Source organism: Physcomitrium patens, chromosome 2 (assembly GCF_059467195.1).
Source record: "Physcomitrium patens ecotype Gransden chromosome 2, ASM5946719v1, whole genome shotgun sequence".
NCBI classification, from domain to species: Eukaryota; Viridiplantae; Streptophyta; class Bryopsida; order Funariales; family Funariaceae; genus Physcomitrium; species Physcomitrium patens.
In genome coordinates this window covers 18709102-18780583 of record NC_143411.1, presented here as the reverse complement: position 1 = coordinate 18780583, position 71482 = coordinate 18709102, and the positions used below count along the sequence as shown (strand labels likewise).

The window sequence follows — 71482 nt, the reverse complement described above, 5'->3', positions numbered from 1 at the left end:
ACAATCGTATGGGCGATGCTCAGGAAGAATATCTGCATTCTTTTTCTCAAAAACGTCTTGATAATCCTGATATTGACTTGGAATGCCACTTGAAGTCTTTACGTTTTCAGAAATAGGTGCAACATAAATAGCAAAAGTTGATCCTTCTTTTGCTGCGTGTATAAATGCTTTTGCACCTATAGGTGCGAGTTTTACTATACTAGACTCATGGTTTTTTACTTGGTTAATAGAACTGTTACTAATGCTCTGAGAAAAATCAAGTTTACGAGAAATCCAATCTATTCGAGGATTATACTTTTCTAACCATGATAAGCCTAAAATTACTGGATTAGAGGGAGATCTAATTATATTAAAAATTACGCAACTACTATGACCATTTATTACTACATCTACAGGAAGTGTTTCGTGAGTTGAATCTCCAGAAGACAACGGACGACCATCTATGACTTCTACGTGTACAGGTTTAGTTTTTTGTATTAATGATATTCTATGACATCTAGCAAATTCTTCATCTAAAAAACAAGATGAGGCTCCTGAATCTACCAAGGCAAAGGCTTTGTAATTATTAGGTCCTAAACGCACATCTATTATAAAACAAGGAGATGGTTCTGAGGAGAGGATAGGACCTTTATTAGAAGTTGTACAAGATTCCAGCCGCACGGTCCCTATTGTAGCTGGACGTACTTGTTTTCCGACATACTGTCTTCTTTGGCAGCCGTACTCCTCATTTTGTAGTTACGTCGCTTCTTTGGACAATGTTGAGCAGTGTGCTTAGGTTCTCCACAATATAAGCACAATCCTTCTTGTCGACGACGAGACTTTTCTTGCTCAGTAAGAGGTTTGAAACGTACCGCATCAATTTGCATATCCTCTACTTCTGAAGGTATGTGTTGAGGAGACATCCGTGTTGCCATTGAATTGTAGTAACGTTGAGGCCCACTTGTGCGACTCTCGGATCGAAATTCAAAAAGTCGATTGTCGCACTTCACAGCAAAGTTAATTGCTTGACTCAATGTTTGAGGATCAGGTAAATTAAGCATCAATTTCTTTACCTCATATTGTAATCCGTAGAAAAATTGACTCACAAGTGCGGCATCATCCCACTTGATATCAGTTGCAAGTTTTCGAAATTGCGAAGCATATAATGTTACTGATCGATTGCCTTGTCGCAAAATATGGATCTTGTTGGTTGCAACACGAATTGCATCATGTTCTCCAAACATGGATCGAAACTCCGCCAAAAAAGCCTCCAGATTATCCAATATTGGATCTCGTCGTTCAAGAAAAGATGAAAACCATGACAATGCTAAACTTGAAAGAAGTGTACCAATGAATCTTACTTGTGACCCTGGAGTTGGATAGCTCTGGGGTTGAAGTTCAATCACTAGTTGGACCTGATTGATGAATCCTCGAAACTTGGATCTGGTACCATCAAACTTCTCGGGCAAGGCAACTCTCGGTTCTCTAACACTCGAAGGGTGTTCCATTCTGGGAGAAGGGACATGGTTTGGTGCAGATGTTGAAGCAGCCCCAATCATCTCTATATCTTCACTTCCTACCATTCTTGTTGCTCCTTGTGGTGGTAAATTGAGTTGATGCATCGCAAGCATTAACTCCCTCAATTGTTCTTGCATCTGTGCCATTGCACTCTTCATTTCAACAAGCTCTGCCATAGTAGCACTTAGAAAAGAAAAGATGTCTAACAACGCTCAAAACAAATAGAAGAGAGGAATTGATAACAAAGAAAATACTAAGAACAATATCAGTTTAAAAGAGGGTAATCCACAACTTCTAATGCGCTTATGTCTTATCAAGAAAAAGGGGTAATCCACTCTTAATCAAGAAAAGACAAAGCTCTGATATTGTAAGTGGACTCTTGTCAATCTGTCAAGGACAAGAACTCGATGAAAGCTAAAGAGTAAGTGAGACTTTTCTCAAAAAGAAATAGGACAAAATAGAAATATGTATATTAAGAAAGAAACTGGAATGGCTATTGCCAAAATACAAGAAAACTAGAGACCCTTGAAACTAGACTAGAAGCAAGAAAGGAGTTGACAAGAGTGAAGAGGGCTTCACTCTTGCCTCTATATATATTATCTAACTAGAAGCCACGTGGCGATGTTCTATAAGACCTCCAATATATGTTGACTTTCTAGGCCACATGCCTTTGCTTGCAAGGCAAGTTTTCTATGGATGGACCACGTAGTTAGCTTGTTCTTTAAGCTTCCAACATGCGTGGCACATGGCTAACTTGTTGACCAAGTTTCTAACCTAAAAGTCAACTATAGACTCCTATAAAGTCAAAGCAGCGTCTATGAAGCTTCTAAGAAGCTTCTCTAGAAGATATTACACAATTAACCTACTTTTACATACTTTTATCTATTCATATAGGTAATTATATGTATGTCCGTGACACTGGAAGGCTAATTCGGGGCTCTTTATGTTGTAGAACTAACGGTGCTTGTCGAACCTGAGGCAAAGTTGCTTCTCCAAGTGTAGAAGTTTGAGGCTGGTGCAACCTAGATTGTGCCATTCCAGATGCTCCATCATTATGAAGCCTTGCCACGACTCCTTTAATTTCTACAGTTCTTTGCGATAACGTATCGAGGGCATTCATGATAGCATGTCACGGACATACATATAATTACCTATATGAATAGATAAAAGTATGTAAAAGTAGGTTAATTGTGTAATATCTTCTAGAGAAGCTTCTTAGAAGCTTCATAGACGCTGCTTTGACTTTATAGGAGTCTATAGTTGACTTTTAGGTTAGAAACTTGGTCAACAAGTTAGCCATGTGCCACGCATGTTGGAAGCTTAAAGAACAAGCTAACTACGTGGTCCATCCATAGAAAACTTGCCTTGCAAGCAAAGGCATGTGGCCTAGAAAGTCAACATATATTGGAGGTCTTATAGAACATCGCCACGTGGCTTCTAGTTAGATAATATATATAGAGGCAAGAGTGAAGCCCTCTTCACTCTTGTCAACTCCTTTCTTGCTTCTAGTCTAGTTTCAAGGGTCTCTAGTTTTCTTGTATTTTGGCAATAGCCATTCCAGTTTCTTTCTTAATATACATATTTCTATTTTGTCCTATTTCTTTTTGAGAAAAGTCTCACTTACTCTTTAGCTTTCATCGAGTTCTTGTCCTTGACAGATTGACAAGAGTCCACTTACAATATCAGAGCTTTGTCTTTTCTTGATTAAGAGTGGATTACCCCTTTTTCTTGATAAGACATAAGCGCATTAGAAGTTGTGGATTACCCTCTTTTAAACTGATATTGTTCTTAGTATTTTCTTTGTTATCAATTCCTCTCTTCTATTTGTTTTGAGCGTTGTTAGACATCTTTTCTTTTCTAAGTGCTACTATGGCAGAGCTTGTTGAAATGAAGAGTGCAATGGCACAGATGCAAGAACAATTGAGGGAGTTAATGCTTGCGATGCATCAACTCAATTTACCACCACAAGGAGCAACAAGAATGGTAGGAAGTGAAGATATAGAGATGATTGGGGCTGCTTCAACATCTGCACCAAACCATGTCCCTTCTCCCAGAATGGAACACCCTTCGAGTGTTAGAGAACCGAGAGTTGCCTTGCCCGAGAAGTTTGATGGTACCAGATCCAAGTTTCGAGGATTCATCAATCAGGTCCAACTAGTGATTGAACTTCAACCCCAGAGCTATCCAACTCCAGGGTCACAAGTAAGATTCATTGGTACACTTCTTTCAAGTTTAGCATTGTCATGGTTTTCATCTTTTCTTGAACGACGAGATCCAATATTGGATAATCTGGAGGCTTTTTTGGCGGAGTTTCGATCCATGTTTGGAGAACATGATGCAATTCGTGTTGCAACCAACAAGATCCATATTTTGCGACAAGGCAATCGATCAGTAACATTATATGCTTCGCAATTTCGAAAACTTGCAACTGATATCAAGTGGGATGATGCCGCACTTGTGAGTCAATTTTTCTACGGATTACAATATGAGGTAAAGAAATTGATGCTTAATTTACCTGATCCTCAAACATTGAGTCAAGCAATTAACTTTGCTGTGAAGTGCGACAATCGACTTTTTGAATTTCGATCCGAGAGTCGCACAAGTGGGCCTCAACGTTACTACAATTCAATGGCAACACGGATGTCTCCTCAACACATACCTTCAGAAGTAGAGGATATGCAAATTGATGCGGTACGTTTCAAACCTCTTACTGAGCAAGAAAAGTCTCGTCGTCGACAAGAAGGATTGTGCTTATATTGTGGAGAACCTAAGCACACTGCTCAACATTGTCCAAAGAAGCGACGTAACTACAAAATGAGGAGTACGGCTGCCAAAGAAGACAGTATGTCGGAAAACAAGTACGTCCAGCTACAATAGGGACCGTGCGGCTGGAATCTTGTACAACTTCTAATAAAGGTCCTATCCTCTCCTCAGAACCATCTCCTTGTTTTATAATAGATGTGCGTTTAGGACCTAATAATTACAAAGCCTTTGCCTTGGTAGATTCAGGAGCCTCATCTTGTTTTTTAGATGAAGAATTTGCTAGATGTCATAGAATATCATTAATACAAAAAACTAAACCTGTACACGTAGAAGTCATAGATGGTCGTCCGTTGTCTTCTGGAGATTCAACTCACGAAACACTTCCTGTAGATGTAGTAATAAATGGTCATAGTAGTTGCGTAATTTTTAATATAATTAGATCTCCCTCTAATCCAGTAATTTTAGGCTTATCATGGTTAGAAAAGTATAATCCTCGAATAGATTGGATTTCTCGTAAACTTGATTTTTCTCAGAGCATTAGTAACAGTTCTATTAACCAAGTAAAAAACCATGAGTCTAGTATAGTAAAACTCGCACCTATAGGTGCAAAAGCATTTATACACGCAGCAAAAGAAGGATCAACTTTTGCTATTTATGTTGCACCTATTTCTGAAAACGTAAAGACTTCAAGTGGCATTCCAAGTCAATATCAGGATTATCAAGACGTTTTTGAGAAAAAGAATGCAGATATTCTTCCTGAGCATCGCCCATACGATTGTTCAATCGATCTCAAGGAAGGAACTCAGCCACCATTTGGACCAATTTACAGTTTATCGCAAGATGAGTTAGCTGAACTCAAGACATATATTGACGAGAATTTAGCGAAGAATTTCATACGCCATTCAAAATCTCCAGCAGGAGCTCCAATTTTATTCGTAAAGAAAAAAGATGGATCTTTACGAATGTGTGTTGACTATCGAGGACTCAACAAGATCACAATCAAGAACAGGTATCCATTACCTTTGATATCAGGACTCCTTGACTAGTTAAATCAAGCTAAGATCTATACAAAAATAGATCTAAGAGGAGCATATAATCTAGTACGGATCAAAGAAGGAGATGAATGGAAGACTGCGTTTCGAACCAGGTACGGGCATTTTGAATATAATGTCATGCCTTTTGGACTCACGAATGCACCAGCTGCTTTTCAACATCTCATGAATGATGTATTTCGTGAATTCTTAGACAATTTTGTCGTCTGCTACCTAGACGATATCCTGATTTATTCTAAGAATGTTGAAGAACATGAAATACATGTTCGTCAAGTATTACAAAAACTCAGAGATGCAGGATTGTACGCCAAGATGGAAAAGTGTGTATTTCACACTATTCAAGTTGACTTTTTAGGATACATCATTTCAAATGATGGTCTTATGATGGATTCTAAGAAAGTCCAAACAATCATGGATTGGAAGATTCCAAAGACTGTAAGAGATGTCCAATGTTTCTTGGGATTTGCCAATTACTATCGGATCTTCATCAAAGACTTCTCACGAGTTGCAGCTCCACTTACACGCTTGACTAGTAAAGATAAATTCCAATGGAATCAAGAAGCGGAAGCAGCATTTGAAGCCTTGAAGACATCGTTTGTCTCTGCACCAGTCTTATATCGTGTTGACTTTTCCAAGGCATTTTTTATGGAAACAGATGCATCGGATTTTGCCTTGGGTGCAGTTTTATCACAAATGGGAACAGATGACAAACTTCATCCGATAGCTTTTCATTCAAGAAAATTCTCAGCAGCCGAGATCAATTATGAGATCCACGATAAAGAACTTCTTGCAATCGTGGATTCCTTTCAAGAATGGCGTCATTATCTAGAAGGTGCTTCTAGTCCAGTCACTGTGTATACAGATCACAAGAACCTCGAGTATTTCATGTCAGCACGCGTGTTGAATCGTCGTCAAGCTCGTTGGAGTATGTCTTTGTCAAGATTCGACTTCATTATCACTTATCGGCCAGGAAAACAACAAGGTTTGTCCGATGCCCTGTCTAGACGTTCTTATTTTGCACCAAAAGAAGGAGATGCAGCTTTTGAGCAACAAAGAACGGTCCTCTTGAAACCGGAGCAATTTCATCTCCGAGCAGTGAAATCAACATTGACTGTTGATTCAACTTTTCTCAAGCAAATCCAGTCCAGTATGTCCTCAGACCCTCTTGTTCATGATATCGAGAATAATTCTTCCAAGTCTCATGATTCTTCTAAGTTCGAGTTCAAGAATAATCTATTATATTTTGAAGGACGCCTATATGTTCCAGAAGGAAAAGCACGTTTGCGTGTTCTTCAAGCACGTCATGACTTTCCAGCAGCAGGGCACTTTGGATATAATAAGACTTTGGAACTCATATCAAGAGATTTTTGGTGGCCACAAATGTGGAAGTCAGTCAAAGACTTTGTAAAATCATGTGATATTTGTTCAAGATCAAAAATTCCTCGACATCGACCTTACGGACTTCTTCAGCCATTACCTATACCAGAACAACCATGGTCTTCTGTTTCTATGGATTTCATCACAGATCTTCCAAACTCAAGATCTTATGATTCTATATTTGTGATAGTAGATCGTTTCACCAAGATGGCACATTTTATGCCATGTACAAAATCTATCACAGGTGAAGAAACAGCTAAGCTTTTCATTGATAATATCTATCGCTATCATGGATTACCTAAAGATATCATATCGGATAGGGGAACTCAATTTGTGTCGAGATTCTGGAGGACTCTTTTCAAGATTTTAAAAGTGGACATAAAGCTATCTTCAGCTTTCCATCCTCAAACTGATGGACAAACAGAGTGCGTAAACCAAGTCTTGGAACAGTATTTAAGGTGTACCATCAACTACCAACAAGATGATTGGACAAACCTTCTGCCATTGGCAGAGTTTGCTTATAATAATACGGTACATTCCTCCACGCAACAAACACCTTTCTTTGCCAATTATGGCTATCATCCACGACTTGATACTTTTGATTTTTCAAAAGTTGATAATCCTGCAGCAGAAGATATGGCAAATCGGTTGTCAGAGTTACATGCAATAATGAAGGCGCAGTTGAAGAAAGCTCAAGAACGACAAAAGATAAATACAGATGTATATCGTAAAGAGCAACCACAACTCAACGTGGGTGATAAGGTATGGCTACTTCGTCGCAATATCAAGACCACTCGACCTTATGACAAATTGGACTATCGTAGGCTTGGCCCCTTTTCTGTTTCTGAACAGATCAACCCAGTTGCATATCGGTTACATCTACCGGAGTCAATGAAGATCCATCCTGTATTCCACGTGTCTCTTCTTGAACCATATAAGACAGTGGATATACAAGGAAGAAGACAAATGCCACCGCCTCCTATAGAAGTAGATAATAATGAAGAATTTGAGGTGGAAGAGATATTAGACTCAAGGCGGCGCCGAAATAAGCTGGAATATCTTGTTCATTGGTGCGGATATGATATTAGTGAGCGCACATGGGAGCCATCCAGGAATCTAGCAAATGTATCAGCTAAAGTCAAAGTTTTTCATCAACGACATCCATCAAAACCAAGATGAAAACCTCTCTTATAAAAGAGACAAGATTGAGGCAAGATAACATTCAATTTCCTATCCTTGTTTGTAACTTCTTTGCATTTTGTGACGCTAATTAGATGGAGAGCCAACAACCAGCGGATTCAACTCAAGAACCTTCGTTTGCTGACTTACCGGATGAGACATTGCGATTGTCACAACCTTCAAGACGACGCAACCGAGATGAAGACCCTCAAGAACGACATGTTCTTCCTCGAATAGATGGTGAGATACAACGCGTTTGGTATCACGACCTTGGAAGAGATTCTCGATGTTTGGTGATATTATTGGAGATAGGAACGACTCCTGATGGTGTTTCAAATGTATTATTTGAAGGAAGTTATGAAGGCCTCAACAGTGATCAAATAACAGGGTGGTCTTCTCGCCCTGGAATGGGACACTATCGATGGCTAAGAGGACCCATCAACTATCTTCGAAGAGAACAAAGATCAGAGTATGTAGCAAATACAATTCGCTGCATATTAGATTTTCTCAATATATAATCACCGCTCCTCGTGGAACTCGTCCCTAGAAGGGGGGGTAATGTCACGGACATACATATAATTACCTATATGAATAGATAAAAGTATGTAAAAGTAGGTTAATTGTGTAATATCTTCTAGAGAAGCTTCTTAGAAGCTTCATAGACGCTGCTTTGACTTTATAGGAGTCTATAGTTGACTTTTAGGTTAGAAACTTGGTCAACAAGTTAGCCATGTGCCACGCATGTTGGAAGCTTAAAGAACAAGCTAACTACGTGGTCCATCCATAGAAAACTTGCCTTGCAAGCAAAGGCATGTGGCCTAGAAAGTCAACATATATTGGAGGTCTTATAGAACATCGCCACGTGGCTTCTAGTTAGATAATATATATAGAGGCAAGAGTGAAGCCCTCTTCACTCTTGTCAACTCCTTTCTTGCTTCTAGTCTAGTTTCAAGGGTCTCTAGTTTTCTTGTATTTTGGCAATAGCCATTCCAGTTTCTTTCTTAATATACATATTTCTATTTTGTCCTATTTCTTTTTGAGAAAAGTCTCACTTACTCTTTAGCTTTCATCGAGTTCTTGTCCTTGACATCCAGATAAGTTCGATGGTATGCGTTCCAAGTTTCGAGGATTTGTCAATCAAATCATATTGATAACAGTTTTACAGCCCGACGATATCTAACGGAGGAGTCACGTGTTGGGCTTGTTGGAATCTTACTTACAAGGCAAGCTCTATCATGGTTTGTTCCTTTGTTTGAGAAACGATCATCCATACTAAACAACTTTGAAACCTTCTTGGAGGCGTTTGCGGAAGCATTTGGTGAACATGACAAGGTTCGATGGACTACAACAAAGATCCGGTTACTACAACAAGGGATGCGCTCTACATCAGTCTATGCATCGGATTATACGCAACTAGCATGCGACATCAATTGGGGTGAAGAAGCATTGATGAGTCAATTCTATTGGGATTTAAGGGACGATGTGAAGGATTTGCTGCTAAGTCTTCCTGATCCATGAATGCTCAACGAAGGTATTAGCCAAGCTGTGAAGTGCGATAACCACCTATTCCAATGTCGCCAAGACTAATGCTCAAGACAACATATGGTTCGTCACATTCCAACTATGTCGGCAAGCAGCGTGAATTCACATTCAGAGGTAGAAGACATGCAAATTGATGTGGTATGTATCAAATCCCTTACTCTAGAAGAAAAAAACCAGTGTATGGAGGAAGGTCTATGTTTATATTGCGATGAAAAAGGCCACAAAGTTGGAAACTGCCCCAAGAAACAAAATCGACGTATTGTCAGGACTAGAGGCCCGTTTATTCAGGAAAACAAGGATGCCAAGCCACAATAAGAACCGTGCAGTTGGACAGTGAAATATCGCAACAACAATTAGGTTCCTTTCTTTTCGATCAACCTGCCCTTTGTTTTACTATCCCTTTGTTTATTGGCTCTCAAAAACTGAGAACCTTAGCATTATTAGATTCAAGAGCATCTGCTTGTTTCTTAGACGAAGAATTTGCGAAGCATCATAAGATCCCTTTAGTACAAAAATCCAAACCTGTTCACGTTGAGGTCATAGATGGACAACCTTTATTGTCTGGTAGTGTCATCTATGAATCAGAACCTATAGAAGTGACATTTAAGGGCCATAGTAGCCATATTATTTTTAATATTATTAGAACTCCATCAAATCCTATTATTCTTGGTCTTTCCTGGTTGAAAAAGTATAACCCATCGATAGATTGGAGGTTGCTAAAGATGACCTTTCTCACAAAATCATCCAAGAGCAAGCCTAGTAGAAAACTCCGAATAGAAAAATCCTTATTCATTTGAGCAAGAGCGTTTATAAGATCATCCAAGGAAGGCACACCATTTGTCATTTATGCGGCTCCAACTACCGGAGAGAAGATCTCGACAGCAAGTATACCGGAGCAATATAAGGATTTTAAAGATGTGTTTCAAAAGAAGAATGCCGACATGCTACCGGAACACCGACCATATGATTGCGCCATAGACTTGTAGGAAGGAGCACAACTATCATTTGGCTCAATCTACAATCTATCGCAGACAGAGTTGGCGGAGTTGCAGAAGTACATTGACGAGAATCTAGCCAAGAACTTCATCCATCATTCAAAATCGTCAACTGAGGCACCCATCTTATTTGTGAAGAAGAAAGATGGCTCGTTGCGGATGTGCATGGATTATCGAGGCCTCAATAAGATAACAAAGAAGAATCGTTACCCGTTACCCTTGATTTCTGGTCTCTTAGAATAACTTGGACGTGCAAGGATCTTTACAAAAATTGATCTAAGAGGAGCTTACAACCTCGTACGAATCAAAGAAGGAGATGAGTGGAAGACAGCATTCCGTACAAGGTATGGCCATTTTGAATATAATGTCATGCCCTTTGGTCTTACCAATGCTCCAGTAGTCTTCCAACATATGATGAATGACATTTTTCGAGAGCACCTTGACGATTTTGTTGTCATCTACTTGGATGATATTTTGATATTTTCCAAAAACGAAGAAGAGCATGAAAAGCACGTTCGTTTGGTCTTGGAGAAACTATGCAAGCGAGGACTATATGCCAAGTTAGAGAAGTATTTATTTCACTAAATGGAGATGGAGTTTTTGGAGTTCGTTGCGACTACGGAAGGCTTAAAGATGGATTCCAAGAAGGTGGAAGCAATCGTGTTTTGGGAGGTTCCGAAGACGGTTAAAGACATACAATGCTTTCTTGGCTTTGCTAACTTCTATCGAATCTTCATCAAGAATTACTCTCAAGTTGCTGCTCCTTTCACTCGATTGACATGCAAGGATAAGCTGGAATGGAGACCTCTAGCAAAGAAGGCATTTCAAGACGTGAAGACTACATTTACTACGGCTCTAATTTTGGTACATCCAGACTTTACAAAGGCCTTTTATTTAGAAATTGATGCTTTGGATTTTACTTTGGGAGCTGTACTTTCACAAATGAGAGAAGACAAGAAGCTCCATCTGGTTGCATTTTATTCTCGAAAGTTCTCTGTTGCTGAAATCAATTATGAGATCCACGATAAGGAACTTCTTGCTATAGTGGATTCTTTCCAAGAATGGCATCACTTTCTTGAAGGAGCTGCACACCCAGTGACGTTATACACTGATCACAAGAATTTGGTGGAGTATGTTGCTATCTAGATTCAATTTTGTTATCACTTATCGACTTGGAAAGCAGCAAGGACTATCTGATGCCTTATCGAGGAGATCATATCTTGTACCAAAGGCTGAAGAAGCAGCGTTTGATCAACAATGTATGATGTTATTGAAGTCAGAGCAATTCCGACTTTGCACTACTATTGTGCCAATTGATGTTGACTTCTTGAACCAGGTACGTGTCGTAACCATTGAAGATCCTATAGCCATTGATATCAAGCAACGTATCAATGACGACAAGTTCAAGGTGGAGGGAGATCTTTTATACTTTGAGGAGCAGTTGTATATTCCAAAAGGACTAGCATGACTTTGAGTTCTTCAATCTCGCTACAATTTTCTAGCTGCGAGGCATTTTGGATTCAACAAGACCTTGGAGCTTATTTCTCGAGATTTTTCGTGGCCCCAAGTGTAGAAGGATATGAAAGATTTTGTCCTCTCCTGTGATATTTGTTCAAGATCCAAGAATCCTCAACATCGCCCTTATGGACTTCTACAACCATTACCGATTCCTTGTTGACCATGGTCTTCAGTTTCCATAGACTTCATCACGGACCTGCCATCATCGAATTCATTTGACAACATCTTTGTCGTAGTAGATTGGCTTACAAAGATGGCGCACTTTATTTCTTGCAAGAAGACATCGTCCACTGAAGTCATAGTAAGGCTCTTTCTCGATAATGTGTATCAATATCATGGACTACCAGATGATATCGTATCAGATTGAAGAACCCACTTCGTATCAATGTTTTGGAAATCTCTTTTTGAGATACTGAAGGTGGATATCATGCTTTCTTCGGCTTTTCATCCTCAAATTGACGACCAAACGGAACGGGTGAACCAAGTCTTGGAACAATATTTATGATGCAGCATCAACTATCAACAAGACGATTGGACCGCATATCTGCCGCTAGCCGAGTTTACATATAACAACACCCTCCATGCGTCGACTCAATACATACCATTCTTTGCTAACTATGGATATCATCCGAAGCTTGATTTATTGAGTCCGTCAACAAATAACAATCCAGCAGCTGAAGGATTTGCGAAGCAACTATTAGAGCTTCAAACTACGTTAAAGCTTCAATTACAATCTGCTCAAGAATCCTACAAGGCGTCTGTAGATAGATTTCAGAATCAAGTACCTACTTTCAAAATTGGAGATAAAGCATGGCTTTTTCGACAGAATATCAAGACCAAGCGACTATGTGATAAGTTGGACTATCAAAGATTGGGACCATTTATCATCCAAAAGCAAATCAATCCAGTGGCGTACCATCTGGAATTACTGGCTTCTATGAAGGTACATCCAGTCTTTCATGTTTCTCTGTTGGAGCCTTATCGAGAGTCATCCTTTCTTGGAAGAGTGCAATGTCAACTACCTAGTATTGAGATCGAGAACCACGAGAAATACGAGGTCAAAAAGGTGTTGGTTTCATAGCAAAGGTGGGGTAAATTGGAGTATCTTGTTCATTGGTGCGGCTACGACAATGAGCGAATGTCGTATCAATGTGCGAACGTCGTATTATGTGCTAACTTCCTTGAGAACGTGCCAGGCGTCTGGCTGTAGGAGGTAGTATGGTGTTTCGCTAGTACTCAAGTAGTCTATCGGGTTCTTAACTACCCAAATACAATCTATATCAGATTGCAATGTAAAAGCTTAATTCCAATATAAAACACTTAGAGACCCTATATAACTTCAATCTCTTTTGTTATTTTTATTTTATTTTATTTGTTTTATGTTTTTTATTTTATCTTTATCGTTAATTATCTTAATCCTAGACCATGAACTTCGGCAAGCTGTAATCCTCAATCTGCCCTTCCGACTTGTTGTGAAATATCTATCGCTAGTGTCTCTGCAAGCCCTTTCGAATGCTCAAGAAGTTCCAGTTCAACCCCGCTTACAGATTGTGAGGCTATGCTGCAATCCGCACCGATGTCCCTTGGCCGCTCACCGATATTCATCTTATCTTTGTCGATAGGTCCCAAGTTATCATAGAAATCCTAAACAAATTCCAATTTGTCAACTCCCAAAACCTCTTTAAACTGTTGGCAGATATCCTCTATCCGTATAGTCAGATTAATACAACCACGCATGCATTCAGCATACTCAACCTTCTAGACAACTCTGAATTTCAACCACAGAAGTATCCTCTATTCCAACAACAATCAAGAGTACTAGCCTTTTCCTCTCTTATGGAAAATCCAGTTCATCAATATATCACTGACTTTCAGCGATGATTGCCTCAGTCTTTCCAAAATCCTATGAAAAAAAAAAAACCCCCAACTCTGTGTCTTTTCGAGCATGAAGCTAGCTCTCCGAGCCTTAAAACCCTGATTTTTCCCTCCCCATTTCTTAACCTATCCTCCCCTTTAACCCTAAGAAGATCCTATTCTTCCGCCTTGGATTTTCCGAATTGAAACAGCCGACGGAGCTTTCTCTCTCCCATTTTCGCCTTTAAGTGATCCTTTTACCGAAAGGACGTTCCCAGAATGGTACAAAGAATCGGAACAACCTAAAACAAAATCAAAGTCCGTAATCAGACCACATTGGATTGCCCGACCAAGTCAGGTCTCATATTGGGTAAGAGGCCCGTAATAGGACTTGGATTCGAGGTCTTCTAAAATTGGATCCAATTGGCTCTTTGAACCAGCCTCACCCGTCGTTGAATTGGTCCTTTTCCTTTCTGCTAACTCCCATTATTGGAATGAAACGAAGCATTTCGTTACTGGTGAGTATGCCCCGGCTGACTGTAACGGGGTGACTGAACCTGGCCTCTTAGTATTTGCACTGGAATTGGCCACCGCTTCTAACACCCAAGGTGACTAAATATTAATAAATCTTCTTCATTTATATTTTCATCATATAGACGTGTTACAACATGACAACGCATGTTTACTTGTGAGACAAGTTTTTTATATGGACACTTTATAGTTAGCTTGTTCTACAAGCTACCAACACAGATGGTATGTGGTTAGCTTATTGACTAAGTTTCTAACCTATCAATCAACTACAAACACATGTGAAGTCAAAATAGCATCTAAGAAGCTTGTAAGAAGCTTTTTTAGAAGGTATTATGAAATAAATCTAATTTTACCTACTTCTATTTATTCATATCATCTAGATAATAATTATAATAGATATATATCCGTGATAGTTTCTTTTATTTATAACACTCTTCTTTTTTCTTTTTTTTTGACAGTCTTTCTCTTCTTGCAAAGCTTCTTCTTAGAGACTTTATAAATCTATTATTTCTTCATACTTACGCAATGCAAGTATGATGGATTTTGTAAAATCTACCTCTAAATCATATTGTTATTAATTAGATTGAGTAATCCAAAGCAACCTCAAGCATTGTGTTATGAATTTTTGATTTTTTTTTCAATTTTATCTCCTTCGTAGTACACTTCATCTCCTTTATTCCTTACTTTTGGATTACTCACTTGAAATTATATATTAAAAAATAACTGTTAGTAGCATTTGGATGTCATCCAAAGTTGTACTTGAGTAGTTCTTTGTCTAGCATGGCTAGTGAATTTGTAGCATGCTTTTTTGCACCTACTCTAAAGTATTACCATCTTCAAGAGAAGTATTTATAGAAGCATTCATATAGATTTTAGATGATCTTATGTACTTCTTCATAGTATTCTGAAGTAATATGACCATTAAGTAAAAGAAAAAAGAAAGTGTTTTATTATAGAAGAACCTAATTATAAAGATATAATAAAAAAAATATAGATAAAAGATAAGCATGTAGTAAAATCTTATAGTATTAAAACCACTTTTTATGAAAATGATTTCTAATTACTTTATATGGCCATAAATAATATAAAAAAAAGATAGATTAAAAAAAATAAAAGATATCAGTAAAATATGAAGAAGTTAGGAATTGATTTTTAAAAAAAATACTTCAAGAAAATAAAAAGTGATATCTAGAGAGGACCAATTGCCAATCATAGTTGAAATCAAATCTCAGAGTAAAAAACTACATATCTATAGCAAGTCCAAGGATCTTTTGTCAATCAAAGAATGAAATTTGAGAGCAAATTAAAGAAAAGATTTTTGATAATTGGTTTCAAGTCATTTAGATTAATATTGAAATTTTGGTGGATTTTTAAAGTAAGTGATATATTTAATGGATTTGGATTTTGAGAAATAAAAATATATTTATAGATTTGAGGATTTTTTTTACTTTTGTAACATATGTACAAATGAAAATTTGGCAATTTATTGTTGTACTTGTTGTAAATGTGTGTGAAAATTTTGAATTCAATCAAGTAGTTAGATTGAAGAGTACAAGAATTTTTGTGAATTATGATATTAAATAATTGAGATTTAGGGTTAGTAAGGGATTTTGCAATCTAACAATATCTATTGATTTTATTGAAGAAAAAATTAATGAAAGCAATTTAGACTTGAATATCTACATTCAATCCAAATTTTAGAACAATTGAATAGTTCAACAAGGAGTAATATTTGTTGAAAGATCAATATTTAAATCAAAAAAGGAGGATAGCCAATTTTCTTGCAATTGATATGTAGGATCTTCTTTAAATGTTTTGTACTTTTAGCTAACTTAGTTGTTGCAACGTTTACAAATTTTGACTCAAAATCAATGATTTAAGTATTAATTATTGAATTTTTAATCTATTGTAGGATTTATTTAAAATTTATTTTAGATTTAAGATTTAATTAAGAATTAATTAGGATTATTTTAGAATCTAAGGTTTGATTAAGATTTACTTAAGATTTGGTTTTGGATTTGGTCAAGGATTAAGATTTATAATTTAATTAGGATTTATTTAGGATTTGGTTAGAGTTTAGAATTTTGCTAAGATTTGATTAAGATTTAAGATTTTACTAGGATTTGAGTAAGATTGGTTTAAGATTTAGGATTAATTTAGGATTTTTTTAGGCTTTTATTAGGATTTTATTAAGATTTGAATAGAATTTTATTAAAATTTTATTAGGGTTGATTTAAAATATGATTAGGATTAATTTAAGATTTTATTAAGATTTTTTGAAGGTTACATTAGGTTTGGATTGAGATTCATTTAGGATATCTATTTTTTATATTTTTTTAAGATTTTTATATTATATTTTTTATTAAAGTTAATTTATTATTTATTTATATTTCTTTTATAAATTCTTGAGACTTTTTTTGGATTTATTTAAAGATTCATTAACATTTTTATAATTTAATTGGATTTTATTTAAATTTCTATTAGAATTGTTAGGATCATCTTATTGTAAGTTCCATTTTTCTTTCCACACCAAGTGACTAGTGCATTCTCAAGTAGACTTCATGTAATATGACAATGGCCTCTTTATGCAATAGATAAATGCCTCTAGTAAGAATGCTATATTGAATATTTGATAGAATTAGTACCTTTTAGAATGCAAAAAAGAGCATTCTATAGGCCTTTATTGAGCGTTCTAACATGTTCTTTTTTGTAAGCCTATTTAAATTGTACGAAATCAAGTAATCTTTATATTAACTAAAGAATTCCTTAAACAATTTTAAAAACTAATATATTCAAAGGTTGTAAGCAATAAGTGTGGGATGAAAAACTCACAAGATACAAGCCAATATTGCAAGAAAATCAAGCAAGATGGAGCATAACATGGCTCTTGTACCTATCAAGTATCAATTAGTGGCATTATCTTATAGAAATCTCATCTTCTCAATGGATATACAAAAAAAATGAGTAATCCATGTTAAAAAAATATATAAGATCAACCAAGTTTGAAATTGTATAGATATATTTTCTATCAATTTTTACTTCTTTATATAATTTGCATAAAATTTCTTTCCACAAAAAATATAAAAAGAAGGTATGGTCTTATCAAAGGGATTCATTGCAGCAAGATAAGAAAATCACTTCTATTGATTGGATTCTACGAACTATATGCAATGCATGCCAAATTTTGTAATGATCATCTCATTGCCATTCTTTCCTAAACATCCCACCGACCATACACATGTATGTTTAATTTTGTTATTCTTTTTTTTTTTTTTATAAAAATAATTTTTAATTTTAAAAAAAGAAAATGAGAGAAGAAGAAAGAGAGGAAGTGGTTGCAAAAAGTCTATACTATTCCTTTGTAATTAATCATGGAGTTATTCAAGTGGCCAATTGCTCAAGTAGTTGGTCAAAAGATTTGCTATCTTAAAGCATGTGCATGTAGCTAGAAAAAGAGCATCAAACTTGGAATATCATCTAAATTATTGATTTTTTTTTTTTAGCATGTGGTGGTCAATTCACATCCTATACCTTCTTGAATTTAATATATTTTACTTAAGCATATAGCTAATATTGACCATTGTTAGTTGTTGCAGTTAGTAAAATCCATGATATGTTTTATATTAAAATTTATACACAATCCATCAAACTAAGGCTATCATTCACATTTAGAGATTTTTATGAAACCTTACAAGAATAAAAATTCTATATGCATGCTCTGATCAAGTTTAATATGCTTGCATGATTTATTATGACTTCATGACAATATAAATAGTCTGCATTGATAAAACTTAGCTACATAAAATTTGCTTCAATCACTTCATCAAATAGTGGACATGAATGTTTGTAATGGATATATATATATATATATATATATATATATTTATATATATATATATTTATTCTAATATTTATCTATATAATTAAGTAGAAATATGTAACAGTAGATTTATTTCATAATATGTTTTTTAAAAAGATATGTAAAATCTTCATAGATGATTTTTGACTTTACATGTATTTATAATTGATTGGTAGATTAATAACTTGATCAACAAGTTAACCATATATTGATAACTTGTGGAACAAGCTAACTATGTGGCACATATATAGAAAACTTGTCTTGCAAGTTAAGATATGTATCTTGCAAAGTCAACATGTTTTGGAGGTCCTATATGACATTGCCATGTAGCTCCTAGTTAAGAGTATATATGGAGGGAAGAGTAAAGCCTTCTTCACTCTTATCAATGCCTTTTTAGTCCTTATTCTTATTTTAAGACTTTCTAATCTTCTTGTTTTTAATAATAGCTATTTTAGTTTAATATTATATCATCTTTGAATGATTTTTTAGTCTTTTTGAATGATATAAGAGTATATTGAGGTTTTCTTTCTTTAAGCTATGTATCTTTGATAATATTGCACCTTTTATTATATATTTTCTTTACCAAATCTTTACAAAAATTCTATCTATGTATTGCAATCAATTTCTTCTTTATACCTTAGCATATTTACAGTGACTTGCACAAGTACATTGACAAGTAACGAACAAAAACATTTACAAAAACACTAGGTCTCACCTTCATGCTAACTAGAGGAGCACCTAGTTCCTCAATAATTTTGTACCTTTATGCCAATGTGCTCTTGAGCATGTATCACAAACATATCTATAGTTACTCAAATAATATGAATAGGTAAAAGTAGGTTAATTTAATAATATCTTGTAGTCAAGCTTTTTAGAAGCTTTATATATATAATTTCACCTTTATACATGTTTGTTCATAATTGGTAGATTAGAAACTTGGCCAACAAATTAGCCATATATTACACATATTGATAGCTTATGGTATAATGTAACAATATGGCGTATATCTAAGAAACTTGCATTGTAAATTAAAACATGTATCTCACAAATTAAATATGTATTGGAAGTTCTATAAAATATTGTTATATAACTCTTAAATAGATAGTATGTATAGAAGCAAGAGTGAAGCCTTCTTCAGTCTTATCAAGTCATTTCTTGATTCTATTTTAATTTCAAGAGTCTCTAATTTTTTAACCTTTAGTAATAGCCATTCCAATTTCTTATTACATATATTTACTTTCTTATTTCTAATTTGTTATCTCTCTTTGATTCATTTCTAACTTATTTATATACCTTCTTTGAGTTCTTCTCCTTCACAGCATGCACCAAATCACATAATTAACTTCACACTTTTTGTCAAACTCAAACTGTATGTACTTAGGCTCAAAAGTACATGTAGCCATTGCCTTAAAATTGCTCTTGGCTTTCTTGTGAGCTATAGACTTTCATTTTTATTTTTTTCTATTGCCAAGTTAGTTAGCCACATACACTCTTTAATTCCGCATTTATAATTAGGAATAAATTGTCTCTAATTATGCTAAAGGGCATAAAGAATTTATATGAAAATGTGTAAAAAGAAACTATTGAATCTACATTAGATGTAGCTATTAACTGCCTGAGATCATATTCATAAATATTGCCCTCCTAATATTGCCACCTACCATGCGCATGACCCAATATTGCATCTTTTCTTTTGTGATTTCTATATAACAATACGACATTCTAAAGTTTTGAAGCCTAGTTACAAGGTTTTTTCTATTTTTAGTTATTGGTTTAAGGACATGACATGATTTAAGGTGTTTTGATATTATCATCTATAACTAAAGAGAACTAGAAGTAAAAGTTACCTAATCCCATACTTCTCTTTGGAAGCAACCTTAAAGGTATTAAGTTTTGAAACTATTTCTTTTTTTTTTCTCAATACTTACAACATTTTGTGTTCCTTAAAATAATAAAAATAAATTAATAAAAACAAAAATCTATTTAAAATTTAAAATTTATAAAATTAATCAAGCATGCATTTATTAAAATTATTGGAAGAAATTTTATTTCAAAATATTTCACATATTTTTATTTAAGATTTTTTGTAGTTTTTTATTATTATTTCTACCATAAATATCACGTCACAACCATAAATAATAAATTATTTTTTACTTAATTTTAGATTATTCTTCAATTGTAATTTTTTTCAAAAATAAATAAAAACATAGTTTTTTTTTGAGTATTTGTTATTCATACAGGTGGTTGATATAAGTTTAAAAGTCTAGGATACAATACCCTTCAAAAAAACAGAAAAAACTAAGAGAGCTTGTGGATTGCAGATATTTTCTCAACAAAACAATAACATTTTTATAATAGATCAACTCAATCACAGGTTTGTCTTTCTGTTCATTCAGAATCTTCTAATATTTAACAATTTCATTAATTCTTGCACAAGATTCCATTCATTTTATCTTTCTCGTGCACTTTAAATTGTTTAATACAATTCCATGAATCATACATCATATTAATAATTGCAATTATAAAACACTTAAATAATTCTCTATAAAGAGTCTTGGAAAACTCATTCTGCAAACAAGACAAATCAACATTGAATGAATACATTATACATATCAAGTTGAAAGTACAATGTATAATATTCAAACGTCAGTGTTTCCAGAAGATTGACTTTTGACAATGAACACGTCAAAAAGTCATGTGTGTATACAAAAGCATGAAATTCAAAAATAATAGTAGATGTAAGGAGAAGAGGATAGTAAAATAATAAGTATTTTTAGAATATCAACACACCAACTAGAGGCTACCAAATTTCAACCCCATCAACTTCTAGCATTAAAAAGCAAGAGAATGAACATAAATTTCTAGAAAAAGTAAAAATCTAGTCTCTCTTCTCAAGTTGTTGATGGCCAGTGAGTCTCATTTATTGCCAACTTCCAAAGAAGAGAAAGAAAAAGCAAAAGCAAAACTGATTGCCAGCTCACTCAAGATTCAGAAAAAAAAAAACAAACAAACAAACAAACAAACAAACAAAAAAACAAAACATTAATCTCTAGCCCTCTTAGGAAAAATTCTATGATAAAACCCCAAGTAGAGGGTTAAGTAAATGCAACATTGTCTGCAATTTTTTTTCATTTTACATTTATCCTCCACCTCTGATGCCTTGTAGTATATACTTTCTAGCACATGCCTTCTAGCATATACCTTCTGGTGTATGTGTATAGAATCAGAACTCACAAATGGGGCAAGATTTCCTGCACCGTTGTGGGCTACTCCGATCACACAACACGCTTTGCCATCAAGCTCGACGAAGCCAGACTTTCACTGTTCTTAATCACGAGTAGGGCACGAAGAAAACCGCTGCAATGATTTGTCAGGCAACGATGAATCAAAATGGGAGCTCAATCCGTCTGTCTGAGCACAAGTCGTTCGCAGCTTTTTTGTTTCGCTGCGTGAGAGAGAGAGAACTCGGAGGAACAGATCAGTGACAGGAAAATCGATAACATCGTTCACTCCACCAGCGAAAAAAACACACAACTTTAAGCTTGGCCGACAGTGCTCCAGCATAGTCGCACACTGTGTGGTGCAATCAGCTCGATTTTGCTGTAGATGGATTCATCAGGGGGGCGGCCTATGTGGTCCATGAATGCTTGACCCGGGTCACGAGGCAGATTTGAAACCAGGTTGCGTTGTTTTTCCAATTGTTAGGGATGCAGAACCCAATAGAATGATGGGCTTGGGGGTCGTAAAAGCTGTGGGTAGAAGCACAGCTTAAAAACCACAACCACAATAAAAATTTGTTTACAAAAGGTGAAGTTTTAACAAAATCCTCGCTCTGTGGGCCACGTCGAGGACGTGTAACTACACTACTTGTAAATTCTAGAAGTTTTAAACTCACCCTTCAGTTGCTGCGCAAATCATGCACTCTTACGCAATTAGAATTGAAGCAGGGAAACTGGTCCATCACGTCTAGGGATACAGGAAGGCTGACTGTTGACCATCAACCCGGTCAACGAGAGAAATCATGGGTGTGCCTTGAATTCAACGAGAGACGTCATGGCTGTGCCTTGAATTCAACGGAGAGTTGACGGCCGTTTCTATTTCCTCGTAAGAATAGTCGATGTTTGACCAGGAACTCAAATGCTGTCCTTGAATTTGGAGATAAAAGTTCCGAATCGAAGTCTCTTGGTCGATTTGTCAAATGTTGGACAAAACATTTGACAAAACATTTGACAAATCCACCATCGGGGTGGGGGGAGAACATCTTCAACAAAGCTGATCTCATGGTCGTTGCAATGCACTTCGTAGCGATGTCGGGTAGTTTCAGTGTTTGACCCAATTGCAGCAATTGACGTCCAATGGATGCTCAGTTTCAAAGAATTTCTGCAGGGGGATTGGGTTGACTTTAATATGAAATGGAGGCTCCTCAGTAGGAACTAGCCCCGCCCCAATCATGTTGAAAATATCGAGTAAATTGTTGCACTCAGTGTAGATTGACTGAATCCAATGTTAAAAATTCAATGGAACAGGACTAGATTACCCGCATCAAGCACGCATTTGCAATATATAGATCGCCTCCATCCCCTACTCCATCATCCACAATCACCACTTCAGAGTTGCTCTACATTCGATCAGCTGCAGTAGACGTGCATTTCAGTTTATAGTGCGAGAGCATTTGTCTTTGCGAAGATGGCCCACACTCTCTCCCACACCGAGCTCCTCAACTGCGACGCTGCCGATGCTTGGGAATGTTGCAAGCACTCCGACAAGGTTTTGCCAGACCTACTGCCCGAGTACTTCTCCAGTGCTGAGATTCTCGAGGGCAATGGCGGCCCCGGCACTCTCCGTGTCTTGCACTTTGGTCCTGGTACATCTCTAATTCCTTATTTCACTTACCACACGCACACACCTCTGTCATCACAACCGCTTTTGCGCGTACATTACGCTCTTATGTGCTCTAACTCGCACACCGATCGGCCCCTTGTATCAAAATGTTGTGTTCAACACGAATTTGATCAATTAGGTTCAAGTCATTTCCTTCACTGAATTTTTTCTGTTGATTTCACATAACGTTCGGAGGCACAGTTGGTATGATCGCTTTATCCTCGCAGCACAGATTGCTTAAATTGACCTCGATTGTATCCACATGTGCGCTCGTGCAGCCATTCCTCAGGCCGGGGCTGCTAAGGAACGCCTAGACAAAGTAGACGAGGCAAGCAAGACGCTGTCCTACACCGTCGTCGAGGGCGATCCCAGGTACACCAACTTCACCGCAGACGTGTCCTTCAAGTCCGTGGGCGACAACCAGACCGAGGCCACCTGGACTGCCAAGTATGACCCTGTCGGTGAAGCAGGACCCCCCGAGCACATCAAGAACATCAGCATCCTCATGTTCAAGACCTTCGAGAAGGCCATCCAACAAAAGAAGACGGTGACGCACACTGAGACTCTGAACGCATCACCCGATGCGATCTGGAAGGCAGTGAAGGAAGAGAACAGTATTCTCCCCGCGGCCATGCCCCAAGTCTTCGAGTCCATCTCCTTCGTCCAGGGCAGCGGCGAGCCCGGCAGCGTCCGCGTCTGCAAGATGGGCCCAGGTATACATATACACTCCCCCTCAATTCCACGCTATGCATAATCTCGTATTGAGGGGACTTCTTTGTCGCTGCAACAAGCTAAGAATTGGAGATTCTCGTGGTCAATAACAATTGTGATGGCGATCTGTGCAGCCATTCCCGGTGGCGGTGAAGTAGTGGAGCGATTAGACATCCTAGACGACGGGAGCAAGGTAGTGGGATGGACAGTACTGAAGGGTGACCCCCGATTCAAACACGTCTCCGCAGTGTTGAAATACGCTCCAGGACCGAGCGATGGCACGACAACTGCAACCTGGACAGCCACGTTCGTGCCAGTAGAAGAAAACGGCACACTGGAGAACAAATTCGTTGTGGGGGTATGGAAGGCGCTCGAGGCTGCTGCCGCCGCTTAAATGCGCGACGGCACTGGTGGCACCGAGCTCCCCAATAGTTCGCAATTGGTGCCGGGATCCACCGTAAGGTCGCATTTTGTCTAACTGGGTTGTAGAATTGCAGCGACTGCTCGCTATCCCCATCGATTTGGCTGAGGTGGCCGCACCCCTTCTCCACTAGATCCTCAGCATTGCTGATAAACGCCAATTTAATGGTCTTACATAATCCGCTATAGTGCGTTACGTAGATACCCATCATGTCTGTAAGTTGCAGAGTTTAATGAGCATATTTGAGGTTGTGTATAAATCATTCAATGTGCTTGCTTGTCAAATTTGTTGGTGGGCAGTTCGTCAGCCGAGTTGTTCGAGAGATTTGAAGTCGCTAAGTTGTTACAAGATTACTACTGTTGCACTTGATGTGTGCATTTGTTCCAGTCGGTGGTGGTTGTGGGAAATATGAGAAATTTGGAGAGATTTAAGAGAGCAACTTTGAGCATTTTTCTTTTTTTATTATTATAATTATTCATTTGGGTGATTGTAAATGTAAAAACATCAACATTTTTCTACAATCACATTAATCACATAAGTTTTGTAAAGTGTATTGATGTATGTTAAAATACATATATGTATATATATATATATATATATATATGAAAACATGATTTTTTAACATAATAGTTCAAAAGTGCAAATATAAATGAATTTATAAAATAAATAATCGAAGTTTCAGAAATATATATTTTTAAATTAAAGGTCGAATTCAAATTTCAATGGTGCAGTATGTAGTCCATAGTATTATTTTTTTAATATAAATGTATAACAACAATAATACAGTTAAGTAAAAAAAATTGTATTAATTCAAACAACAGCATAATATATTTCAAGCTTACACTTACTAATTATAAATATGGTACATTTATTAAATTATATCATAGTAATTGTTATAGATGTGTATGTTACTTAAATAAATAATAACAAATAGAAAGTAATACAAGTAGAGACAATAAATAGTTTAAAATCAGTCCAAAGAGCATGTCTATTATTGGACTTAATTCAAAGTGATTTAATGTACTCTTTAAACTTATTAAAAGTAATTTCAAATCAATTTTGAATTATTTCAAACAAATTTGATCCTAGAAACACATTTTATATGTTATGTGCATAGAATTTTTGAATTTTATAATTTTATTCAAGTTTGATAGTCATTGCTTAACTACAATGTAGGAATTTGATGACATTAGTTAATTCAATGAATAAATATATTTCATATTTTTAATTAATAATTTATATATATATATATATATATATATTCAAAATAAGACATAAACAAGCAGAGTCACTATAGAAGATATCAGAGAGACAAATTGTAAATAGAATCAAGAAAAAGCTAATAATCTATTATCTAATGGCATAGAGGTATTGGAAGCATTATAAAAATAATGATAGCAATTGCAATTTTTTCTTTTAGAAATGAGTCATATAGACAAGAAATAATGTATAGCTCTGTGATATATGACAGATGTTTTATTGGAAAGAACAAGTTAATACAAAGTAAGAAAAAAATGAGTTTAATATTAACATTTAATATTTTATGTATACGTATTTATAGGATTTGTAAAATTTTGTTTTTTTAGCAAGATTAATAATTAGCCACTAATATATTAGTTTAAAAATTTTAAAATCTAAAATTGCATCACAAACAACCTAAATTATATAAACCTTTATTTGCTCAAAATCAAAGTAATATTCTTTAAAACTAATTAATCTAATTAAATATGTATTGAAATAAAATGTATTTATATTAAAATCTTTTAAAAAAAAAACTCCTAGTGTTTAATCATATTTTTGGACATGGATATTACACCTAATGGTATTTTAAATATTTTATTTTAAAAGTAATGATTAGAATTTAAATAATAGTTAATTAATTATTTTTTTCTTAGATATTAGACATTATGCTTCAAATGACCTATCAAATATCTTTGTGTATGGAACTTATTAAAATTTGTAGTTAAAATCATTCAACAAATCTTGGACTTTGTCAACTTGTAAATAATTTGGAATATAATCTATTCTTATGGAATTTATCTCTAAAAGAAAAAAAATAATGCTACAAATATCCACTCTACATAAGTAAATAGGAATAGATAAATAAATAAATAAAATTAATTAAAAATATATTAGATAGACCAAGAAACCTTCTTTAAGGAGTTGTCTCATGATGTGGCATAGAGTGCCAAATTCTGTTGGATGTATGTAATTTGGTTTGATTTGGTAGTTTTCCATCCACTTAGCTCTTTCTATTAGTTGACTTTATTAATGTCAACCAAGATTTGAAGACTTAGGTGAAGAATCCTCTTTGTCTTGATATTTTTGTCAAGTCAAGTCTTTTAAATGATTTTGACGAGAGAAAGATAATGTTGTAAGGTTTTGCTTGACTATGGTGATTTGACCATTTAGTAAAGCTTTATATAATATAGGGTTTTCTCTACTCACGCTTGGATTCTTCCTTTGAGGTATAAGAGGTAGCTCAACTTAGTTGTGTGTAGATTTATCATCTTTTTTTGAGAGAGTGATGGTTGTGCATTTGTATTTGGTTTAGATTGTTTATTATGTGGTTGATTTATGGCACTTAATGTGTTATCTATAACAATCTTTGTTTATATGATAGGTCATTGATGAAGCATTCTAGATGTAAATTAGATCTATAAATGTCCTTGGATACATTTCTTTTATATATCTTGTATTATATTCTAAACAATATATATATATATATATATATATTTCTTTGAAATAAGTAATTTTTAATGTAAATTCTGATATGAAAATACATCAGTATAATTTATGCATATTACTATTTTAAAATAATGACATATGATATTGTGATATACTGATTTATTTGATGATTGTTTCTATAATTCTATAAATATATTACTTCCAAATGTTGAATTTCCTATCAAAATTTTATTATAATTTTTTTTTATTCATTTTCTAATTAAAACTCATTTTCTAAATAAAAATTTAGTAGAAAAGTACAAGTTTTTATATAATTTTTGTGGTATAAATAATGATTTCTTTTTCCAAATTTAATTTATATGAAACACTTAATGGCATTTAATATTTGTGAACTAAATTTTTTATATGTTTTTTAAGAATTATTATTGCACGTGCAAAATCAACTTCAAGTGCCTTTTATTTCATCAGCTTCAATAATATTAAAATTATTATGATTTTGCTTCACTGGTGTCAATGACCATAAGCAATGAGGAGGATTAGAAGGAGAACGGATGCCACCTCAGCAGTACTAGGTACAGGTGGTAGGTATGTGGACAGCCACGTTGCAGGTACCTAACCACAGTCCCCAGAGGGAACGAAAAATGAGGCCCATCGGAAACTGGTTTTCGTTACCTGGATGGAGTCGTCGCCGTCAGCGGACGACGTCCATCTTTATCGTTTCTTACACGCTACTCGCCCTCGGCCTCCGGCCTGCTCCATTTGCTGTGCTGTCTCTCTCTCTCCTTGCTATGGAGTTAAGCTTAGATCGCACTTTCCGGCACGCTGTGATTTTTCGTCGGTTTGGTGGTTGGAATTATGTACCACTATTTGCAGGATTGCTGCGCCGATCCTTGTCTTAGGATGATTTGAGTTATTATACCGCTGAAAATGAAGTGCTAGTTGAGAGGATCGGCGGAGGTGACGTTTGCTGGTGAGTTGAGAGTTGGGCTCTTGTGTGTGTGTGTGTTTGTTTTTTTTTGTTTTTTTCAATTTTCATTTTTCATTGAGTTTAGAAGTTAAGCGTGCGAGGATAGAGCGGATTGTCTACTCTGAGCAGGTAGAGTGTTTTCTTGTTGGAGATAGGCGGGCAAAGAGGATGGGTGGTGTGGTCTTGTTTAGTGGAAAAGATTGCCTGCCGGATTGGTCGGCTTATTTCTTTGTTTTCGATCTGCGAAGAAAAGTGAAGTTTAAGTTCTTGAAGGGCTGCAAGGTCTTGAGAAATCTCTGGATTATTGTCGTTTGTTCGTTTACAGCGTTGACTAAGATTGCGGTATATGGAGTGGTTGAAGTTCGGTTGGATAGTGTAGAAAGGTGGCTTGGTAGTATCTGTGTATGCATTTGTGGTTGAGGTTTATGCTCTCTGTATACGCTGTTCTACCGTTCAGTGGAGTTGGCTTTCTTTTTGTGTTTCTGTTCGTTAAAACATTAGAATCATGTGCGCCAAGTCGCTGTATTTTGAATCCTTGATTCCGACAGAAAGTTTCGCTTGAGTGTTGGAGTTTGAGAGCGTTTGGTATCTTGCATACCGGAGGTTTAGGCATAGTTTGTGTCAGCATTTTGTTGAACAGTTTTTTAGGTTATGTTCGTCCTAGAATCCTCGAACCCTTATATATTGATTAGTGACGAAAAGTTGCATAGAGCGTAGATTGCGTAGTTGCTATGTGCTGGGCTGCGTGAGGTGTCTTCATATATTCTTGTGCAGATCTCTCTCTTATTACAAGATAGCGTAGTTCAAATAATAGCTATTATAATTTATTTGATTTTTGAAGAAATGGTGAATTTGCTATGTGCACCAAGCGGATCATTACCTCCGATCACTTTTCTTGCAGCAATATCTCATTTGGCAGGTTTTTTGAGCTACATTAAGCCCCCTTCTTGGTTAATTTGCCACTGACGTCTTCTAAACAGTGGTTCCATACACTCGTTTTCCGCTTAAATAATTCACTCTTCATGTTTTGTTCACTGTCTCATAGAGTAGTCGAAACAGTTAATGTTAACTTCTTACTTTTATGTTGATTGCCGAATGTGCCTTGAACCATCCCTCTGTAACTCTTTCTTTCCAACCTTTGATCTGTTTCTTTAGCATGCGCTACTCATTTGTTTGATAATACGTGCTGCGTCGTGTACAGCATGTTTCAGAATTGACATTTCTTTGTTATTCTTTGTTCTCGTTGTTTATTTGCATTCTGCCGCACTCCACAATTTGCAGTATCAGTTTACATCTTATTTTGAAATAGTCTGCTCTCTCGCCTTGTCGTAAAAGATATCGGACAGTTCACAAGTAACTCATTTTAGAACTGGTTGTAGTTGTGCTTCTAACTAAGCGTACGCATGACCATTCGGTTTAGCGGTTGTTAACGTTTTATGGTTTGATTTATAAACTCGTTGCCTGGCGACTTCTATTGGCTTTGGATTTCGGATTCTAGAATGTAGACCATATATTGAAGTCTGCTCTTGAGTACTCTCTCGTCATGGACCCTTGACATTTCCTGCTTCAATCTGATTCTGATTAAACCTCAATCATTGAAACGTGTCGAACTTGTGTCCTTAGGTCTTCGACGTTCGTTATTTTGGTGTGCGAGCTATTCAGTGAGGAACTTGCAGAGTAGGTTGATGAACTACTGGAGCTGGACTAGCAAGACTCTGAAAGTGTAGACTGAACCAATTGGAAAGTCGGACAATTAGATAGGATAGTGGGTTGACTGTAACATTTCTTCTATAGCAGAGGGTTGCGAAATAATGGATCGCGAGGATGTAAATGAAGATACAAATGGGCTTCAACGGGAAAGTGAGGATTCACATGAGAATGGTGGACAGCAAACTAGGCAGAGGCGTACAGACATTCCTCCAAAAGTATGCTTTTGCATTTCCTCCCGCAGACCAGGTTTTAGGGTTTCTCCTTTTCAATATAAGAAGTATTTATTTTATTTTATTTTATTTTAAAAAATTCTTGTAACAAGATGTTGGTTGGTTTAAACTCCAGGTGGTGAAGAAGACGAAAGAAATAATTAAAAAACAAGCAACCGTGATTGCTAAGAGTGCAGATGAACATGAAGATTTTATTGCGAAGGTAAGTGTTCATGAGCCATTTTGATATTTGGATATAACGAGTTCCCACTTAATTATTCTTGTGCTTCAATTTTTTTTTTACTTGTACTGATATGTGGTCTTTGCTCTTGTTTGTGAGTATGCAGATTATGTATTGCTTGGGTGTTGTCTCCTTTGGAACATTCTGCTTTCTGTTGGGATCAAGTATGTATTTTTGATCTTATTCTCCCCTTAAATTATTTGTTTGAGCTGAAATCTTACATCTTTCCTAGCTGTTGACTTTGGTGATAATCTTTTTCTTTTATTTCTGTGAAGGATATTCTTTTTTGAGCAATTCTCATTTGGATTACTAGCTACTTTGTTTGTACTGAATTGGTTTGTTTTAATCCTGATCAGGGCCTGATGCTATCCCTAAATTGTACTGCCTCTTTTTTATAACTGTGGCACCTTTGAGATGGATCTATTACCGCATGAAGAAGTGGCACTATTATTTCTTTGTGAGTTTACTCAAGTCCTTCGCTACAATTTAATTGCTTCATCAAGTGTAGAGCTCAAGGTTCAGGGTCTTTAACCTGTACCCCTCGTGGATGATCGATGTGTTGCTCATTGGGGCTGTGCCTTGTTTGATGTAGTTCTAGGACTTAGTGATGCAGTGAATCGTCTGCATTTTATCCTTTTGTAGACATCCGAGCTCCACTTTTATGATTGGTTCTGTATATCATCGACATTTGTAGTCCGTTCTCACATTTCATAGTAGTTGAAGTCTTTCATGTAAAGAAACTTGTGAAAGTTTTATTCATTCTTGACATCTTTAAAGTGCGACCCAACATAAAATTGACAAATCGGAGTTAATGATAATGATCTTACGTCGTATTTTCTTTAGCCTTCTCTTCTCATCTCAGCATCAGAGGCGATGAACATTTATTAAATCTTCCGTCATAGTGTGGTTCTACATTACGCTTTAAATCCCACCCCCTTTGCTTTCACTTATTTTAATTCAAGTTTGCTCATATGGTAGCCATACCTATTGTTCGTTATGTACGCAGGACTTCTGCTATTATGCTAACACTATTTTCGTAGTGATGCTTTTATACTTCCCTAAAAATGACAAGCTCTTTCTTGTTTGCTTTTCATTTGCTGAGGTTAGTCCCATCCCCACCGAATATCTTAAATCTTTTTCACCGATCCTGTTCTTAAATCTTGTTATAACAAAGGACGTAGTAGCCTCTTGATAGTTCATACTCACGCTGTCCAATTGTATGTTTTTAGGGACCGCTGGCATGGGCATTGATCGTTTGGCGCTGTAGTCTTGTCTTCAGCTCCTTTGACAAGCTCGTTAGTGTTCTCATCCACTTACTCCCAGGTAAGTATTTTGTATGAGTTTCAAATATTCGTTGATTGCTTGTTTGAGGTTTGTTGCTGTTTTCCTCTTTTCATTTCGTCGAATCTTAATGGATTTTTCTTGCTTTTTCTCATTTTTCGTTCGATTTTTAGCTGTGTTGTATATCGTTATATTACATTAATACGCAATTCTTGCAATTTAATTTTTTTGCTTCTTGTTCTGCAAGATCTTTATAACACGTCGATTGTGTACTGGATTAATTAATTATAGTGTTCTTTTTGCAGGCCTCGTCTTCTACATTATAAGGTGGTGGGACCCGGCTAGCTTTTCTCATCATGCAATTGATGACACTGGTCCCTGGCCAGCATACCCTCTGCTGGAGAACAATCAGCAGTTGTGGACGTGGCTTTTTGTTGTCCCCCTCATCGCTTACACTCTGTGGCAGTTGTTGTATCTACTTGTTGTGAACGTGTTGAGGCGGCAGCGATTGCTCAACGATCCGGAGGTCATGACGTCATTTAGGTTGATCTCTCTGCCTGTTTATACACCCAATGATCTCGTTTCTGCAAGGATGTTAATTAAATGTTCTTGCTTACCTCAATTCAATTTGGTTCTCACACGGTATACTTTTGGAAAGAAAATTTAAATAATCCTCATCATGTGTTTGTTCTTTGAGCAGAGAATTGTCGCGAAAGGCACAAAGATCGAATAATATTTGGTGGCGTCTGAGTGGGGTGTTGGGTGACAACAATCGCGTACTCATGTATTGCATCCTTCAAGGTATATTTACGATTCTCACTATGGGCTTAACTGTTCCGCTCTTCAAGTCGTACCGACTTCATACGGTGTTCCAGTGCTTGAAGGTCGCAGCTAGTGTTTGGAATGGTGGTATATTCTTCTTGGATGTAATGCCTAGGAAGATAGATGCCAAGAAGAATAAAAAGTCCAAAGCCCCCAACTTTCCAGTTTCTATGAACAGTACTGGCTTGCCATTAGAAGGTGCTTCAGGTTGTGATCCACATCTCTCATCTGATCGTAAATCTAGTGATGGAGAGTCAGGCAACAACACCGATTAGGATCTCTCCTCTTTCAATGTGGGCGCAAATGAATCTCAAATAGCTGATTTTGTCTGTAAATTGTTGTATTGATTTTCCGCACGAAGGTTTGACAGTGTCAGAGCTTCGTATTACGTGTTGCTCTATCGTATGCCTGACAAGCGATATCCATGATCGGATCGAGATGTTTTGGTTTATTATAGACGAATGAAACGTTGAATCTGTGATTTAATCGTGCTCAAACCCGGTCTTTCAAGATGTATGCATGTCAGGCTGTGTCTGGATGATTTTACTGATGTTTAAAATGCTGCATTTCGATATTTATCTTGTGTCAATTGGCTAGGTTGGTTCCACAGAGAGATGACCAATATCATGACTTCCACATTTGATGGCCTTAGTAACTCATGCAACGTACCACATTTTCATAAGTAATGCTGCATTTTTGAGATGTTCAGCTTGTATTACAATCAAACATTACAAAATCTGCACATGATTAAAATGTTGGTAAATAAATAAATTCAAATGAATGAAAGTGAGGATACCAAGCACCTTCATTAAAATATGAATGATTGTCAAAGTAATTGGGAGCAAACACTTATATAGGTAGATATATTATCAACAAACATAAGAAGCATGGAATATTTTTACATGATTCAGTTCTGACAGCGCATGTTTAAACAGTCTCAGCAAGGATCACGATATGTACATTTAAGCCACAATGAGCATTCACTTTATTTAAGCTTCTTAAATGTATATGTTAACATTGTGAATGTTCCAACATATTATAGCCCTTTACAATATTTGATGAGAATATCACTTCAAATTCATAACTTCATTTGAAGATTTTTTTATTTTAATTGCAAGGTGCATTCGAATGTCAAGTAACCCCACTAAAACATCACAAAACTCCCACATTGTTGAAATTGCCCTTCGGCTTGACTTTGTGAAATTACCCACGAGATTGAGTTTTGAGCAAACCACTTCTTTGGATACAAAATTTAAAATGTTGGGGAATGGATGATAATTAAAAGCTTTGGTGTGAGTAGCAAGTAAGTAAGGTTCTTAATGCACATACAAGTATTCTGTAGATTGCACCATGATGGAGTCAAGATTGCTAATCAGAAGAAAGAGCTGATTTCTTCACATATTTAGCGCTTTTCACCCTCTCCTTTGATTTCGCCAACCACCAATTGTTGGCTTCATCTATTTGAGAAGAAAATCGTGAAAATCACATCATCTGTGACTTTGTCATTCACCCATTAAAGGAGTTTTTCAAGATGAACGAACCTCAAGGCTCAATATCCTCTATAACTGTCTTTGTGTATCTCCTCGTCGAGAGATGGTGTTGAGAATTGAGATGGTGAAATTCATCAAATACTCGCATCTGCTGGGTATTTAAGGGGTCGCTTAGTGAAATTCTGAAAGTGAATGTTACACTTATTCTTCGTGTAAGCAACAGTAGGTTGTTCACTATCTGTTGGATTGATTCTTCTTCGGACCGTCATTTTTGACTTCGTCTTAATCAGTAAAGGTTAAGTAAATTACCATCACAACTATTGTGTGCATCTTTCCAGTCAACGGCATCTGTTTTAATAACAGGAGTGGCAGCGACATTGAAATGTGTTGTGATTCTCAAATGAAGGTTTACTATGCTTCTGAAACTGAATTATTGTGCAATGAGAAAGCCATGGTATTGAAGGACACCATGTATTGTTTTTTCCGCGTTTTTATTCTTATTTTTGGTGTCATCAGCCCATTAGTTGTAAAACCGATACACCCAATCGATAAGGCAACTGACCTTGCTGAAGTCCTATCATTAAATTTCCTGCATTACCTGTAGTTTTTGGATGATAATTTGTTCACTGTTTACCTGCGTTTCTCACAATGCTGCAATTTAAGTCGTTTTCTTTGCACTTCCTCAGTATAATTAATCTATTTGAATCCATCCACCTCCGCATTTCATAATCTAACATGTCACTAAATAGGTTTCAATAAAATTCGGGGAAATCCTTATCAAGATTCCCGACCGCAACCTCGCCAGAGTACCCAGTTGGAAGCTCTCAAGTTGATAAAAATTGAAGTACGTAAGTCTAGGATTTCCTGAGCACGTCTTCAAACGGAAAAACTGCAAGGATATCAGATAATAACTCAGCAAAGTAAGTCTGTCAACCATTTTCTCCTCGCTCTACTAAATCTGCGAGCTCTCCAGGTTGGTTCCGAACACATCGACTACGATATTAGTAATTGATGGTTTAAGAAGGGACTATTTCTGCAAAAATTAACTTCTGAATATACAGAAATGTAGAACACCAGAGAGATATTAATACTGTGTTTTGTTGTCTTCGCAATACTGATGTCAGTAAATCTGCTTTGCATTAGAACTCCATCCCTTTCTTTCAACAAACTACCTTTCGGAACAGATGAGTTGGTCAAGGCATTAGCAGGATATGAGAAATTGAGGGCACAAATGGCACTCCAATCAGCTGTTATGAGTGTTGATGTTAAGGCCTTGATTGGCCTGGGCAGTCCATGAATTCTGTACCTTTATTTGGTTGCAACGTCCTGAACAACAGGTTCGTGTTATCCAGATGTTCTTCAAATCATCCAAAATATGCAACTAGAAATTAGCATGTTTCAACAGCATGTTCTAGCACTTCATCTTTCGATAAAGCACACAAAAGTGAATTGTAGGTTGAATACTTGATTTTTGTGTTTTGGGCACTGTCACGAACCCAAATAAAAGCGAGCAATAGTGGCATCAGCAAAACATAGACAGGTTTTCCCAGATGTACCAACAATGCGTGGACAATATTCATGCGAAGCTCAAAATCCCCAGATTCTAGCATCTTCGTCTGCGATGGTTACAGTAGTATCTGAAAATCAAGTAGAAATCTTCTCAACAAATAAGAAAAAGAAAAACTCCAATTTACTAAAAGTTCTTAACTTGAGAAAAGTGGCTCTACATGGATCTCATAGAGCACAACAGAAAGAAAATTGCGCCTCAGACTGTCTTGTTGGATGATGTAACCTTGTCTATTCTCTCCAACAGCCGGTGCAAAAGGTTTCCACTTTCAACACAAAACTCAGACTCTTCTGTGAGATACCCGCTTTGGTTGTTTGAATTATATCACAACCCTACGCGCCATCCAGTATGCCTCTACTGCTACAGAAATTTACACGGCTATCCGAAGAAGCACAGGGAACTGCGGCACTCTCCACTAAAAGAGAAAAATTCATCAAGGGAAGCCAAATGTAACTTATATTCTGAGCGGTTCGGTTCCGATGCCCTTAATACTTTGCTTGTTTTGTGCAAATGTACCAATGGTATCAAGGGAGTTTCAATGACCGCTGAAGAATATCTTTGAGAAAATTGTAATTACCATCCCTTTCAAACTTAGAAATGCCCTTGAGTCCATGACTTAGCAAAATCGCTGCTGCCATTGAACACCTGGTCCGAAAGCTCAGCGAGAAGACCGTTCACGGTGAGTAAGAGAATAGAGGAGCCGAAGATGATCCCTACCACGACCCCTGTGGTGCCCAACACTTTTTGGAACTGCGGCCATTCTACGAGTTTTGTTTCCTCCCATACCCCGCTCCAGAAATCTTTCGGATCAGCAGACTGCTCTCCTCGCCTGATCCGCAGCTGCCTCAACTGCTCTCCAATCTCTTCTGGAGACATCTGCTTCTCCTGCGTCGCAAACTCAGCCTCAGTCACTGCGTCGACGGCCAAGTTATCACCCCCTGATGACGACGCAGTATCTTCTCCGTCGCTGGTGGCTTCAGATGGGGTAGTACTACCTGGCGCAGGTGGGTTTGAAATGTCTGAAGTTTCTACATTCTCCTGCTTCTGTTTCTGTGCAGCTGGTCGCACACGGAGTGATAACGGCGCCCGAATCTTGGTACCCTCGATAGCCTTTCCTGTCAGATATCACCCCGCAACACTAATATTATTCCTCGACCGAATTTGGTATACGATTTCACGAGATATGACATTGAGAATTGTGAATGGTGTTCCCGAAAGAGGATTGAAGGCTACAAATACGATTCTACGCATGGCATGAGGTGGCCCAAATCTCAATTCCACCACCTCAAAACTCCAAACGACTAGGGGAAGCGACACTCGCCGTGCCAAAAAAAATAATTCAGAAGTCTTACCACCTCCATAATATAAAAAAATCCTCCAGCTCGTCTAGCAGGAAAATCCATAAACAAGAAACAGAGGTGGAAGCAACCAAACTCTTTCACAACAGGGAGTGAAGACATGAAACTCACCGGCGAAAAGGGCATACGTGGGCTTCCACTGCGAGCTTTGAGAAGATGCAGTGGAGATGGGAGCACACGAGAGCGAGGAGAGATTCGTCATAAGGGCGGAGTTGCAAGAGAGCGCCATCGCCACCACGATAGCTCCGAATCCAAGCTTTCGCTGACGCTACTTCACATTCTCATCACCCAGCAAGCAGCGAGTGTCTTAACCACACACAGGCTGTGGATGAGCATGAGACATACGGTATAAGTATACCCTCCCAGGCTTCACCAAATATGAGGAGCATACACCCGGATTGGGTACTTTTGACATGGTCAGGGTATGATAACTGATAAACCCTAACAGGAAGTTTTTGCCTTCAAACCCACACCAACAGCACCGCGCATTCCCTTTTGCCTTGCTGCTGTCACAGCTCGAGCGGTAGCGAGGCCAGTTGAGGCGATTTCTGAACGTAATCACGATGGTAAGTGCGAAACTCCTTCATGATTGTGTGTGGAGTTTTGTTCTTGTCGCCGATGGTGCTGTGTCAGACTCAATTTAATGTTATTATATATCTCACAGAAGGCTCTCACACTACATTTAGATACATATCTGGGTTATGTGGGAGGTGGGCTTATAGTAGATCTGAATACTAGTTTTTGTGAGAACTACGTATTGGACTTTACTTTAGGGTTTATTTGGGGTGACTCTGATGGAGGCTTGCATGGGTTTTCTAGGTGAACGTTCCGAAAACCAAGAAGTCCTTCTGTCCAGGGAAGGCGTGCAAGAAGCACACCCTCCACAAGGTCACCCAGTACAAGAAGGGAAAGGATAGTTTGTACGCACAAGGTTTTGTTCTGCTTTTTCTTTTTATCACTTAATGGTGACTTACTGCTCCCTCAATTTCACCTGTAACAATCAGAATGAGAAGGAGTACGGGGTGTTTTGTTTTTCCAGCATCTAACGATAATTGTCTCTCAGAACTGGTTGTATGCATTGGGGACGGAAACGTTAGTCCATTGGTGTTGACGGGCACATGGTTTTCATATCTGCTCTTCCGCTTCTTTGAGATCAGGGGTCAAATTTTAGGATCTGCATGTGAAATCTTACCTATCCTAGACCTGAATGACGTCAGTTTTTCAATTTTTAGAAGTACAATATATGATTGTATGGCAGGTAAGAGGAGATATGACAGGAAACAATCAGGATACGGAGGTCAGACCAAGCCTGTCTTCCACAAGAAGGTATGTTGCGTAATCAGCACCTGATGAAGCATGGGCAGTTCACTCTCAGAATTTTAGGATGTCTCGTCAATCCTGCTATCTCAGTGTTTGTGTTTCGTGTAGATACGTGAACTCCATTACGATTTCTGTGATAACGAAATAGTGGAATTTCGATTACCTCAATGTTATAGGCTAAGAAATCATCTATGAACACACAGGATTTGTAATAGCAGAAAGTTCAGGTCATTGCTCGTATTGTCAATGATTTCTGGTAGTAAAAAACAGGACTAAGTCATCTTCTCTGCGATTTTTGTTGTTTTCTTTTCTTCTTCTTTTTTATTTTACCTCAGGCTAAGACTACCAAGAAGATTGTACTGAGGTTACAGTGCCAGGCTTGCAAGCACGTGACACAACATCCTATCAAGGTAATTAGTCCTTTACTCTGTGCGCACTATGAGGTAAACACTGGTGTGTATGTCATTAATACATAATGATGTTTTGTTGTTCATTCGTGTAACATGTGTGTTCGTTTAATTTTACAGCGATGCAAGCACTTCGAGATCGGAGGAGACAAGAAGGGCAAGGGAACACAACTCTTCTAGACAGTGTTGTTAGAATGTTCTCCTTTTAGAATGCGGAAAGTAAGATTCAGAGAAAACTGTATGTTGTGGTGATTGGAATTGATGGTTTTAAGCTTCTGGATGAAAGATTTGATCGTCCATCTTGCATGTTGGTTCGTAGCGCAGTTTGCTTTCTCTATAAATCTTTTGTGATGGTAAGTTGATTGTCTTTTTCCTAGTTGGACACTTCAAGGAATCTGGAGAATGTTAGTTGATTTAATTTGAATGCATCATCTTAGTGGGTTTTCTGCCCAAATTTTTTGATGTGAAAATGTATTGTGTCACTGCGTAGAAATTATTTCAAATCACGAATTGCGCTTCTGGTTTTTATGGTGAAGTCAAATATATAGTGTAGGTTTTTAAAGGTTCTAATGCCGAAATGAAGATCTTCTATAAATCCTCTACCTGTCAATTTTCTGATGACGATCTTGCTTTACCCCCTTCTCAGAGAAGCAATGACTTCAATATCAACTGAGTGAAATACTCCAAAGAAAAAATTGGTTATATTGTTGACTTCTCCTCAACAAAGCTACTGGGTGGAGGTGCTTGCTTGTCACGTCGGAAACACTCTTATTTACATCAGCTTGCCTGTGGCGACATCACTGCATTACATACACAAATTCCTTGCGTACTTTGAAAGGGCAGTGAAGAGGAGCAGAAGGTAGCAGTATGAACATGAAGAATCTAGACAAATGAGTAGGAAAAAGAATGCGAAATGTTGAAGTATATGTGTTTTAATAACATTCTGTACTGCTACTTTGCATGCATATCTATATTTAGACTTATATATATACTGTGTGAATTGCACTTTTAAAGGCATCTTCAATTATTGTTCAATCATTCATTTAACTTCATTCATATTTCTAATTTGCAGGGTTGTTTTACCATATCTCTCGTAAATATGTTCGTAAATACATTTCAGTGCATGTATGGAAGTACAAATTTCAGTACTAATGTGGAAAAATATTTTTTACGCTAAAATTCAGATTATACAAAATATCATCTATTATTCTACCATCTATATGAAGTGTCCTATAATTTCTTCGGCAATAAATTAAATAACTATCTTCATTCATTTATGAATATTTGTAGTAAATTATTGTTTTTTTTAAAAAAAGAAATCATTTTTTTTTTTCAATTTTATAGTGCATGACTAGTAGAGAATGAAAAAAAATTTGAAAAAAAATTGAAAAAGAAAAAAAAAAAAAAACAACAACAACAACAACAACAACATAAGAGTACAAACATTCATTTATTAGTATTTTGAACATAAAATCCAAAATACTACACAAGCGAGAGTAAATGCACCATAGAGTTCACCCAGTGGTCATAGATATGGAAGAAGAATACATTAATACCTATTTGAGGACACCACATGGTCAAGAGCAAAAATGCATCCAGGAGACTTAACTAGAGGTGTCTATTTATCTTTATTTACTTTTTAAAGAATCTTACACTTGTTGTTTGTTTGTTCTGTAGTTAGTAGGGTTGTGAAACTTGGTCACAATGTAGTTACAAAAATGAAACTTGGTCACAATATAGTTACAAAAATGAAACTTGGTCACAATATAGTTACAAAAATGAACACAATAATATACTCAATACCAAATCTAAAAGACCTCATGGTTGAGAGAAAAACACGTCATGAACACACATGGTTTACTAATATATGTTCTTCTACATTGAAATCATTTCCTTAAGAACTCTTCTTTACGTGAACAAACTCCTTTTCTTATTCACGCAAACATAATTTGTATGAAGTAAATGTGTAAACTCCTTCATTTCAAACAAACTCCTTGTTAAGCGCATGCATTGTCAACTTCAACTCCACAAATTCTTCACTCACGAAAACTCTTTACACTGCAGCTGGGCCTGATTTGATTGAAAACATGCTATATGTGCTTGACAGCCAACTTTTGTATTGTGCCTGAATTCTATGCTATATGTCAAGTGCAAGTAACAAGTCGGAATGGATTTTGTTATGGCGGCCATGATGCAAGTGTACATGCAATTCAGACCCGTAGACAGTCGGCCCTCACAGACATAACAATTTGAACTGTTCCTACTATGGATTATGCATTGTGTGTGTATTATGGGTGTAGAAATATATACTCTTTTTGTTTTAACTTTTGTCATACCAGTCTGAGTAGAATAACAATAATGGGATAAAAGTTAGCCTAGTCTAAATATATATATTAACATATATATATATATATATATATATATTGAAATCTTTGTTGTATTAGTTCTCCATGTTATGTATGATTATATCTCCGGATTTGTGTGTGATTGATATGCTCGGAAACGACCCACATTTGCAATGGATTATATATCGATGAAAGACAAACTTGACGCAGCTTCTGGAATTTTGAAGCTACGAATGTTTTTCATCGGATTCCTGCCGGTTGATTCCTTTGCTGTTGTGTGACTAAACAACAAGCGGTTTTGTTGTTCTCGATCTGCATCCACTTACCGATTACAAACCAATTTTTCGGGAAGATCGAACCAGTTTAGCAAATTCTTGCTCAAATTTGTGAGTATCAAACTTGCGTGGATATTCTGAGCTAGGAATTGGATTCGAGGGAAGCGGGGGTTTGGTAATTTCGACGTCGATTATATTACCTAGACCGAATAGCGTTGGACCCAGAGTTAATATGCTGCTTGGCAACGGAGCGGCTCTAGTAAATGCACATTTTTCGGTTGTGGGTAGCGCCGAAAATACTCACGTCACCTTTGAAACCAGATTATGCAACGACTTTGGTCGAGGAATCTGGTGAGATGCCCACGATGTAGGTGATCGTCCTACGGTGGTGAGTGCGTAGAGTAAAAATCCAGGACCACGCATGTGTCGTGTATCATCGCACACTTGCCATGCGAGGACCTCCTGCGCTATGTTCCCGCAGGGTGTGCAACCTAGATCAAGTCTCGCGTCGTATGCGCTTTTCGTTGATGCAATGGAGGTGTATCCACGATTTTCGAGAGGAAAATCGTTTGTAGAGCCGCCGTCTGGAGTCTCACTCGACCCTCGTGAATGACCCTCGTTCAGTTTTAGGGATAACTACTGAGTCCGAATTTCTCCCTTTCTTTCTTTGTCCCTGTTTGTTTATGTTTATGTTTATGTTTTTTTTTTTTTTTTTCGATCCTTCATCATTTTGGTGTACGTGTGTGATACGTCCGACGTAGCCTGTCTGAGTCAATCGCTGCTTTGGTTTAGCAAATGCTGAGCACGGACTCCTATGTGACAGAAAAAAAAGCATAACTTAGTGTTTGCAACGTTAGAAGGGTTTTGAATTCAGAGTTTACATTAGAATTTGGGAGTTGTGAGCAAAACCAATCGGGTGTTTTGTTGACTGAGCGCTTGGCACATGTTTACTGCCGTTTTTCGAGCTGAAAAGGATTTTGGGACGGAGCACCACTGCAGCATTATGTGAGAGCGCACTGTGGAAGCTAGAACGTTAGACCGATGTGGACTTTGGGCGGACTTTTGTTCGAGGGAGTTTGTGAGGATTTATTTACACCAAAATGTCTGTAACGATGGTCACTCAAATTTAGGTTTCTTGGGGTTCAAGCAATTCGTGGGCTGGTCTCCGTTCATCTGGGTCGGTTTGTAATCTTCCTGTGGTATGTTATTCCACCAAAATGTGCTATCAGGGGTCTGGCGAAGGTGGTTCAGAAGCTAATATGCACAAATGGTCGGTCAGATAATTTTCTTGAGTGAATCTTGATGCCTAGGGTGTTGAGTTGGTTTCGACTCTCCGCAAGTTGAATAATCGTGACTGAAAGTACCTAGTTGGGGAGGTTGAGTCGAGATTGAGTGGACCTATTTTTGAAGCTTGAAGCGTTGTCAGCTTGCTTTGAAGATCATTTACGCACTAAATCTTTTTTTACCGGGTCCACAGTAGGAGCAGGCTGATAATGACATTGTAATTGCAGAGAGAGAGAGAGAGAGAGAGAGAGAGAGAGAAGGGGGGAGGGAGAGATGGAAAGTGGGACAGGTCATCGCAGTGGCTCAGGACATCAAGATACAGAGGATGGAGACCGAGCTCGAATTGGTGATCACTCGCAGGAGTTGGCCGATGTGGATCTCTCATCTTCCCCTCGTACTCCGGTCCGGCAACATGTCGCCGGGCTGTATGCTCCTCGGTCAGTTGCTGCATCTTGAATTAAAGCGAAGGGGTATGATTTACAAGGATGTCTGATGATTATTACTTTTCTTGGGTGAATTGAAACTTAGCGTAAGTCGAGAGACCTAGAGTGATATTGATTAATGTATTGTTGCATCGTGAGCAGAAAGTTACCATCGATTAGAACCCGAGAATCTGAGAATCGAAAAGAAGCAGAAAATGGCGATATCGATGGCGAAGTTTTCGATAGGACTGAGAGAGAAACTTTTAAGCTTGAGCTTTATCGCAGTGATCCTATGGTGGATGTCAGAGGGCTCAAAAGGTGATTTTCGATGCAAATTCTACTAATTTGGTTTCCAAAGCTTCATCGTATACTCTAAAGAATTCCTATTCAAGCTACATTTGTACACCTGAATATAGTGTTGTGTATATGAAGTGTGACCAGAGGAACTAAATGTTTTTAGTCACTCATTGTGATACGATTATGGCACTGTTTTCAGACTCTTTTTCTATTTTGTGATGCAGTATGGGAGGGCAGCAAAATGCAATGCCTCACAGCCCTAGGGACCCGGAGGATTACTCGATGGATGATGCTGGCCCTAGTGATAATCCGGGCTATGTATCTCTGTTTATAGAGGTATGAATTGACAGTGCTACTTCAATATATGTCCGTCATTTGTTTCACACAGTAAACTGTATACCTCTGTCTAATTTTCCTTGTCAACTAATCCTCACCTAAGCTCTGGGAGTTCAGTTAAAAATTTCCTTCATACCTGGTTTTAGGGGGATTTTAGAGTTGCGAAGCTTGTGATATGAGGTAGAGTTGATGCTCTTTTTTCACGTACAGCACAAGTTCTCCGTACATCGCTTGGAATGAGTTACCATCCAAGTTTATTCAAAATCAATGAACTGGTACCGCAGAGTTGTGATCAGTTTGGGCATTGTAGAGTTATTGTTATGCAAGTCGATCACTTTTCTATATTTGTACATTCGAAAACACAGATTATTCTCTTTCGTTTTAAGTCAAGTTCCGCATATGTAGCCAAACTAGCTTTCATCTGCAGTGCCGATCTTCGCGGATTTGCTGGTGTTTACTAGCAAAGTTGACTAGCGCACGTAAGCCTACAAGATCTGCTCTACAGTCGTCTTGTTTACTCCTTGCAATTACTTGTGGCTAGAACCAATTTTAGAATAATGACTGTTCGATTTGTGTTGCAGACTCAGATCGGAAAGATGGGAACCTTGATGGGTGTCTTTGTACCATGTTTTCAAAACATCATGGGCATCATCTTTTACATCCGATTTACATGGTGAGTTTAATCTCTTAACGATGAAATAGCACGTCGTGTTTTTCAGTAGGCACCTCAAAGTAGTAATTTACTTAGCTCTCCCCTTCACTCCTGCCATTTGGATGAGATGAAATAGTTCAACTTGTTTATTTTTTATTGTCTTAATTTGTTATTAAAGCAAAGCTTTGACCGAATGAGTTTTGGATGATTGACAGGATTATTGGAATAGCTGGAGTTTGGAACAGTCTCTTGCTGGTCTGTTTCTGCTGCTTTTGCACATTTCTGACTGCTATCTCCCTCAGTGCTATTGCCACCAATGGAGCAATGAAGGTTGGTTTTTGTTTTCTAAAAGCATTTGCATACCATCGTGTTTGATTGAGACTTTGTCTTTAAATCCACATGTTTGATCTAGTAGTACGTAGTGCAGTTGAGGTCAATGAGATTGTACCAACTTCTTGACTGCTTTCTGGACATTTCGATTTCGAGTGAAGGTACATAGCAACTAGGTTAACTGTTGTGCAATGCAGGGTGGGGGTCCATACTATCTGATAGGACGGGCACTTGGTCCTGAGGTTGGCGTGAGTATCGGACTCTGTTTCTTCCTGGGAAACGCTGTTGCTGGAGCTATGTAAGTATAAACTGGCATTCCTTCAATCTTATTATTTTATGACTTTTGTGTTTTTCTGCAAAATTTGGTCACCTTGTAATGTTGCTGTACTTAATTTCATTATTTGCAGAATCCCTCATCTTGGGACGTGCCTTGTAATCGGTTAAATCTTTTAATCTCTTAACTGTTGGCACAACAGGAACATGACTAAAAATTTCTGAAAGAATGCAGGTATATTCTAGGAGCTGTGGAGACGTTTTTAGATGCTATTCCTGCTGCAGATATTTTCCGGCGTGAGTCCTTGAATTCTGCATCAATGATACAAGAGATATACATGTTAAATCCCATGATGAACTTTCTCAGATAACCCAGTTGCTGAAATAGTCGATTACTCTGTTAATAATTTTAATGACCTCGGATTGTAGTTGTTTCGTTTAAGACTTGAAATTATCCTACTGGTCGAATTTATGGAATTTAAAAAATTCTTGGAATTTTTTTGAGTTTCTTGATTTGAGGATTCGAGATCGAAAATGTTGTCGTTGGCGCATAAGTCTCCTGAGAAGGATGGAAGAGGACTTCTCATCTTTTTGTATCTCTCATAAATATTTAAATTTTTTGTGACAGGAACTACAACTGATTTGTATGTTGCGCCTTCCCCTTCGGCAGTGCCCGAAGTACTGCAAAGTCCTAGTATACATGACCTTCAGGTTTATGGTCTTATATTCACAGCTGTACTTTGCGTAATAGTATTTGGTGGGGTCAAAATTATCAACAGGGTCAGCCCGGCATTTTTGATGCCTGTGATTCTATCTCTTTTCTGCATATTCATAGGTATTTTTACAGCAGGTCGGCATAGTGATTCAAGTACGATCACTCAACCTTCTTTTTTTTTCTTTCTTTCTCCCCGCCCCCCGCCTCTTTCGATTCCCTTGTTTGAAACATAATTTTTTTGTACTTTAGGATGCTATTCCTTTGCTGTTAGATTACGTCTTATTTTGTTAATTTTTTTTGTTTGTGTATTTATTTTTAGTGAGTGATGTACTGTAATGGTTTTTGGTACGTAACAGGAGTATTAGACGTTTTTTTCAGTTTTTGCATTGATTTATTTATGAACTTGTGCTTCTTGAAATGATAAACACAGCTGGGATAACGGGATTGAAAGCGAGTACTTTACGAGAGAATTTGGGTTCTCGCTACCAATACACGAATGATGCAGGAATACCTGCTCGTACTGGTTACTATTGGGATTTTGAGTACGTCGTTAATTATATGATTTATTTTTGTAATTTCTCTATGATCAAGGAGAGTGGATTCTATGAATTAATAGTACCAAATATGTCTTATTTTGTTAGCAAGGTGTATCCATTCAGAGAAGCACGCAGTTCTCAGCACATTTCACTTTGATTAAAATCAAGAAGTGATTGAATGACTGCAGGAGCTTACTTGGCTTGTTCTTTCCTGCGGTCACCGGAATCATGGCGGGATCTAATCGATCTGGTTCACTCAAGGACACTCAACGTTCCATACCAAGGGGGACCTTATCTGCTATTGCTGCTACCGCTACTATATATCTTGTTTCTATAATAATGTTTGGAGCTGTTGCTACACGGAATGAATTGTTAACTGACAGGTGCCCTTCGAATTTATTTGATTTTTTATTTTTATTTTTATTTATTTTTATTTTTTCCTTTCCTGCCTCTCTTTTCGCATTGTCCGTTGTCAGTTAGAGTGGTAGCTGAGACGAATATTTGGCTCCAGTTAGACTTTATCTTTTGTGAGATATTGTAAAGGTTTAAATTTCTCTCTAAAGTTCTTTCTTTTGTAACCTTATCGCGTGCTACAGTGTTCTTAAGGATCTTTTGATTCACAATGTGTAACGTTTATTTGTTTGTTTCTAGGTTATTGACTGCAACAATTGCATGGCCAGTTCCATGGGTTGTTCAAATTGCAATCGTTCTTTCTACACTTGGGGCTGCTCTTCAGAGTCTGACAGGGGCCCCTCGGCTGCTTGCTGCGATCGCTAATGATGACATCATCCCTGTGCTGAAGTACTTCAAAGCGCCGGACGATGAGGAGCCTTATTATGCAACGATTTTTACTATATTCATCTGTGCTGGCTGTGTCGTCCTCGGCAATTTAGATCTTATCAGTCCTGTCACGACCATGTTTTTCCTGCTTTGCTATGGAGGAGTCAATCTGTCTTGTTTCCTACTGGATTTACTTGATGCACCGAGTTGGAGACCTAGATTCAAATTCCATCATTGGAGTCTTTCTCTTCTCGGTGCTATCATATGCATCAGTAAGTTATCAGTGCAACTTTCCTTTGATTGTGTTATTCTTCATATTCTTTGGTCCACTTATTTGTAGAAGATGTGTTTCGTTTACCTGATTCAGAAACTGTGGTTACTTGTTCCGATTCGATGCCTTAATGTGTTGAAAATAATCTTTAGGTCCTCCTATCTGCAGTTTCAGTCCTTGGGTTTTGGACGGTCTATAAACCTTGTAATTCAGACTTCCCTCACTTCTTACTTGTTGGCAATTTTGCAGCTATAATGTTTATGATCTCGTTTGTATTCACCATAGTCGCCCTTGCGCTTGCCGCGTTGCTTTATTGGTATGTGAGCATCAAGGGCAAAGGTGGTGACTGGGGTGATGGATTCAAAAGTGCCTACTTTCAACTTGCGTTGCGTAGTCTTCGGTCGCTTGGAGGTACTTACATTTAATGCATATTTGAAAAATTTACTGGTCGATAATCGTCCCTATTTGCTAACATCCTTGAATGTGTTTCCTAGATGCCGCGGTCATCAAGCAAGTGAGTTACTGGTTCTTGTTGTTCTGTCTAATGATGTAGTTACAAATTCCCACTCCTGTCATCTTGTTCTTTCCAATTAAACTGTGTGACCGCTTATTGCTCTCTTTCTGCTTATGCCTTTTGCAGCCACTCCAGTGCATCCAAAAAATTGGTATCCAATTCCTCTCATCTTCTGTAAGCCTTGGGGTATCCTGCCCAGTGATGTTCCATGCCACCCCAAACTGGCAGATTTTGCTAATTGCATGAAGAAAAAGGGACGTGGTATGTCTATATTTGCATCTATCGTGGAGGGAGACTATGAAGAAGAAGCGGAGGAAAGCCGAGTGGTACTGTCCTGATCTCTTGTATTGATGACTTTGGTTACTGCTGTACTGAATTAAATCCATGTATAAATTAATATGAAGACTAGCCTCGTCAGCAACAAAGAATGCATATTGTTTGTGGGTTACACGAGCTTCTTTCACGGTATGCTTTGCATGAAATGGTCCAGTACCTAGATTATTGTTGCTCCTTTTATTTGTTGTCTTCCGGATTAGTTATTGATGACAACTTTATCCTCACCTGTGACAGGCTTGCCAACTACTTTCCACTTACATCGATCATAAGAAATGTGAGGGGGTTGCTGAGGTTGTGGTGGCTCCAAATATTGTTGAGGGTTTCCGCTTGATTGTTCAGGCCATGGGGCTCGCAAATTTGAAGCCTAACATTGTTTGTATGCGCTATCCTGAGATATGGAGGGAGCAGAGAGGTAGCAATATCCCGGAGAACTTTGTCAGTATCATCAACGATTGCTCATTATCCAACAAAGCAGTTGTTATTGTTAAAGGTTTAGATGAATGGCCTGGAGAGTTTCAAAAGCACTATGGGACTATTGACCTGTATTGGATTGTTCGAGATGGTGGTCTTATGCTACTTCTATCCCAGTTGCTTCGTGCTAAAGACTGTTTTGAGAGTTGTAAGATTCAGGTGAGCTATAATTTCACTTCTTTACTGTAGCAGTCTTAAAAGTGACGCTCTTTGCCGTTGATTGAACAATCAGAAGACCAACCTTTCCCTACCAAAAACACCTCAAGAATGACCCACTAAAATTATGTTGACAGGTGTTCTGCATTGCTGAAAAGGACAGTGAAGCTGTTGAGTTGAAAACAGATGTGAAGAAGTTTTTATACGATTTGCGTATGCAAGCTGATGTTATCGTGGTGACAATGAAGTCTTGGGAAGATCACCGCGAAGATGCTCAAGTTGCTGAAATACCAGGACGAGATGAGGCTATGGAAAATTTCTCCAAAGCCCGCAAAAGAATCGCTCAGCAGACTCTTGAATCTTTGAAGAGAACAGGAAGCAGCAGCAACAACCCCTCTGAATCTGCCGTACCCGCGGTAGATGAACAGCAGGTGAAATTGATTTTTACGCTGAGTCTTGCGTCTTTGTTTTGAGTGCAACTTCATTAGTCGCCGTGGTGTTGTAACTGATTGGCACATATTGGAGTCTTCTTCTATGTTTGTTTATATCAGGCCCTGTCTTCGTGTTTTTGAACTATGTTTAAGAGGTCATGTGCTATCTGAGGTTAATTCTTTATTATATTGTACAGGCTAACAATTGTTCTGTTTTGAACAGGTCAATAAATTTTTGTACACGTGCTTGAAACTGAACTCCATTATCATGCGATATTCAGGGCCTGCTGCCGTTGTTCTGGTCAGTTTGCCCCCACCTCCTCAACATCACCCGGCTTACTGCTACATGGAGTACATTGATCTTCTTGTTGCAAATATCCCTAGAATGCTCATGGTCCGTGGTTATAGTCGAGATGTGGTCACCATTTTCACTTAAAGAGAGGGCGAATGACCCTGTTTCACCCTTGGTAAGTGCCGAAGATATTCACCTTGTGCATTCACCACTTCTACTGGATTGTTACTACTGAGGTTACCAACTTAGCTAAGGCGGCTATTGACGATAGATGTATCGCAGTTCCGTTTCCAATCGTTCTTAGGCCTTCATAGAGTCTCAATGGAAGTCTCAAATTTGGATCGACTTCCTGTTCGTTAGACATGCATAGCCCCTGACCATTGTTGGGTAATCCAATTTTTTCTCCCTAGTGCGGTAGAGAAGGGCCATACTGGAGGTGCAGGACATAGACCTGCCCGTTATAGGGTTGACGGACCCATCATTTTAATCAGATCTTTAATCGGTTACCAAACTGATAAAATGTACCAAATCCAAGATCTAGTATGAAGTTATCCTTCTTTCCAACCATTGCATGAATGTAGTGATGATTAGTCATCAGAGAATTGGGATGCTTTGCAGGTTTTATGGGGCTTTGTTGTCTCAATTATCATTGTATTTGATTGCTGAATTTTCAGCAGGAATCAAAAGTTGTGCACTTTGGACATAACATGTGATGAAATTATTGTATCTCTACTTAGATTTTACGTTTGGTTTTTTAAGTCAAAAAGAGGTAGCAGTACTAATAATGATAAAAAAGCAATTGTGCATACGATTGGAACACTAGAAACCAACGGCACAAGGATGTCATGCAGCATAACTTACAGAAGTATGTGCTGTTAATCTTCGAGGTTATTTTGATATTTTTTTTCTTGAAAGCACCTGTTGCAGTACTCTTATGGACAATTGGGCTGGTCCAATTCAAAGAAATAAGAATTTCTATTGTGAAATGGTGAAGACTTATAATCCACCATAGAAAAAGTTTATTCAAGATAGATGTAGTTGTTTTGTATTTACCTACTTGTAAAAAAGTTGACCAATCTCAAAAATAGTTACAGCATTAATTAACATATGGATAGTACAAAATTTACAAATAAAGCCACAAAGCACATAAAATCTAAATTTGCATATGGAGGTTGATTTTATGTAATTCTCAGCAATTGACTGTATTATTGCAGAAGAGACAAGTCTCTTTGTAAACTTGCTAAAAAGTATATATGTATCTAAAATCTTGTATAAATTTCAGAGGTGACTTTGTGGTGGATATTTTGCAAGGCAATTCATTGTTGAGAGTTTTTTGGCATGACAATATCATTAGCCAACATTACATAAATACATATGACAATTGCAAGAAGTGTAACATTTTTTGAGATTATTTAAACATGTTTATTATTGAATATTTTTATTTGAATCTTTTAAATGGGCCATTCAGAGTATATAATAATGATTGAATAGGACATTATCTTGTTACCAAACGATTTTTTAATATATTGATACTGCAACCAGATATCCTATAAAACTTTGCAAGAACAAAACACTGTTGGTTTTAATATAATGTAATTTCATCTTTTAAGCAATCACAAGATTTATTTTTTAGACAATAATAATTGATTTTAGAAATCTATTGGATAGAGCTCCTAATCAAGAATAACAATTTTTTAGTCATGTGGTATAAGAATTGATAAGATGTTTAGATATTAAGCATAAGACCATTATATTATATAAGTCTAGTAATGATAGGTTAGTGAAAAAAATACCAAGGATCTTTTTATTTTATTTTATTTTATTTTTATCAACAAAATAAAAATTCCAATTAGTATTAGAAATTTTAGTTTAAAGATTGATCAAACTAGTGGATTTAAAATGCTATATTGAATATTTTTTATAATATTATTTATTTAGTATATGATTTAAAATAGAATAAATTTTATTCATTGATTCTAATGTAATGGCTCTAAAATAAATTACAAGACTTTGATAAGAATTAGGTGAATCATAAAAATTAAAAAAATTGGTCTACTTGAATGAATAGGATAAATTACAACCATAGACCCTACAAAACATTGGTGTAAAAGAAATACAGATGAAGAAAATATAGAAGAAGAAGATTGCAATACAAATGAAGATATTTCAAATATTTTTCATTTTATTTTTATTATTTGAATCACAAATAATAAAAAAATTCAATATACTCTTGTGTCACTAAAAAAGATTATATATATACTCAAAGATAATATAATATTAAAACTAGAATGGCTATTACTAAAAACAAGAAGACTAGAGAGTATTGTAACAAGACTAAGAATAAGAAAGATGTTATGTTGTAATATGGCTATTAGGTAAAAGAGAAAAATAAAAATTATATTATAGAAGAGCTTAAATGAAAATATTTTAGCAAATTATCTCAAAAATATAAGTGATAGATAAAGAGGTAGGAAAATTAATTAGTTCTAATAGTACCTTTTTATAAAAAGGACTTCTACTTACTTTGTAGGGCCATAAATGAGGCAAATCAAAGTAGATAAGAAAAATAATTGATAAAGACATCTTTAGGAAGGAATTGAGAGTAGCTTTTAGCAAAAACTACATTAAGAAACTAAGAATTGATACTTGAAAAGAATTGGTTGTGAACTATGGTTGGAATCAAATCCCAAGGTTCAAAATGTGTACCTATAGCAATTTTGAAGTTTCTTAGTTGATCAAAGAGAATTTAGAATTTGATTAGGATTTGATTAGGACTTGGTTAGGATTTATTAAGGTTTAGTTAGAGTTTATTTAGAATTTTTATTTTTAATATTTTTTAATTTTTTTTTATTTCAATATTCTTTTAAGATTTCTTTATTATTTTTTTAGAATTTTTATAAAATTATTTATGATTTCTTTATGTTTCCATTATAATTTCTTTAAGATTTCAATTGGATTTGATCAAGATTTGATTCGGATTATTAAGCTTTAATTGAGATTTAATTAAGATTCTATTAGAGTTGTTAAAACCTTATTGTTGCAATTTCAATTTTATCTTCCACAATCAAGTATCCAATTCATTCTCAAATAAGACTTTATGTAATACAATATATTTGGTGAATCCAACGTGAAAAAATTGAGATAGAAGAAGTTTATTTATTTATTTATTTTTGAATTATAAAAAAGAAAGATAAGAGAATTGAAGGAAGATCTATAGGTAATATTTTAACTAGAGCTTCAAGTAAAGTTGCAAGTGGAGCTACAAGTAGAGGTACTAGTAAAAGATAAGGTATGTATTTTGATCCTAACTTTGCAAGCATATTTAAATCCTTTTTTTTTATTTATACAATAGTAACAAGTTAAAGATTGCAAAGACGATATGACAAACAAAGCTTTACAAGTGACTATGAACAAAATTAATTAATTTGAAGGAATAGATATTATAAAGTATTTAAAGTGTTATGTTGAAGAAATAAAGTTGAAGCATGTTTCTAAGAAGGAGTTAGTTCAATTATTTGAATTAGCTTTTGCTTTAAAAATAAGAAATTACGTCAAGTCCATTCTAAGAAATTTTAGAGGTTCATGAAAGAAATTTTCTTAGGTATTGAAAGATGATTTGTTTTTAAAAAATATTGACTGGATTACAAAGAAGTCATTTTTTGAATAGATTGAAAGGCCTAAGAAAGATCTTTAAGCAATAAATTTTTTGAAGGAGTTTGAGAGATAATATTCTTGTTTATTAAAGAAAGAGAGGAAATTAATATAAATATAAAAAGAAAACATTATCAATAGAAATATACAAGAAAAATTAGAAATTTTGCTTGAAGATAAAAAAAAAAAGAAGTAAAAAAGATAAAGGATTGATAGAAAATTAAAAGTAAGTGGAAAAAACAATATGATTTCTTGTAAAAAAAGAAAAAAAAATATGGTGGATATTTAAAGACCATTGCAAGCATCTAAGGTAAAAATGCCTAGTATCTATTTTAAATCTATGATTCAATCTTCAATGGATATATATAAAAAAGAAGAAATGAACATTGATGAAATCATATATGGAGTGAGAGATTTGAAAACAAAATTTGCAAAACTTAAGAAAAAAAAAATCAATCATCAAGAATATTAATAAGATAAAAATTAGAACCAATAAAACAGGTGCATGTGGTAAGATATCATAGATCATTCAAGTAGGAAGTGTGAAGATTTACAAAGGCGCAATGCAAAAGGGTTTTTTTTAAAAAAGAAAATTGGTATGATACCCTTAAAAGAGTGTAGAGAAAAATTAGAGACAAACTTGGTAAATATATATATATATATATATATATATATATGTATATATATATATTGGTGACACAATGATTTATGATACTTGGTATTATATAAGAATTCAAAAAATATTCTTATTTGGATAGTTTGATGTCTATAAAATTATAAAATTATTTTAATACAATGGAACCTACATATTATAGAATTAAGGTGATACAATGTTGTATTCCATAATTTTTTTTGAAAATGTATTAAGAATCTTAACCCAATAGAAAAAAATTCTATGATATCTTAAATACCTTATAATCATAAAAATAAATTTTTTAAAAATATTTCTTTCAAATATTTCAATTTTTAAATATATTTTAATTTTGATTAAAAAAATCATAGGAAGATAAAAATTCTAATTCAAATATTAAATTAATTTAGGTTATTTCACTGTATCTTTTTTGGTTATTTAATAATTATTAATTTATCATAAATTTTTAAAATCTTTTCATAAAATCTTAAATACTTTTGCTTAATCTTCTATTCTAAGTTTAATAAAGACTTCTAATATATAGGTCTTCAATTTTAGTAATGGAAGTAAATTCTATTTTTTTAAATAATAAAATTACTTGTTATAAAAAATATGGTAAAGTTTAAAAAGTCGCTCTAAGATATAAGAAAAGATGAAAGTAAAAATACAACTACTTCTTGAAGTAAAAAAATACACAATAAAATAAAAAGATAGTTATGTTTTTTTTTATAAGCAACTTATATTTTTTTCTAAAAAAGTTGTGAATAGTAAATAAAAATCAAGTTTTTTTTATAAAAATTACTATTTATTTTCATCATAAAATACATATCTAAATAGTTGTATATATATATATATATATATATATATATATAAGAGAATGTTAAATTAATACTAAAATTTATTAAATCAATCCACCTATCAAAAGCATCATTACACCTTCCAACTCTTGTTCTTGTTTTCAATTTTTGTTCACCATCTCAAGCCTCCATTCCTTGTTTCCATTTGCAACTTTTGTCTTTTATTTCTATTTTTCTCCATTCTACATCTCCAATTTCCTTTGTGGTTGTATAATGTGTTATCTTACTTGAGAATGCAACAAGCACTTGCTTGTTGAAAGTAAATTAGAAATTGCAAAAAATACAGCGCTAAAAACTCTAATAAAATCTTAAATAAATTCTAATTAAAATTTAAAAATTATAATAAAACTTGAAACAAATCCAAAAAAATTCTAAAAATTTTATATAAGAATCATAAGAGAATCTTAAAAAATAATAAAAATATATTTTTAAAAAATACTAAAACAAAACCTAAGTCAATTCTAATAAAAAAATAACCAAATCCAAACCAAATCGTATTTAAATCCTAATAAAATCCTATTCAATTTCCAAAAAATTATTAACCAAATCCTAATAAAATCCTAATTAATTCATAATAAAATCTTCAAAAAATATTAATAAAATCTTAATAAAATTATTAAAAATTTCTAAAAGAAAATCCTAACCAAATTCTAATTAATTCTAATCAAATTCAAATGATTTCTTTAAAAAAATCTAATCAAATTCTAATGAAATCTTAAGTAAATTCTAACCAAATTCCTATAGCAGTTTTAAAACTTTAATAAATATTAATAAATTATTGATCTTGAAAAAAACTTTTCACACATTTTAATCTTTAAGCAAACAATAAGCATACAAAGTTTGAAAAAAATTAAACTTACCAATTGAAAAAAATCTCATATTTTCTTTACTATCAAATGTTTTTTTTTATATTTTAATCTTGATATTGATCTTTAAGCAACAATGACTTCTTTTTAAACCATTCGTTTATTCTCTAAATTAGTAAGATTTATTAAAATTAAACTTACTATGATTTCATAAAATTTTGCTACAATCAAATTGGTAGATTTCTCAAGATCACAAAAACTCTCATTGATCCTAAAAATCAAATATCTAAGATTCTAATTCAATTAAATTCCAACATCCTTCAATCTAACTATTTGATTTATCATAAATTTTCAAATTAAATTCAATACAAGCAGATTTATAAACTTATAAAACTTCATCGGTCTATTTGTTAGAATACTTAGATTTTTTTTAAATATATAAATTCTTTTTTGTTTTTCAAAATTCAAGATCATTGAAAACACTTCTAACTTTGAAAAGCTCTCAAAAACTTAAATATAATTTAAAATACTTGAGGCCAATGCTAAAGATTCTTTTCTACCTTTCTTTTGCAATCAACAAAAGAACTTTTGGATTGCCATTGGTATATAGTTTTGTGCCTTGGGATCTAATTTCAACCCTGGCTCATAAGTTATTCTCTTTGAGTATTAATTTCTTATTTTTCAAGATAAATTTTGCTACAAATTACTCTTAATTCTCTCTTCAAGATGTCCAAATCATTTATTTTTCTTATATACTTTATTTTGCCTTATTTATAGTCATACAAAGTAAGTAGAAGCTTTATTCATAAAAGATAGCATTGATACTAAAAGTTTTTATTATCTCCCTATTTTTACCTATATTTAGCTACTATATTTTTTTAATTAGGCTCTTCTATAATAAAATATGTATTTTTATCTTTTACCATGTAGTCATGTTGCAACACAACAAAGTCTTTTGTTCCTATTTGCAACTCCCATCTACTATTTTATTTGTAGTCCCCATCTTTCATTCTTGTTCCTAGCCCCTATCTCCTATCTCAATCCCTATGTTGTCTTTTCCTAATTGCAACCCTTATCTCCTATTTCAACCCCATATCCTCCGTTTCAATGTTCTAATTTATGATGATGAGTGGATCAATTAAGAAAACATTGGGATCAATTTAACATTTTTTTTTTTTTTTTATTAAAACTCTTTTTTTTCATGCTTTTTGATATGGCTTTTTGAATTTTTATTAGAAGTGTTTCTTAAAATAGACTAAATCGAAATTCCAAGAGACAATATTATTTATGTCATGTAAAAAAAGTATCTTCTACCATATCTTTTTTCTTATTGTATTTGGACTATTTTCTAAATATAGAACCAAATAAAAAAGGTTTCTCAATTTAAATCAATTGAAATATTTAAATGTTGATGCCTTTCAACTTGTTTTCTAAACAGAAATCATCTTTAAAACTTGTAATCCAAACAATGTTGAATCAATATTTCTTTGCATTGTATATATAAATATAAATATATATATATATATATATATATAACCAATGTTTTTTAAAAATATATATATATATATATATATATATAGTTTTTGTGGAAAGGGAGATTATAACTTCACCTTGAAAACCAAAAAGAGAAACAAAAAGTGTCTGAAAATGTGTTCCTAATCATTTGATGAACCATGACACGGAAGAAAAGGAAAAAAGAAAAAAGAAAAAAAAAAAAAAAAACTTGAGTAAAAGGAAAATAGGAAGAGACAAACCCAGCCGAGATGCTGCCATCACGACCACCACCACCACCACACCCAGAGCCCACTCTGCAGCAGCAGCATCAGCAGGCGCAGCGCTTCGACAGCGGATCCCTTCCTTCCCACTGGCCACCAGAAAGGTGGTGATGCCACACACAAACACACAGTGCCACAGTGCGTGTGTGTGATGCAATATTCCTCACTACTCTCACAGCTCAACTCAACTCAGCTAAGATCAGCTGAATCCACACCCACTTTACGCGCCTGCCAGCCACCATCACTGACAACCCAGTCTGTGTAGTGCAGCTTCCCGGCCCCCTAACGACCCTCCGATTTCCTTTCTTTATGGCTTCTCCTTTGCTTTTTGGTTTGTTCGTTGGTGTATCTGTTCCATGGTGTGCTCTGGTAGATTCAGGGGTAGAAAGCAAGTGGCCTGGTCCTACTTGAGCTGGCACCTCGCATGCTCCAGTTGACCATGACATCTCCGACGACCAGTCGAGAGGGTGCTCTTCAATGGTTGCGCTGCTGCAGCTTCCTGTGTCCTGATTCGGTGACTCACAAGTTGTGTGTGTCGAAGACTTTCGGTTACCGGGACTTTGATCATCGTTGTCCTTTTACAAGGCGACGGTGAGTGAGGTTTAGAACGAAGGAATCAACGTTGCACTCCGGTGTTCTGAGCTTGGTTGTTGTGTAGGTTGACTGCGGTCCCATTGACATGTTTTGTGAGATTGTTGAAACCATTTTGTTATTGATTTTGGAGCCCAGAGAGTCGATGAGCTGGTGCTGGATCGGAGATACTGTGCTTCATTTTTCAAGCATAAGAAGAGAGTGAAAACTTGTCGGATATTGTGGTGTACATTTTTAGAAACCTCTTGAAAATATCTACACGACTAGAAGCTTCTCATATTTTTTTTTATATCATTTTATCATATTTTTAGTAAAATGCATTGATATTTTTGGAATAATCAGGAAGAGAATTGAACCAATTCTCATTCTTATTTACACTTTACTTACTTTTTTTTTTTTTTTTTTTTTTTTTTTTTGCAAAATGTTGGTTCTTTTACTTCTTAAATAATATATAAATAAAAAATAAAAAATAACATTCTAATTTTTACCAATTTTAAAATTATTCTTGGTATATGAATATTTTCTATAATTATTGTAAGCTTTTATCAGATTTTACCAAAAATAAAGTGCTGAAGAAAATTAACCAATCTTCATGAATGAGGTTGAAGGAACTCATCTGTGAATTTTTAAAAACATCCTTTAAATGCTTTGGTAAAACAGACATGGATTTCACTTATTAGGAATTTATTTTGAAGATTGTGGTTGATGGCGTGTATGTTAGCAAACCTGTGGTAGTCCATTGATACTCTCTACTGCTTTGGCCAAATTATCAACATCATCTCCTGACATTGGAGGTACACAATAACAATTATGGTAAAAAAGGAATGCTTTCAGGAAATTTTCGACAAATAAAATTATCATTAATATTATTATTATGACTATCAAAAAATGTTAATTCTTTTAACACAGTGTGTTTTTTTTGTTTTTGTTTTTGTTTTTGTTTTTTGTTTTTGTTTTTTGTTTGATTGTTGAGAATTCAAGTGTAATATAGATGAATACTAAGATGATATAGTATTGCAGTATTTAAGTTTTATTTATTTTTTGGATTTTATTTGTATTTTATCAATAAAAATTCTTTAATTTATTCTATCTAATATATTTTTATCTACCTATATTGATTTTTTTTCTTATTTTTATTGATTTTATAAGATAAAAAATTATAATAGACAATGATATAAGTTTTTTTTATAGTGCATTTATCTATCTATATATATATATATATATATGTATTATTTTCAAAAAATACATTTTTTTACTAGCAAACATAGTGAGATTATTAGACATATAATAACATTAAGGACATGGTAGCACAACATTATTGACGCTCTTTCTATACAAAAGTAAAAAAGAAGAGTTTATTTTTCTATCAAATACAAATCTCATTTGCTAAATCCATTACCTCCATCTACATTATTTCAAGTGATTTTTAGAATTTTTTAAAAACAATTCATGGTTGGAATGTTGATATTATGAATATTTTCTACTTTCACAATTCGGTAGAAAATATTGTAGCTTGTTTTGTGGCAAGGAGAATTAATACCAACAAGAGATAAAAGAAAACTATGTTGTTGAAAGCTAGTGTTGCCCAAAGGTCATTACAAAAATCTTCTATCTTATTGGTTACTTACTAATATATTAAGACATCTATAATCAAAAGCTTAAATAAAAGGTAAAATATTTTGTGAGTGGATAACTAATCAAAGCTTAGTTAGATAGCTTATTTATTTTTCAATGAAGTTGTCCAATACAGTATAACAATAAAATTAGAAAAAATACCAAGCTTAAGTAATTCTTTTTTATACAAATTATTATTGAAGAAATTGCCAAAAACCACTCATCAAACTTTGACAATCTTTTTTATTACATTTATAAGAAAAATAAATAATATTCTCAATTCTAAAAGATGGTGACATGGTAATTGTATTAAATACATCATTACTCACTTCTAATCATTATTGCACTCGACAAGTATCAAATATTGTTACTACATGAGGTAGAGTTTTTTTCTACCAACTATTCTTTCTTATTGTTTTATTGCTTTTTTAGTCATAAAAATGTTTTATTATAGATAGACCTTAGAGCAAGGAAAGAAATATTTTAGAAACTATCTTTCTTAAGAGTGCTTGATTTTTCTTAGAGATTAGAATCTAGCCTTAACAATTGCCATTGATATCTTGATGTCAAATGCCAAATTGTTGCATTACATTTGACATATGAAAAAGAATATCCTTATATATGTGAAATTGATCATTATGGCAAAAGAAAATTTGACATGGTTATAAAAATGTGAAAAATATTATACTATTATAGAACAAAGGATCAATATACAACTATTTGGACCAATATTAAAATATTGGTAGTATCAAATGTGTGGGATTACCTAAGCACTATATGGCTAATTTATAAAAAAATTATTCTAGGGCTTTAATTAAGAACGTCTTAGATTTATGCCATGTGATATTGTCTCACATCAAATAATAATATAAAAATTATAAAAGCACATATGAAGGTCTTGACAAGGAAGCTTCTTGCTATATCCAAAAAAATAGAATTTAGAAACTCTCAATAAAAACATAGCATCACCTAAGAGGTTTTGAAACAAAAATTATACAACTTAATTAAGCAAAAAATATATCCACTTTCAAAGGAGGTACTATCGGGAGCTTTTTATTTTACATTGAATCAAATATGGTCACAACTTCTTTTTTATTATACATTTTTTATTAGATTGGAAGATTTTAACCTTCACATTATTACAATGGGCATTTAAACAGAACCATAAATATTAATCCTTTGAAAGTATAAATTGTAAGACAAATATATTATTAAAAGTACATGGCATATTTTGTACATACATTCAAGAAAATTAATAAGGATAAAGAAAAGCTTTAAATGAAGGAATTTCACTAACGTTGGTAGTTATTCAAATCCATTTTTATTATCTCTAATTCTATTAAATGAAGACAATAAAAAGTAATAAATATAGATCTATAAAAGCTTTTTATAAAAAATAAAAAATAAAATAAGAACTTATTTCTTTACTAAGAAGTTAATTTGAAGAAAAAAAATAAAAATTCTTTAATAAATTATTAAACGATATTATTTAATATGCCTTATATAGATAGATATATTAATAAAAAAATATTCAAAAGTAATATCAAAGAAATTGATTTTTTTAGAATATAAAATAATTAAATATTTATGATAAAAAATTATGCATAAAATAATTATAAGATAAAATATAAACAAAGATCATAGAAAGACTAAAAGTTTAGAAAGAATTTTAATCTTATTTGAATTTACTTTATTCTTCTAATGATTAATTTTATTTCTTATAATATTTCTATCAAATTATTTTTATTATTTATATTCTGAACCAATATCATTAATATTCGTATGTATAAATAAAATTATATTTTATTCAAATCACTTCTTATTCTATAGGATTTTAATTCAATATCTTATGCATAGATGCATGTTTTGCATACTACTTTTATTCTATGTCCATTGATTCTCTTTTCTTATTTCTTCTTTTATTATCTTTTCTAATTTACAAAAATATCTAATATATATATATATATATGAAATTATAAAATCAATTTTTCTAAATACACTTCACCTGTATTTGACAATATTAGATCACAATTTCTGTTTTGATCTTTATTTTAATTCTTTGTAATTGTTTTAGAATAATAGAATGATTTCATTATTTTAATTTGTAAAATTTGATAATTTTTTTAAAATTCTTAAATTCAAATAGTCTCTTTTGTCATCTAATAGTGACTTGGTATTTTTATCTTCTAATTCTATAAGATTAACCTATAGAATAAGATTCAATTTTAAAAGAACCAAACAAGATTTGGCTCTTTTAGTTAAAGAAAAAGCCATTAATTTTCAGAAGAAAAACAAATAAAATTTAAATATTACCCAAAAATTCATTAATTATGTGAATAATTGATGAAGAAGTGGTTTTTGTAGGTTTTTATATTGTCTAAAAGCATAGAGCTAGTGCACTTGCATGTTGCAACAAAACTTGCCAAAATTGATCTTAAAAGAAGATCAAACTCATATAAACTATTATTAATGACATGAAAATCTTTTCTAAGTTTTTTTTTTTTTTGCTAGAGAGAGAAAAAAATTAAAAATTAAAAAATTATAGTATTATCTCAAGTATTATTTGTATATTTTGGATCCAACACATATATAAGATGGATGGTTATACAAAAAAAATAAAAATAAAAATAAAAATTGATAAGTAGAATTTGATGTATTATAAAAAAATTGGTTGATCAAGCTAAAAAAATATCACTATAAATATAAAAAATCATTATACAAATAAGATAACTTAGCTTGTAAGATTGTTAGTAAAAAATAGGCGTGTTGGGCACCAAGTTGAATGGTCTATATTATCCACCTTCAAGTTCATTCAATATATAATATGCAACATAACTAAATTAGCCATTTAGAAATAGAAACATAAGCTTCAGTTATTAGAAATTTAATGAATAATTTTTTATATTTTTATTGTTAGAAGATATTATTTCAAATTTATTATGTGGTATTTAATTTATATTCACAAATATATAATTTGTAATTAAAAAAAAAATAGCTTTAACACATGTCATGACTTAATTTTGCCTCTTCACATCAAACACAATGAGGTTGAAGAAGAAAAATCCAACATTGCAAAACTTAGATTCCTATGTATATTTGGACTATATTTCAATTCAAAGCTCTCTACATGTTTTCTTTGAATCCTATTCAATAATTATGGTATATCTTAAGAAGTATTTTTTTAGTATTAGAATAGACCTTAATAATTCTATTTTTATAAAATTATAAGCTATTAGTTCTACAAGAGATGTAAAAAATGAGTTGCAAATAACTCATAGACACTTCCTATAAACTAGAAAGAAAAGATTGTCCAATCTTTGAACTTTTAGTAGTGGTAGACCACAAGTGCTTTTAGATGCACAAAAGAGAGTATGTATCAAAGCTACTATATTAAGAGGTATTGATGTTGCCCAACATATACATAGGAAATGCCAAGTTACTATAAGTATTGATACATTGAGAAGAGTTTGACATGATGCAAGGCTTAGATCAAATGTAAAGCAAAAGAAGCCAAAATTGAACCAAAAATACATCAAGGAGCATCTCAAATTTCCTAGGCACCATGAACATTGGACTATTTGCAATTAGGAGTGCATTATCTTTTTTGATGAGACAAAGATAATTTGATTTAGTTTAGATGGTTGCAATTGATGTTGAATTTGTAATAGACAATCTTGCAATTTAAGACAATTTCAACATATATTAAAGTCTTGTGGGGGTTTGATGATATATGATGTTTTAAGGCCTTGGCATCATTTATAGTATTGAAAGAAGAATGCTTTAGCACCAATACAAAGAAATCTTATAGAGAGATTTATTACACACTATAATAGCTTATGATCTTGATCCTTTTCATTTGATTTTTTAGCATGATAACAATTCCAAGTATATAATAAAAAATATTTACTAATAGTTAAGATAATTGTTCTTAAATGGCTTGTACAATCTTTTGATCTAAATCCAATTGAGCATCTTTGGACAAGGCTAAAATGCCATCTCAAATAATATATCAAAGTGCTTTAACAAGAATTTTAGAATTGTAGGAACATATTGAAGAATGTTGTGTTTCTATTATACCAAAAGAATGTAGAAGGTTGTATGAGAGCATGCCAAAGTAAATCCAAGTTGTTTTGGTTAGCATAGCCAAGCAGACAAAATATTATGTTGGTTTGTAATGGAGGATGCAAAAGTGAGTCAAGGAACATAGTTTCCATTAAATATAATTTTCTTATACATGTTAATGCAAAGAAACATTTTTTCCCATCAAAAGGTAGCATGTTCAAACTATTATCTTGTACAATTTATGATTTGTGATGACATGTTCCCAATTTCTCTACATTGTTGATTGAATCAGGAATTACAAGAGTTTGACTCAGTTTTGCTACACAGTGTGTGTAAAGCGAGCTAGCTAGCTTTGCAAACTCCATGAGAGAGAGCGAGAGAGAGAGAGAAAGTCCTGGAGCTGGACTCCCCTCAAGCATCTTCCTATACATGAGCACACAAGATGCGAAGGAGTGGTGCTCCCCTCTCCTTCACCTCACTTCGCTACAGCTTCCTCCTCCTCATCCTCTACAACAGTTGTTGCTTCGTCGGCAAGGTCCGAAGCTGGCGACGCGAAGGAACACAACAAATCCTTTGACCCAAACTGACGCATCCTCGTGGTCCAGGCTGCACGCCTTCGAAGCCCTCCTCAACAGCGAGCCTCCGTCGGAAACGAGCAGGGAAAGCATGGATAGAAAGGTGCGGAAGAATAATAGTCATAACTCCCGCATTCCCTCGCTCCCTCCCTCCCTCTCTCCCTGTCCATTGTATTGTAGTGAACGGTGACTTCGTCGGGTGCGAGTCCGCGCACTCAGGGTGGCATCAACAACAACAACGAAACAAACACACACACAAGATGAGCGTGAATCAAAGCGTGAATCATCCCCGTAAGCTGCTGCATCCATCCGGGGGAAAAGGGAGGGACGAGGCCAAGCAAGCAAGTCTAGCACGGATGACTGGACGCGGGCGCTGAATGGGTCCCATCCCCCATGTGACCCCCAGCCAGCCCGGCCCAGCCCAGCCCCACGAGACAGCGCCGCCAGCCTTCCTCCCCCTCTGGAGTCCCCCGCAAGCCTGCCCGTCGTGCGCCCTACGTGCTGACTGTTGAGGTCATGCTACCCAGTGGTTTCACCCGACCCGGCCTGGCCACGGAGGCCGGGACTGACCCGTTCTGTATATAAATTCCTTCTCTAAGCTCCGACTTGCCTTGCAACTATTTAATACAGACTATTTAACACAAACATAGTTAAAGTGTAAATTCCTTGGTCTTCGAAGAAGGTTAAAAATGAAATGACCTCTACGGGAAAGAAAAAAGTAAAAAGTAAAAATGAAAATATTATTGTAGTGTCTGTATTTATATATCTTTTTTGGGTAGTGATTGTTATGTATGTGTATATATATATATATATATATAAATTTTAAAAATATATATTGAAAGATAAATTTAAAATTGAATAAATTTATTTATGTTTAGATTGAATAATCTTTTGCTGTTTGCAGAATAGACAAGATGTTATTCAATGTAAGCAGTTCGTTGTTTGAATGCTGTGTGATAATTGTAAGAAAACATTAAAGAAAACATTCACAGGGCTGATACAGTAGCTTGATAGAAAAAGTTTGATTAGAATTTCATAGGAATATACTGGTCGGAGATGGGTGTATGAAAGATATTAAGTTCCAATCATAAATACTTTTGCAAGCCAGAGTATTTTCAAAACTTTTGAAAAATTAAGGAAATTAATAATGACCTTAGTTTTGTGTTCTTTTATGCTAACTTTGGCCTACATTTTGTTCTCAGACTTCTAGTGACTCAAAAAAAAGATGTAAAAATAATAACTTTATTTAGACTCACTGTTTATTATTTTGACGAAATTTTCTATAATGCTTTTATGACCAGGCTTGTAGGAAGTATTTGAAATAATCTCAGAAGATTTCAGAATCAATAAAATAAAATAAAATAAATTCTATGTTTTATCTATGTTCTTTTTTCAAAAGAATACTATTTTATTTTTTGCAGTACCTAATAATAAGGAAAATATTAATTAAAATTTTTCAAGGATTGTTGTAAGCTTTATAGTGCAATTTATATGTCTTTTCTTATGCCTTGTGAAAAGTTTCACCATAGCTTGAATATATGTGATGCCAATGAATATATCTAAAAAATTAATTAAAATCTACAACTGAATATTACATTAATGATTATTCAATGTTATCAAAATATCATTTCAATATGACTCATGGTTTGTATTAAATCAAAAATAGAACCAACAAATAATCAGCCGATTAAAAATTTCTGTTAAATTAAAACCAATTCAATTAAAATTATCAAAAACTGAGTCATCAAAATTTTATTTTATTTTATTTTGAAAAACTATTTACTTTAAATAAATTATTTTATAATTACGATTTGAAATATATAAAGAGATTTATTTCATATTTGAATAAGTATTATAGCTTCGAATAAAATTGCATGTTTTTTTACTTTTTATTACAACACACATAACTAGTATATATTCTATTTTTTCATATTAAACTGGTTAACTACTATTATACACAAGTAATTCATAAATTATAATAAAAATCATAGGTGTTTTAATAAAATAAAGTGATTATAAAAATAAAATAAAATACAATATTTACTTTTTACAACCCTCCAAAAGCTTTTATTGTTTCCACTGCTAAAAAAAATATCACTTTCAAAATTCCACAACTCCTCACTTTCACCTTCAAACAAATTGGTCTTCAAAATTTTAGCACCCAAGTTGTGCAGATTTTTCTCTTGCTCCTCCACGTCCCATGCTCACCCATTATTACGACGATTATTAAATCGAGTGATTATAATAATCAACTGATTAAATGTTTTTGAAAAAAATGCTACAAGATTCATGTTCCATTCTAGAATCCATTTAATTTCTTGATGTTGAAGCCATTCTTTGGAGAAAAGCAAGCAAAGATGACACTTCAGAAAAACTTCTTCATGAGCAGTTTATTCACCACGTTAAGTGGCTAATTTGCAAAGCGGGACGTTAAGATTCCATCACCGCACGATCTCATGAGTAAAAAGAATCAATCCATACATTACTTCACACACACACACACACACATATATATATATATATATATGTATATCTATCTATCTATCTATCTATCTATCTATCTATCTATCTGCTGTTGTTGTTGCGAAGAACAACGAAGAATAATAAATGAAATTCCCTCTCTGATCTTGAAGGCAAAGCTGAAGTAGGCAACCGAATGTTCTGTTGCTGGGTACAACATCGATATATCTGCCCGCACAAGCTTGAATAGAAGGGCATATTAAAAACCAATGCAGTAAATGACACTGAATCGAGGATTTGCCAACTCGTCCTCAGAGTGAGCATTACCAGTTTTTTTGACCACGTGCTGTGACCAAGAAGCGGCCAAGTATATAGATCGCAGCTGATGTAGTTGGACTCCGCCGGAGAAGTAAGACTGCGTCAGCTGGAGCATCCGCAAGATCTGCACGACCTGCAAGCTCTTCAATCATCGCACACAATCTCGGCATCCGAGACGGTGGCCTGCAACCCCACCCCCCCTTCCCACAAGGCAGACCTCTTGCCTGATTTGGCCCTGGCTTCCAGTCGCTGCTTCTGTGCAGTCCGGACCAGCGCCTTGACAGGGTAGTGGGTTTACGCGTTGCGACTTGGCTCTGATCGAAGTTGCGGGCTGCTCGTCCTCGGCACCATTTCTTCACCTCGACTGTGGACACTTGCCGATTTGGATGTAGGATTGCCTCCAAGGTCTCGCAGTGAGCGTTTGTGTTTTTCCGTTTCTTTGTTGTTGCAGTTCACGCATCGAATCCCCCAGTGGTTCAGTCGGTTCGTGGGCCCTCGCTTGCACCTTCCCAACTGGTCTTTTCCTCGTAGCAGCTGCGCATCAGGTACAGAAGTTCTGAGGGTTGAAAAGCTTCCGCAACTGACTACATGTTTTGGCTAAATGCAAGAACATCAAATTTCGATGTTGTCCTCTTAAGCTCACTATCAAGCTTTGAAACTCTCTACGAACTCACTACCACAGTCATCGTGTCTTTTCCCTGCCCATTCTCGCAGGATTTTCAGAAGCCAAGTCCAATTTTCCGTGGGGTTTTCTAGCAAGTTTTGGGGGAGAGCTTTGGGAGATAGTGACACCAGCCATGGCGACACTTCAAAAACCAGCTCCAGAGATGACAGCAACGGACCGAGCTGCACACAGCGCCGATGCCGCCCAAGTGGAAGCTGGTAAGAATGTGGCCTCGGAAAGTCACGAGCCAGTTGTGGTGACCGGAGAGGGCAGCAATGGCATGGCAGTAGCAGCTCGACATGATACTCATCACCACCACAGCAGTAATAGTGGCTTGTCGGGGCACACTGAAGAAGAACTCGCGCACCTGCGTCTCCGCACGCAGGTCACCCACGAAGGAGAAGCTTACTGCCCCAATCCCAATCTTAAAGATCTGGTACGAAATTGACAATCCGAGGCTACAGCACGAGTACTTATCTGTTCTTCGATAGCATTTTCAATTAGCTTGTGTAAGGTTGCTTCTGTCGCTGGAGTGGTTGGCTAACCACGGTTCAAATTACAACGTGGGTGAGCTTTTGCAGCCCAAGGAGTTTGAGACCAGAGTGACGGTCATCCAAAGGTACCCTGAGATGCGAACAGTGGAGAAAACCGAATATGTCAAGGAGATTCACCATGAAGAGCGCATAATCATTGTACCGAAGACAAGAGTTATCATGGAAGAGGTTTGCCACGTTGATCGTGTCCCAGTGGTGAGGGAGGTGGCCAAGACTAGAATTGAAACTTTCCACAGGTTAGTTTGCGTTGCACGAATTCTATTGCGAAGCATCAAATGTGAGTGATGTAGCCCAATGCCTAATTGGTTCAATATTATTTAATGAACGCAGAGTGATCACCGAAGAGCGAGAGGTCACAGAAATGGTGCCAGTGATCGAGTACGTGGACGTACCGAGGATTGAGCAGGTCCCCCGCGTTGTGGTCGAAGAGGTGGAGGAGAAAATCTCGGTTCCAGTGGTGAGAGAAGTGCCAGTGACGCGTTTGGTCGAAGTGCCGACTGGAAAGTAAGGACCGAACTTCTTTTCATTTGTTGGCTTCTTGCCGATCAGCAGAATCGCTACTAAAGTTTCAATTTGTGTATTATAATTCCACTTAACAGTTATTTACAATGATAAACACTGATGTTTGGACGATCTCCTGACGCAGCTACTGCGAGGCACCTGCTGGCGAATTCATAAACCCAGGCCACTTCAACCTTTTGGGCCACAAGCACCACAAGCACAAATCCAAGAGTCACAGTGGCGGTTTACTTGCAAAGCAAACGAGGAGCAGCTCCTCGTCGTCTTCCTCTTCATCCTCGGATGACGAAAAGAGGGGCGAAGGCTTGGTAGCTGTTGAACCAACGGACCATCACCACGCTGATGGAACCACAACAGTGGACCCGTCCCATTCCAAGAGGAAGAACTTTTTGCAACGAATTATTCACCACTAGACAAAGCCCTCTACTTCTGATTTGTACGCAGAAGCAACTTCTCAGCTTATCCGCACGTTTTCAAAGAACTCCACCCATGTCACGCGAGATGCACGGCCTTCATGTTGGTAGGACTCGAATGAAGCTGGTAATTCATCGCACTGGAGATAGATACTTTCACGTCGATAGAGACCTTCAGTTGCATGTCGATCTTATATTATTTGTATAATGGACAATTCTTGTATACTTCGTTGATTGAGAGGCTGTAAAACATGCTTATGCCCATTTCTTGTTACTGTTCCAAGCTGTGCGGCGAGTTTCAAGGTGTGATAGTGTTCAATAAATTTTCGACATTTATACGGCATCCAACAATACTTTGTTGGACTCAGTTTGTTCCCAAATAAGAGTGCTCAACACATACCCAACAATGTTGAAATGGACGATACTTTTATGGATGACAGAAACTTGATGGATGAGAGACACTTGATGGATGAGAGACACTTGATGGATGGATGGGTGTGTGGATGGATAATATATTTAAGGATAAATGATGCTTGCCCCACCCCACATACTCAAAGCCTTGATGACGATCACATCAGCGAGACACACTTCTTTCGCAATTCCTACTTTTCTGCAGTGGAATGATGCAGCACACTAAATCAGACCATCTTGAGGGACCTTTGTCGCACATGAACATCAGGTGCGAGTCTTCTCTCCGAAGCCATTCCTCCAGAATCTCGTCCTTTTCATTCGAAAGAGATCTCTTTACAAAGGGTGCTAAAACAAGAACTTGGTGTCATTGAAATTGCCTATCCAGAACCGATTGAATAGCGCACTATTAATGGAAAGCAGACAATCAAAAGCTTTTTCTTCCACCTGCTTCACGCCTGCTTGAGGAGCATGTTCTGGTGTGTGCAGCCACACACTATTCCGAAATGTTGGCGCAAAAACCACCATGATGTACTCCCGGATGTACTCTCCAGCGTCCTCACCGATCCTGGCAATAAAGGTGTTTTCATGAATGAAAGCTATCCTTCTTCGTCCCAGGCGCTCAGTGGGTTTCCAGTTCCAGCAATGCAAATTTTCTCAACTGCTGACAGTCATTTCCTCCGAATTTGAAGGATCTGTAGCAACGCAAGGCATGAAAAGATGATGGTAACCGCAAGCTCGTGGAACAGGAGCTTTCTGAGGCTCTTTGACACTCTAAGTCACTCTATTTCGGTGGATCAATACAGGATTACATTCACGGTACTATTACCTCACCTTCCCATGTCAGAGTTGAGCAATGGATGGCTCCTCCTGAGGGCATAGACACAGTTTGGCATGCCGGGCAAGCAATGCAAGCATGTGAAGAGAGAGGGTGATCATGTAGAATCTCCCCCTGCATCACGGAAGATTTCGAAGAAGTCTTCAAGTGGGCGTTGGAGTTTGAGCCAAGGTCTACAGTACAATTTGAAGGAAGAACAGATAGCTTTTACATCCTTAAGCTTAAAACTTTGGACAGCACACGTTTCATGCTTGAGAGTCAAATATTCCTTTACACCCTATTTGATCCAAAATGCTAATGTTCATAGCACTTTTTTGTGTAAAATTTTACACTATCTTGGAGATTTATTTTTGTACAAATATAATTTGACCCGTGATTTAGTTTTTCAAAATAACTTAAAGACGTGAGTTTTTTTTTATTCTTTTTTTTTATTTTTTAAATTATTTAATAATTAGATATTTTAGAATCTAAAAAGGCATGTTTAAATATTTTTATAATGCAAAAGAAACAAGAACTACAAATACAATTATATATATATTTTTTTATTTCTTAAAAATGATTATAATTCTATTATATTAGTTAAGCCAAATTAATATTTATTTAATTTTTAACATGAAGTTTTATCTTTAAGATTTATAATCTAAATTTAAATTACAGCATAAGACTACATTTTCTTTAGAGAGTTGTTAAAGTTATATTTTAATTTTGTTAAAGTTACATCCTCTTTTACCACCATGATTTATTTTGTATTAGAACAGAATGTTAAGTAACCATACACGTGGAGTAACCAAATTAGCAGCAATAGAGTTTCATCTAATTGAAGAGTTGTAACATTCTAATTACACCTCTTTTAAACTGGATAATCTTTGTAAGACACACACTTTGTGTGAATTACTCAATATTATTTTATACAAATATAATCTGTAATTCTAATATGATATCAGAGCATAACTCTACAAATTTTGTAATACAAGTTCCAAAAAAGTAATAAATAATCATAAGAAAAGGAAGTTATATCAAAGACATTCTTCACAGAAAAATAAGGCATCACTAAACTTGTTTTTTCTTTTTTCTTCAACATGGTTACAACTAGTCTTTGAATTAAGAAAGGGCCTAAGTTTGATGACTCTTAGTATACAATTTGAAAACAAAAAATCCAAATGAAGTTCAAAATAAAAGAACTATAAGAGTTGGTATTTGATAAAGAAAAAAAATCAATACCTATTTCAAAAAATAATGCAGCAATATCAACACCACCAACAAATCAAGTTGCAATTACCATGTAGAAAATGAGAGATCATAGAGCTCTAGTAGTCAAATAAAGTTATGTAGATAATTTAATATTCTCTCATGTAGAAGCATGAAAAATAGCCAATGAAGCTTGGCTAGCATTCAAAAATACATATTTAGTAAATGACATTATCATTCAAGCTTATATACAAGAAAACTTCATCACACAAAAAATAAAAGTATGTAAAAAATAAAAGTACGAATGTTGATAGTACAATATTTATATAATTTTAAAACTTTATTCTAACAATGTTACAATGTTGAAATAATAATTCTATCTCAAATAGAGATATTCACACTTATAAAGTTATATCATAGACATATTTATTTTAATAATTATTTGAATAATATGAATAGGTAGAAATATATAAAATTAGATTAATTTGATAATATCTTATAGAGTAGCTTCTTAAAAGCTTCATTGTTACGTTTTCACTTTTATACATATCTATAGGTGATTGATAGGTTAAAAACTTGGCCAACACATTAGCCATGTATTG

At 35.3% G+C, this 71482-nt stretch overlaps 6 protein-coding genes across 9 annotated transcripts; 5 read left to right on the top strand and 1 right to left on the bottom strand.

The window, feature by feature from the left end:
* Nucleotides 1-22770: 22770 nt before the first annotated feature.
* LOC112278875 (uncharacterized) lies at nucleotides 22771-24439 on the top strand. The gene is made up of 3 exons (XM_024512737.3): nucleotides 22771-23031; nucleotides 23327-23761; nucleotides 23894-24439. Exons 1-3 carry the CDS (start codon nucleotides 22854-22856, stop codon nucleotides 24151-24153), a joined length of 873 nt encoding a protein of 290 aa, XP_024368505.1. The 5' UTR covers nucleotides 22771-22853; the 3' UTR covers nucleotides 24154-24439.
* Nucleotides 24440-27644: 3205 nt separating this feature from the next.
* On the top strand, nucleotides 27645-32595 carry LOC112294035 (glycerophosphocholine acyltransferase 1). 4 transcript variants are annotated; one of them, XM_024544149.3, is made up of 9 exons: nucleotides 27645-27838; nucleotides 29633-29760; nucleotides 29891-29977; nucleotides 30102-30159; nucleotides 30352-30452; nucleotides 31002-31097; nucleotides 31225-31318; nucleotides 31582-31819; nucleotides 31977-32595. In XM_024544149.3, the coding sequence occupies exons 2-9, from the start codon at nucleotides 29647-29649 to the stop codon at nucleotides 32371-32373; spliced, it is 1185 nt and encodes a 394-aa protein (XP_024399917.1). In that variant the 5' UTR covers nucleotides 27645-27838; nucleotides 29633-29646; the 3' UTR covers nucleotides 32374-32595. The 4 variants fall into 4 exon arrangements, with proteins under 4 accessions (XP_024399917.1, XP_024399907.1, XP_024399899.1 ...); XM_024544139.3 differs by having other exon boundaries at nucleotides 29630-29760; XM_024544131.3 differs by having other exon boundaries at nucleotides 29459-29760.
* Nucleotides 32596-35256: 2661 nt separating this feature from the next.
* On the bottom strand, nucleotides 35257-36825 carry LOC112294052 (uncharacterized). Its single transcript, XM_024544171.3, has 2 exons — nucleotides 36625-36825; nucleotides 35257-36270 (listed from the first exon to the last, which is right to left on the bottom strand). Exons 1-2 carry the CDS (start codon nucleotides 36740-36742, stop codon nucleotides 35747-35749), a joined length of 642 nt encoding a protein of 213 aa, XP_024399939.1. The 5' UTR covers nucleotides 36743-36825; the 3' UTR covers nucleotides 35257-35746.
* Nucleotides 36826-37017: 192 nt separating this feature from the next.
* LOC112294058 (large ribosomal subunit protein eL42) lies at nucleotides 37018-38525 on the top strand. Its single transcript, XM_024544181.3, has 5 exons — nucleotides 37018-37079; nucleotides 37333-37444; nucleotides 37772-37839; nucleotides 38169-38243; nucleotides 38361-38525. The coding sequence occupies exons 1-5, from the start codon at nucleotides 37077-37079 to the stop codon at nucleotides 38418-38420; spliced, it is 318 nt and encodes a 105-aa protein (XP_024399949.1). The 5' UTR covers nucleotides 37018-37076; the 3' UTR covers nucleotides 38421-38525.
* Nucleotides 38526-40911: 2386 nt separating this feature from the next.
* Nucleotides 40912-49520, top strand: LOC112277598 (cation-chloride cotransporter 1). Its single transcript, XM_024510132.3, has 16 exons — nucleotides 40912-42581; nucleotides 42729-42884; nucleotides 43088-43199; nucleotides 43781-43872; nucleotides 44067-44181; nucleotides 44379-44479; nucleotides 44690-44751; nucleotides 45083-45322; nucleotides 45600-45711; nucleotides 45894-46088; nucleotides 46357-46757; nucleotides 47006-47167; nucleotides 47397-47596; nucleotides 47841-48236; nucleotides 48371-48664; nucleotides 48888-49520. Exons 1-16 carry the CDS (start codon nucleotides 42418-42420, stop codon nucleotides 49098-49100), a joined length of 3015 nt encoding a protein of 1004 aa, XP_024365900.1. The 5' UTR covers nucleotides 40912-42417; the 3' UTR covers nucleotides 49101-49520.
* A 16860-nt stretch (nucleotides 49521-66380) lies between these two features.
* LOC112293580 (uncharacterized) lies at nucleotides 66381-68720 on the top strand. The gene is made up of 5 exons (XM_024543188.3): nucleotides 66381-66841; nucleotides 67011-67396; nucleotides 67542-67750; nucleotides 67845-68018; nucleotides 68161-68720. Exons 2-5 carry the CDS (start codon nucleotides 67094-67096, stop codon nucleotides 68444-68446), a joined length of 972 nt encoding a protein of 323 aa, XP_024398956.1. The 5' UTR covers nucleotides 66381-66841; nucleotides 67011-67093; the 3' UTR covers nucleotides 68447-68720.
* Nucleotides 68721-71482: the final 2762 nt, after the last annotated feature.

Bases quoted from the DNA above. Each gene is read 5' to 3' on its own strand.
- LOC112277598 (XM_024510132.3), top strand. From the start codon at position 42,418: ATGGAAAGTGGGACAGGTCATCGCAGTGGCTCAGGACATCAAGATACA. The intron at 42,885-43,087 runs GTGATTTTCGAT...TTTGTGATGCAG, and splicing joins GATGTCAGAGGGCTCAAAAG to TATGGGAGGGCAGCAAAATG. The intron at 43,200-43,780 runs GTATGAATTGAC...TTTGTGTTGCAG, and splicing joins ATGTATCTCTGTTTATAGAG to ACTCAGATCGGAAAGATGGG.
- LOC112294052 (XM_024544171.3), bottom strand. From the start codon at position 36,742: ATGGCGCTCTCTTGCAACTCCGCCCTTATGACGAATCTCTCCTCGCTC. The intron at 36,271-36,624 runs GTGAGTTTCATG...GATATCTGACAG, and splicing joins CACGTATGCCCTTTTCGCCG to GAAAGGCTATCGAGGGTACC.
- LOC112278875 (XM_024512737.3), top strand. From the start codon at position 22,854: ATGGCCCACACTCTCTCCCACACCGAGCTCCTCAACTGCGACGCTGCC. The intron at 23,032-23,326 runs GTACATCTCTAA...GCGCTCGTGCAG, and splicing joins TGTCTTGCACTTTGGTCCTG to CCATTCCTCAGGCCGGGGCT. The intron at 23,762-23,893 runs GTATACATATAC...CGATCTGTGCAG, and splicing joins CGTCTGCAAGATGGGCCCAG to CCATTCCCGGTGGCGGTGAA.
- LOC112294058 (XM_024544181.3), top strand. The intron at 37,445-37,771 runs GTTTTGTTCTGC...ATTGTATGGCAG, and splicing joins GGATAGTTTGTACGCACAAG to GTAAGAGGAGATATGACAGG. The intron at 38,244-38,360 runs GTAATTAGTCCT...TTAATTTTACAG, and splicing joins TGACACAACATCCTATCAAG to CGATGCAAGCACTTCGAGAT.
- LOC112293580 (XM_024543188.3), top strand. From the start codon at position 67,094: ATGGCGACACTTCAAAAACCAGCTCCAGAGATGACAGCAACGGACCGA. The intron at 67,751-67,844 runs GTTAGTTTGCGT...TAATGAACGCAG, and splicing joins AGAATTGAAACTTTCCACAG to AGTGATCACCGAAGAGCGAG. The intron at 68,019-68,160 runs GTAAGGACCGAA...CTCCTGACGCAG, and splicing joins GTCGAAGTGCCGACTGGAAA to CTACTGCGAGGCACCTGCTG.
- LOC112294035 (XM_024544149.3), top strand. From the start codon at position 29,647: ATGGATCGCGAGGATGTAAATGAAGATACAAATGGGCTTCAACGGGAA. The intron at 30,160-30,351 runs GTATGTATTTTT...AATCCTGATCAG, and splicing joins CTGCTTTCTGTTGGGATCAA to GGCCTGATGCTATCCCTAAA. The intron at 30,453-31,001 runs GTGAGTTTACTC...TTATGTACGCAG, and splicing joins AGTGGCACTATTATTTCTTT to GACTTCTGCTATTATGCTAA.